Raw genomic sequence first — 72089 nt, 5'->3', positions numbered from 1 at the left:
TGGAATGGGTCGCTTATATAAACAGCGGTGGGGGTACTATATACTACCTTGATTCAGTGAAAGGCCGATTCACCATCTCCAGGGATGATTCCAAGAGTGAGCTGTATCTGCAAATGACCGGCCTGAAGCCCGAGGACACCGCCCGCTATTACTGTGTCGGACACACAGTGAAACAAAACCCATTTGTGATCATACAAAAACCCAGGCTGCGGAATTGCCCTTCTCCCGGCAGCCACGCGGGGGCAGCAGTGACACACACACCGCTTCGGGCTCGTCCAGGAGACCTGGCAACCAGGTGAATGTAATACAAACCTCCTGTCAGTTTTAACCCTTCCGTTCCCGGGCAATGTGTCTCCCCCTCCTGCCTAGAGCCCCGCTGGGCCTGCGATGCAGAGATCCCTCCCTTCATCTGTGAACTCCAGTCCAGGAGAGGTGGCTGCTGAGGTAGTAGCAGAGGCCCGTTGTTGTTGTTGGTTGGGTCAGGGAGGCACTAAGGTCGCAGAACGCAACTCCCACTGAGTGAGATTTGGCCCAGAACATCCCAAAGTCTTGTGTGACTTTCCCATCCTACATTAGCTACCAGCCAATTGTCACAGCCAGGTCTCCCCTGGCTACACGAAGCTGAACCTACTTCCCCTTGTTCTCAGAGAGTTTCTAGTGTCAGATTCTGGTCCTGCTGCCAAATACTCTTGTCTCCCACAATCTAACCCAGGGGTGGAGGAGGGGGTGTAGAGGGCAGGAGGGGGCTCATGGCAGGGGAAGGGAAGTGGGGGGGCTCAAGGCTGAGGGTTTGAGTGCAGAAGGGGTATGGGGTGCATCAGGGGGCTCAGGGAAGGGGGTTGGGGGCACTATTCCCTCTAAGCTGTGCACGTGTGTGCGCGCAAACAGATCCTAAGCCCTGTCTACACGGCGAAACACTGCACGCACAACAATTTGCACAGAAGAAATTTTTTGCACACACGGCCTGTCAAAAATTAGAGAGAACATTGGTTGGGGGGCAGGGGAGGTTTGGGGGGCAGGCTCCTGCCCAGCGCCATTTACCTGGAGTGGCTCGCACTGGGGCTAAGGCAGGCTCCCTGCCTGCCTGCCCTGGTCCCATGCCACTCCCGGAAGCAGCCAGCACCATGTCCCTGTGGCCCCTGGGGGGAGGAGGCAGAGGGCTCCGTGCGCTGCCCTCGCCTGTAGGTACCTCCCCCTAAGCTCCCATTGGCCAGAGTTCCCCATTCCCAGCCAATGGCAGTTGTGGGGGGCAGTGCCTGCAGGTGAGGGCAGTGCGTGGAGCCCGCTGCCCACCCTCCCCCAAGGGCCGCAGGTATGTGGTGCCAGCTGCTTCTGGGAGCAGTGCGAGGCCCATGGCGCACGGGAGTGACAATCCCATGGGTCAGATCCAAAGCCTTGATGGGCCGGATCCAGCCTGCTGTCCGTAGTTTACCCACCCCTGGTCTAACCCAAAGGCAATGAGGAATAAGGGAAGCTTTTCCCTGACCCAAGAACACGCTCTATCAGGCCATGGAAAGATGTCTTGGGATTTGAGATAATTTTATTTCTCCTTTAGGTAAAAGCACAAACATGATCCCCCAGCCCAGGCGCTTCACAACACACAATAAGAGACCCTCTGAATCCTCTTCATTGTTGCAACCACTGTTATATATTTGAAGCAAATATTGTACAAAGGGTGTCGCGGGAGGTGTCTATGAAAGGGTTATATTTTGCTGGTTACGATTATTCTATCTGTATGCATGTATCATTTTTGTATGTGAAGTTATAAGTATTGGAATATCCACCCGCTTTATGGGGATTGTCTGCCCCTTTCTTTGCTGTTCACCCTAATGGAGTGACGATAGCTATCCCCCACTGGGACACCAGTCACAGCCAAATATGCCATGTAAGATATCTGCAGAAATGTTATCATTTGGCAGATACGATAATCTTATTTATATGTTTGTATCACCTTTGTGTTATGAGTTATAGATATGTATGTATGTCTGTATTTCAGACTTGTGCTGTGCTTCTGAGTGACACCCCAGACCGTTTGCATCAGCACTGCCTAGCCTGCCTGATGCCCATTAAGGACCATCAGCTATACAACTGATCCATTGAGAGACGGCAGATACACCTTCTGACTCAGCAAGGCATATGCAGGGACATGCCCATGGTCAGAACTCTAAGGCTTCCAAGCCATGTGCTGGGCAGCTTGTGTTTGAAACAAAGGAAGCACAGGCTGCATGGCAAAAGACTATAAAAGGCGGCTGCATCTTCTCCATTTTGTTTTCAATCCTGCTTCTTACCTCTGGAGGAACCTTGCTACAAACAGAAGCTCTGAACAAAGGACTGAATGACCCACCCAAGCTGTGGACGTACTCCAGAGACTTGACTTAAGCCAGCAGTTTATTCCATCATTGCTACAAGCCTGAACCAAGAACTTTGCCATTACTGGATGTAATTGATTCCTTTTACCAATTTTAACTCTAGCCTTTCTTTCTCTCTTTTTATAAATACACCTTTAGATTTTAGATACTAAAGGATTGGTATCAGTGTGAGTTTTGGGTAAGATGAAAGTTATATATTGACCTGGGTGTGTGCTGGTCCTTGGGGATCAGAAGAACCTATGATTTGATGAGACAGGTTGTAAAGAACCACTCATCTCTGAATCCAGTGTTTTTGGTGGTAATATAAGAACTGGAATGCCTGAGGAAACTGCCTGTATGTTTTCTTGTTAACCAGTGTGGTGAAACAGGAGTTTACTTTTGTGGCTGGTTTGGTATATCTTATATAAGAATAACCACCACTTTTGGATTGTGTTTGCCCTATTTCTCAGCAGTTCATCCTGAATTTGACATTCTCAGTTAGGCATGGATCCAGTGGCGTAGTCTGGCTAGGATCCACAGAACCAGGTCAATTAAGCTTTGGATCAGGACTCCACACTAGTCAAACATTGAATTTTGATATTGAGAGTTATAAAGGTTAATGATCAGTGACCATGAGCCAGATGGCATCAGCAGAAACAATGAAACTCCAAGCCCTGAGAGGGAGCCTGTGCTTGAACATAAACAGAAATTCCTAAAATAAAGGAAGAAGCTGCTGAAAGAGAGAAAGAAGCCCATGCAAGGCACATGGAATGGCTGACCGCTGACGAGAGGGTTGCCAGACCTAAGCTTCAAATGGAAAAAGCAATGGAAGAACAGCAGAAACTGTATAGTCTTGAAAGTCCAGTTTATAAGAATGTTGGTATGTTGTATGACTCTGAGCAGTTGCCTGTGTTTAACCAGTTTGCTATGACCAGGGAGAGGGTGTCTAATCTGGGGAAGGTAGAATACAGCTGTTTGTCTGTGAATGACGTTTCTGAATATCTATCTACTCTCTCAGGAGTGAATCTGGAATTAGATAAAGCACAGAGAGAACTCATGGGTCAGAAAAAAGTTTTTTCTATAGCAGATTAAAGTTGATGGTCAGAATAAAGCCCTAATGGAGGAGAAAAAGGGTAGATGTTTTATGAGTGCTGGAATGTTGGTTACTAAAGCTTGGGAGACTGTGCCTAACCAATGTAAAAGTGATGTGCTTAAAGTAGCTCAATGTGATAAGCCACTGTTTGTGGAAAGCAACAGTTTATCCATTGTAGGACCATAAGAACGTAAGAATGGCCAGACTGGGTCAGACCAAAGGTCCATCCAGCCCAGTATCCTGTCTACCAACAGTGGCCAATGCCAGGTGCCCCAGAGGGAGTGAACCTAACAGGTAATCAAGTGATCTCTCTCCTGCCATCCATCTCCACCCTCTGACCAACAGAGGCTAGGGACACCATTCCTTACCCATCCTGGCTAATAGACATTAATGGACTTAATTAAAGGAAAAACTGTTTCCAATTGTTTGTCTGTTGCAAATAGCAGTGTGCATAATGAAGGAGAATGTGCCTCCAGTCTTGTCTGTGGAGCAGACAGAAAATGCTTCTCAGTTTATGCTACTTGAAAATTTATCAGTTGACCCAGAGTTGATTCTGGATACAACTAAAGCCCAGGAAGGAAGTGGTCCTAAATCTGTGTCTGCTAGAGATGGTGGTATTGTAACTAGGTTGCATCCAGTTGATGTCATAAATAGCTCCCAGAGACCAAACAACTCTGGTGCTTTTATTTTGCCTGTTGCTAGTGCAGGGATCGGCAACCTTTGGCATGCAGCTCTCCAGGGTAAGCACTCCAGGCCAATGGGGGCTGCAGGAAGCGGCAGCCAGCACATCCCTCATCGTGTGTGTGATTGAATGCATATGATAATTCTTGTATCTTCAATAAATGTGGTGTATTGCCTTTTCCCCAAAAAATGATCCTATGTTCTTCTTATAAGCATAACATTTTTGGTGGAGAATTGCAAAAGGGGAAGACATACACTGTGATTGTTGAAAATACAGCTAAATACTGCTAAAAGGTACACCAAATGTATAAAGTGACTGATCATTCAGGTGTGCACACCCCCGGTCGTAGAAGTGCCAGGCAATAGGGGGAGGATTAGAGTCCTCACTCCGACCCGTCTGTTGGGGAAAACTATACAGATAAGATATAGAAACTGTCTAGGTATACACCCCCCCAGTTGTAGAGGTGTTGGGCCATAAGGGGGAGGATTAGAGTCCACTCTCCTACCCGTCTGTCAGGGAAAAATTGCATAGGTGAATATACCCTTGGTCATATCAGGATCGAGCCCAAAAGGAAGAGGGCTTAGTGTTTCCCCCTCCTGCTCTGTCAGGCAGAGTTTTTAGTGGGTATTGACTTGTGTTTTGTAAGTCCCAGCACGAGTGTGGGCACGGAAGAGTTATAAGGGTAAAAGAGATTCATAAAGAAATATGTTTAGGTGAAAAGAGTCCCCTAAGGACAAAGCTCAAGAAGAGAAGAAAAAATTGCCATTCCTACAGGAAATGACTCCTTTTAAGACAGGTTTGCAAAAGTTTGGGCACAGCCCACGGACTGAACAAGCATTAGCCGATGTCCATACTATAGCTGATTTGGAAGATGAAGATAGTTTGGCAAACTATCTTCCAAATCATCTGTTGGTCTACAGGCCATCAACCCCAATAAAAAGAGACTCGGGACTCGGCTGCAATCTGGCTATTGTGGGAAGCACACAATGAGGCATTCCTTCGCTTGGCTAGTGGCCAGGAGGAGAACGCCACACTTCATGAGAAACTGAGTGTATCTGAACGAGAAACAGATAAATGGAAAATACTGGCCACAGGGGTCCAAAGCCAGTTAGACATTCTCAAAAATACCCTAAGAGAAGCTAAAATAAAAGAGAGGGGCTTGTCTGAACAAATAGAGGAAAAAGATAAAATACAAAAAGAAAATCTGGTTTTACAGGGAATGGTAAAGAAGTTAACGTTAGAACAAGGTAGAGCCCCTGCCAATCACAGCCATTGTGAATCTATTATTAAACACCTCAAAAGAAAATTGGGGTTTGCTACCCACCAAGTAGCTGCTGTGATGGCAGGAGAATGGGGCCAAGCCCAAGATAGTGAGGTCCCCAAATGGGAGGGAGAATGGGACCCAAGTGAAGCTTGGAATGGAGACATATGGGATGAGCCGCAGGGATTGGAACCTAACCCAAACCCTGTCGCAGCCATACGACAAACTACAGCCACAGCATCTACGAAAGATGGGGGAAATAAATTTTCTGTCACCACTGTCCCTGTATCGGCTGCTGACCTAAAGGCAATGGCTGATCATTTGGGACCCCTAAAGAGAAATAATTTCTCCAAATAATCATAGAATATTTGGGTTGGAAGTGACCTCAGGAGATCATTTAGTCCCACCCCCTGCTCAAAGCAGGACCAATGCCCAGACAGTTTTTTACCCCAGTTCCCTAAATGGCCCCCTTAAGGATTGAATTCACAACCCTGGGTTTAGCAGGTCAATGCTCAAACCACTGAGCTATCCCTCCTCCCCATGCGCTAATCTGTTTTTGCTCACAGTGAGGGAAGAGCTGAATGCAATTGAAGTCTGCCGCTTAATGAGCATCTGCGCAGCTTCAGGAATTCGGGGGGCCCTAGATAGGATTAAAGTCAATGAGGACAGCAGCATATTGACCTTAATGGGATGTTTTGGAGAGCAAATAGGCAGGCACAATTTTATAGCACAAGCCATAGACAGAACCCAAGAGCCCAATGAGGACCCCGAGAATTATCTAACTCGATGGGGTTTGATGCTGGTAATGGCCGGCTTAACACCGGTGGGCAGCACCACCACGCTGGATACAGTGGTATTCAACGTACAATCCTCAAGAGACTGTGTTGCTTCCCTAGTCCCTACTACTCCGGAAGACTTGGAATGTGGCAAGAGCAGTGGTTCTCAAACTGGGGCCACTCCTTGTGTAAGGACAGCCCCTGGTGGGCCAGGCTGATTTGTTTACCTGCCCCGTCTACAGGTTCAGCCAATTGGGGCTCCCACTGGCCGCAGTTCATTGCTCCAGGCCAATGGGGACTGCAGGAAGTGGCGGCCAGCAAATCCCTCGGCCCGTGCTGCTTCCTGCAGCTCCCATTGGCCTGGAGCAGCAAACCGCGGCCCGTGGGAGCCGCGATCGGCCGAACCTGTGGACACGGCAGGTAAACAAAGTGGTCCAGCCTGCCAGGGGCATTCCCTACACAAGCGGTGGCCCCAGTTTGAGAACCACAGGGCAAGAGGGTCACCCAGGGGAACTAGGAGGTTTGGTCCAACAAATAAGCACCCATTCTGCACCACAGCCCACTATAAAAAAGGAAAGAGCTGCCCATGTAGCTGCATTAGAACCAGCAGTTATGTACACCAATGAGAGCAGCACAAAGGGAATCATGGGGTCCCAAGGAGGATGTATTAGAGGCCACTCTCGTGAACGTGGAAACCAGGGGCGACAAGGACTCCCAGAACTCCGGCAGCATCAGACACCCTTCTCCCAGCAATCAAAGGAGGGAGGTGGGTTCACGGAAAATGAGGTTCACTGGATAGCCTCGCGAACACTAATGCAGCACAGGGCAAATGGAGAACAGTGGAACAGGGCCCCTACTCTAGGACTAGTCAGAGAAGCCATGAGGTTGCAAACCCCACCAAAAGAGGTGGCTAGCGTAACTCCTAGTCCACCACCTCCTTCTCCCTCCCTGTAATGCTTCCCGGACCCGCTCCCTTTTCCGTGGCAAGAATAGAGGGGCCCGCTGAACGGGGAACCCCCCCCACCAGTAGGGGCACAGAGGTGGAGGTTCATAGGCAAGGTCTCCTGGGATCCCGGAGGACGACCAGGTGTGTACGTTCAGCAGGGTGGATATACCCCTACATTAGCTTTAATAGATACAGGAGCCGCTGTACCCTTAATCAAAACAGCCCCAAAGCAGGGAAAAGACTAAAACAGGTCGCTGTGAAATCTTTCAAGGGAAACGTAGTCTCAGGTGGGAATGGACCCAAGTCCCCTTTTCAGTGCAAGGGTTTGAGACATTAGGGGATTGGATCCAGAATCCCGATATGGTTGATGAAATTATTCTGGGATCCGACTGGTTGTTCAAAAACAATGTGGCCATCAATATGCCTAGAGGTACCCTTTGGAAGTTAGAAATTCCCCCTCCCCATTCAGGAAAAATCGGGCAGGATGTTATATTAACAAAAGGGGGACAGAGACCAGTAGCCGCACTTACAGCTCAACAAGCTGAGAAGTGGCGCTTGAAATTCCCCTCAGTATGGACTCAAAAAGAAAACAGATTGCGGTAAAATTAATGCTTGTGTTATGATTGTTGGGGAATTTGTGCCTCCCCAAAAACAATACTCCTACCCGAGAGAGGCAGAGGCCCAATTGGTGCAAACCATCCAGGAACAATGGGGGGTCCTTTGAAAGATGAATTCACCCTTTTACTCCCCTGTGTGGCGAGTGCTAAAGGCAGACGGCCAGTCCTGGAATTTAACAATTGATTATAGAAGAATGAATAAGCGCACCATCCCTGTGGCCCCTATTGTGGCTGATATGACACAGGTCATACAAACAGTGCAGGCCACATCTAAATATTTCTCAGTTATTGATTTGGCCAATTGTTTCTTTGCCATATCCCTACATCCGGACTCACAAGATCGGTTTGACTTTACAATAAAGGAGCAACAATGGACCTTTTGTTGGTTGCCCCAGGGATATCACAACAGCCCGGCTATTGCCCATCGGCATGTTGTGGATTTGCTAGACCAGTTGAGTCCACAAGAAAGGCCTTTTGTGTTTTCATATGTACATGACATTATAATATTTGTGGAAACTGAGGCACAAACTCAAACACTATCGGAGAATAGTGTTGGCACTAATTCAAGAAACGGGGTTCAAAGTAGCCTTAGACAAGGCTCAGTTGGTGCTACCTCAGGTTACACACCTGGGCACAGTCGTTGGACAAGAAGGGAGACAGGTAGATCAGAGGAAGGTCAGGGCACTGGGAGAAATGCCAGTCCCTACTGACGCCCACTCTTTAAAAGTACTGCTAGGAGGATTCAATTTTCTTAGCCCACACATTTATAAATAAGCTTAAATAATTCACCCATTGTGGAAACTGCTAAAGAATAAGACAGGATGGGAATGGGGGAAAAAAGCAGGACTCCGCTTGCACCCTGCTAAAACAGAGGGTCTCACAGCCCCAGTCCTGCATTTCCCTGATGAATCAGCCTTTGGTTATTCGTTTGGCGGCTAATAACATGGCCTTGGGTGCTGCACTATTACAAAACAATGAAGAGGGAAAGCTAGTGCTGGTAGCATATGAATCCAGGAAATTACAAGGAGCAGAAATAAATTTTGACCCCTGTGAATGCGAGTGCCTAGCAGCCGTCTGGGCAGTACAATCTTTTGAGCCCCTCATGGGAACAGCCCCTGTTACTAGCCAAAGCCCCCACACTGCTCTCAAGTACATTTTGTCAGGGAGATCGATGGGAGCGAAAGTCTCACACACCCAAATGGCCCAATGGACGCTTATTTTAGTTTAAAAAAAAAAAAAAAAAAAAAAAAAAAGGGACCACAAAAGCAATGTCCAAGCTGGACATGCTAACACATGCCCTAATTAAAAAAGGGAACGGACATAAGTGACCAGAGGTCACTGTGGAGCAAAGAACTGCCTTGGTAAAGGCACCCCCACTGGAAACATTAAATACCGTGGGCCAAGAAAATGCACGTATGGCTTACCGACAAAAGTGCAATAACAATTTTTTTTTTTAAAAAAGTAGAAAATACGCTGCCATTAACTTAGAAGAGGAAGTCTTTCAGGGACATTTAGACCATGGATCGGCTCAGCATGCCGAGTTCCACGCAATTTATCAGGTTTTAAGGCAATATGAAATTCCCCACGGCCCGTGTATATTTATGCTAACAGTGATTTTTGTGTAAAGGGACTACAGTTTTAAATACATCATTGTATAGAAACAGGTAAAAAGCAGCAGATAAAAAAGATACTGCATATTCCAAAAAATGGGAATAGATTTACAGGAGTTCCCATCAGTTTATGCATAAAAAAGTGGAAAAAAACTTTAAGAAGGCTAAAGCAAGTAGCAAAATAAAAGTGTATAAAAATAATATTAAAACATGGGTGTGAAATTGTGTGCGGTGCGCTCAGGACAAGGGTCGTCCTCCGCACTTGCAACCCATGATGCACCACCGAAGGCTTGGGCCGTGGCACAGGGTTCAAATTGATTTGATTAATAATTGGCAAAGAATAAAAAAAAATTCCAGTATTTATTGGTAACAATTAATTCCTTTTCAAAATGGGTAAAGACATTTCCCACTAAAAATAACAGCACCAAGGTGGCAGCCAAAAAGTTCTTTATTAAGGTAGTATATAAATATGGCAGCCCCGAAATATTAGATTCTGACAATGGGGGAGCCTTTATAAAAAAAGCTTGACAATAATAATACAAGCCTTAAAAATTAAACCAAAGCTCCATGTACCATTCCGGCCTCAGCCCTCAGGCCAAGTAAAGTGCATACATGGCTTTAGAGGTCCAGACCCACCCCTGCAGCATGCCCTACTGGTCACTCCAGGGAATCAGCTCATCCAGCATCTGTAGCGCCCTCTGCAGGCCGGTGATCCGCTTTGTCCCTACTTCTGGCCCCTATGTCCCTCCCAGGACCCCGGTGCCCCTTGCTCTGGGTGCTGCCCCCTAGCAGTACCCCACAGATCTGGGTCTCCCCTCCCTGGGGAACCCCCACCCACTATCCCCACCTTGCCTCAGTACTAGGCCACTGCCAGTCACCAACTAGCCCCCGCTCCCTGGGGCAGACTGCAGTATAGGCCACTCATCACTGGCAAGGAGGGTTTGGACCTGCTGCCTTGGCCTAGCCCTGGGCTGCCCTCTGCAACCCCCAGTACCCCTTGGCCTATTACCAGGCTGCAGCCTGGGGCTATCCAGGCTGGAGCTCCCCAGCCCTGCTCCACTACAGGTACCCTGTCTAGCTCCCTGCAGCTAGGCTCTTCCCTCTCTGGAGAGGGAGAGAGACTCTACTGATCTCCTGGCTCCTAGCCTCTTATATAGGCCTGCTGAGGCTGTTTGGGGCATGGCCCCAGCTGCAGCCACTTCCCCTAATCAGCTCAGCCTTCACACTGCCTGCTCCCTGGGCTATCTCAGGCCCTTCCAGGCAGGAGCAGGTGTCCACCCTACTACAATGGCACTATTAAAAAAGCACTCCAAAAGGTAATAAAAATCACACAGAAAAAGACTGGACAGATAAACTGCCTCATTTTGGCTGCCATGCGCAGCAGTAATAAACTAAGAACAAAAATTCAACCCTTCCAAATTCTGTTTGGACATCCAATGCACCCAATAATTGATCCTAGTTTCCTGGTATAGGGTCAACAAAACCAAACAAAAAACAAAAAAACAAAACACACAACTCTAATATAACCCAGCATGATTATTTTCAATGGCTCAAACAGTTACAAAAAAATAAAACCACCCTCCAGTATAGGGTTAATCAGGCCATCGAACACATAAAGAACAAGATTCAGAAACAAAAGCCCACAAAGGCAGCCCTGTAAAAAATAGGGGACAAAATCATGCACCTTAGAATGGGGAAAATAGGTCAATCACTGGAATCAAAGTAAATAGGCCCTTACTCCATAGTGAACCGACTTAGCCCACTGCTGTACCGTATTGAAAACAAATCAAAACTAAAATAAATATATGTTTCATAAATGAAACCGTTTACATAAATAATAATGTTTAAATTCTTTGCAAAAAACAACATCCTGGAACCTGAGCATGAGGCGCTGCTTAACTACCACAATTTTATTCCACCAAAAATGAAACTCCAGGGTAAGGTCTGGCTTGACCTGCTGCTGGGAACTTTTAGTGCCCAAATAATTAGAGCAATCATAAAAAAAAAAAAAAAAAAAAAATCGCAGCCCTCCTCTTAAGCCAATATTTTAAAAATATTTCACTCCCCGCCAACCAATCATAAATTCCTACCCGTGATCCGGTGATCCTCATAAAATGGTATAATAAAAATACTTGCCAAATCTTAGAATCCTTAAGAAATACCAATGTATACACCTAAAAAAAAAAAAAAAAAAAAAAAGGGAATTTAAGGTTTGTCACAGAGTGTGGGAGAGTCAGGGCCCTGCACCCCTCTTCCTGTGATTCACCAGGACTCTCAGCCAACCAGTAAAATGGAAGGTTTATTAGATGACAGGAGCACAGTTCGAAACAGAGCTTGTAGTTACAAACAGGACCCCTAAGTGAGGTCCCTCTGGGGGACAGGGAGCTTAGACCCCAGTCCTGGGGTTCCGTTTCCCCAGCCAGCTCTAAACTGAAATCCCCTCCGGCAGTCTCACTCAGCCTCCCCCCAGCTCCTCCTCCAGCCTTTGTCCAGTTTCCCAGGCAAAGGTGTCACCTGGCCCCAACCCCCATCCTGGCTCGGGTTACAGGCTCAGGTATCATCCCTCAAGTAAAGTCACCCCCTGCTCTCCCATTCCCAGTGCAGACAGTCCCAGTAAAACTAGAGGACATTCCCAAGTCAATCCGCCCCGCTCCCTACTGCGTCACATCTCTCCCCCCTTTGAGACTGAACTGAGGGGGGTCACTCTGACCAGTGACCTGGGGAAGTTCAGGGCCCCCTCTCCAGGACAACGCATCAACTATCATGTTGGCACTTGCCTTCACATGGACCACGTCCATATCATAATCCTGCAGGAGCAGACTCCACCTCAGGAGCTTGGCGTTGGCTCCTTTCATCTGGTGTAGCCAGGTCAGGGGAGAGTGGTCGGTGTGCATGGTGAAGTGTCGCCCAAATAGATATGGCTCTAGGTCTTAAGGGCCCACACCATGGCCAGGCATTCCTTCTCAATAGCCACTGTGACAAAGTTCCTCCTGTATCTTGGTGGGTCCTGTGCTTATTGGCAGATTTTCTTGCCTCAGAGATTCACCATGTGGGTTGGGGAACAGCCCAGAGACCTTCCCCTCTGGAAGAACCCACAGTCCAGGTCAATTGGGAGGTTTGGGGGGAACCCAGGCCCGCCCCCTACTCCGGGTTCCAGCCCAGGGCCCTGTGGACTGCAGCTGTCTATAGTGCCTCCTGTAACTGCTGCATGACAGCTACAACTCCCTGGGTTACTTCCCCATGGCCTCCTCCGAACACCTTCCTTATTCTCACCACAGGACCTTCCTCCTGGTGTCTGATAATGCTTGTGCTCCTCAGTCCTCCAGCAGCACACACCCACACCCTCTCAGCTCCTTGCACCTCTCACTCTCAGCTCCTCACACTCGCCCCACAAACTGAAGTGAGCTCCTTTTTAAAACCCAGGTGCCCTGATTAGTCTGCCTTAATTGATTCTAGCAGCTTCTTCTTAATTGGCTCCAGGTGTCCTAATTAGCCTGCCTGCCTTAACTGGTTTTAGCAGGTTCCTGATTATTCTAGTGCAGCCCCTTCTCTGGTCACTCAGGGAACAGAAACCCTGTCTGACCTGGGATAATAGATCACTCTCCTGTAGCCCTCTGGCCTGGAGGGAGGGAGGGGGCTGCTTCTCCTCTTTCTCTGCTACCTGCTTGCTGGCCGGCTGCCAGACCCACCCACACCCTTGGTTGCTGCTGCTCCAGCTACAGCCCCTTGGGGGGGGCCTGCTGGCCCACTCCCCAGAGGAGGGGAGGGAGAGACCCCAGCCATTGCTCCTGCTGCTGGGGATGCCACCACCACCATCACCACCTGAGAAGGGTCCTTCCTGCTGGCCACCAGACTGCCGCCTGGAGCTGCTGCGTTTGCTGCTGGGGAGCTGCTGGAGCCCTGAGGAGAAGAAGAGGACCATCTGCCAGTGGGGGAGCGCGTAGGAATTCTACAGACCACCGTGGAGGGGGCCCTCCCGGACTGAGTAACTTTTGAACTGTGCTCTTGTGGTGGGGATCTAGACTGTGTCTGTGGGGACACAGGGGGTGTGGCGTGGAGCCTGCCCCCTGGTCCATCTGTGTCCCCCCCCGATCCCCACCATCATCGTTGCCCCCTCCACTACCCCCACTGGCTACTTACCATCTACCTTGAGCTCCTGCCTCTGGGATTTCAGCTGCTCACCTAGGCTTGCTATGCCCTGTTGCCACCATTGGGCCTGATACAGCAGCCAGCTTCCAAAGACTTTCTTTTTGTTACAAGCGCACGTGGCTGCATGTACCCCCCCCCTTTTGGACTGACCCCCCCCTGCAGCAAGCCCCCAGCTTTGCCCCTGCTGCCTTTTGCCCCTCCCCCTTGCCCCAGCCCCTCGCTAGCTCCAGTTTGTTTGCCTGCCCCGCCCTTTCCCTCTGCAGCCTTTGTTTGACCCGCCCCAGCCTCTGAAGTTAGCCCCGTGGTTCCTCTGCCCCATTTCCCGCCTGGTTGCTCCCTTCCCCCTGCGGTCCCCTTGCCCTGATTAGCCCCTCCCCTCGTGCGCCCATGTCCCCTCCTATGCGCTTGTACCCCTCCCCGTTTTAGTTTGATTCTGTCTCACTGCACCCCCCAATGCTGTTATATCCTCCCTTCCTTGGTGCAACAAGAGGAGCCGGAAACCTTCCCTGAGTCGGTGACTGACCCCTAGCCCTTGATAGCTCCCCCATCCACCACCACCCCTTTTTTTTTTTTTTTTTTTTTTGGCGCCCTCCTCCCCTGCCTACAGCCTAGCGGGGAGAAGTGGTCGACCTGCTTCCCCTCTCCCTGCCCCCTCCGGTGTTTGTTCTGCCCCCGTCCTCATTATGGCAGGGGACGAGGCGAGTGGGACCTCTCGGGCAGACCCTGCTGCCCCTCCTCCACCCACCCCACCATCGTCCCCCCTAGCCTCTATCTCAACCGCTGCTGCCGAGCCACCTACTACCACCCCTGCTGGAGCGCCGGCAGCGGCAGATACCGAGGTGACCTCCGCTGCTGCAACGTCCCTCGCTCCCTCCGACTCTGGGGGAGCCCCCCCAGCCGGCAGGAAGGGCCAGGGCACAAAGAAAGGTAAAGGCCCCGCCAAGAAGGCCAGGCCCTCCATGGCGGGGGCTGCCGCCACGGCCCCGCCATCGGCCGCGGCATCCCTCCCCGCTGTTCCCTCCACCAGCTCTGTAGGTGTCCCTCCCCCGGCCCCCAGGGCATATGCCCAGGTAGCGGCGGCCCCCCTGCCTGCCGCTGCATCATCATCTCAATCAACCACCGCCTCTGCTACCATCTATAGTGGCCGGGGCCCCTTCCCCACCTTGACTAGGAAGCACGGCGTCCGTTGCCTCCTGGTACCCGCCTCGCCCCACGTGGAAACCTACGTGCGGGCGTTGGCGAGGGTGGTGGGGCCCACGGCCATTGTGGCGGCCTCCAAGATGTACGGAAAGGTCGTCTTCTTCCTAGCATCGGAGGCCGCTGCCCAGGAGGCGGTGGAGAAGGGCCTGGCGGTGGGGGGTGTGTTCGTCCCCCTGGAGCCGCTAGAAGACCTGGGCGCCCGACTGGTCCTGACTTCTGTCCCTCCCTTCCTTCCAAATGCCGCCCTGTTACCTGCCCTCTCTACCCTGGGGAGGCCGATCTCCGTGGTCAGCCCTCTCCCGTTGGGCTGCAAAGACCCCGCCCTCCGTCATGTCCTCTCGTTCCGCCGGCAGGTACAGTTACAACTGCCGCCGGCGGCACGTGACGGTGAGGCGCTCGAGGGGTCCTTCTTGGTCCCCTACCAGGGGGCCCGCTACCGGGTGCATTATTCAACGGGGGAGGCCCGGTGCTACCTCTGCCGGGCGATGGGGCACGTCCGGAGGGACTGCCCCTTGGCCCAGCACGGAGGGGCATCCGGGACCCCCGAGCCCCGGCAGGGCGCCGGCCCCGTCATCGCTGGCGCCCCTGGCTGCCCGGCACCCGAAGCCGCCCCTCCTCCTTTCCGGCCCAACAACGCTCCCGCTCGGGCCCAAGGGGTATCTCCCCTAGTGTGCCCAGACGAGCAGGAGGGCCCCGCCTCTGCCGCCTGCAATCTGGCAGGGCCTGTAGAGGAGGGTGAGGTAGGGATACCACCGGGCATAGAAGAGGGCATGCCCCAGGGTGGCTCCTCCCTCCTACATGCTGCCCCACCATTGCCTCCCCGAGTCCCTGAGCCTTCACCCTTGCTCCCTGACCCGACCCCTGTTAGCCAACCCCCGGATGATGCCATGGAGGGCTGGTCCTTAGTACAGGGGAAGCGGGGCAAGCGGAAGGCTCGAGCTCCGCTCCTTCCATATGATGCGGTAGCCCCCCGGAAGACCAGGAAGGGGGGCACCGATGCTGAGCCTTCCGCTTTGCCCCCGGGTGGGTTTTGTCCACCATTACCGGCTAGGGAAGACGTGGCAGCATCGGAGGAAAGCACTACCCCTCCTCCGGTGTCCCTTCCTATGGAAGCCCCTGATGGAGCCCCTCTCGCCCCCTTACAATCTGAAGCCCCTGCAAGCACCAAGGCGAGCGTCGCTTTGGGTGCTGGCGGGGAGAGCCCTGGGGTGGTGGACGGTGATCTCCCCTCCATTTATGAGGAGATCGAGGCCCTGGGTTTGACCCCGGTTACCCAGGGGGAGGACGACCCTCTGCCAGCGGGCCTCGATCTGAGTGACCTCGCCTCAGCCCCCCTTTCCCCATGTTCCGTCCCCTTACCCACTGCTTCCGCTCCCGCCTCCGAGGAGCCCCTGGACTCTTCCACCAACCAGGCCGCAGATGGCACCCCGCTAGCGGCCACCGAGCCTCTTGAGGCGATGGCCAGTGCCATGCAACCGGGACCCGAGTCGCCAGGGGACTCCCTCGTGGCTGAGGGGCAGCCAACCTCCTCCCTGGGTGGGGGCCCCGTCGTTGATTCTCCACCTATGGATGCCGTGGCCTTACCATCTGCTTTGGAGCACGAGCCCGGCATCACGGAGGGCCCACCTCCCTCCCCGCAAATCCCTGAGCCCATTTGCGGGGTGCCACCCCCCCCACCCAGGAGCCTGGCTGCTGGGGCCCCCGATCCCACTATCGCCCCTTCCCCTGTCCCTATTCCTGACTCCGACCCTGCCCCTGACACCGACCCAGTCTCTATCCCATCCACTTCCTGTGATGCTATTGCCGCCCCTGGGGCTGTCTCCTTCCATATCCCAGAGGACGACCCCCAAGGAGCGGCCTCTGTTTTTCCTTGTCCCGACCCACCAGGGGCTGCTATTTTCCCTCCGCCACCCCCCATTGAGCCAGGGTCTGAGGCGGGCCACGTGGCGCCAGCCCATCGGACACCACGTCGAGGGTCTGCCCCCTGCTTGCCCGTCTTGGTGGGCCACGGGGCTGTGACAGGGGCCCCGCTGGGGGATAGCCATAGATCGGTAACCCCACCCCCCCATACGCTGAGAGAGGAGCTACGAGAGTTCCCTGAGGACGTCCGTGGCTCCTGCAACAAGGTACAGCTTGCACTCCAGCGATGGGGGGATTTTCATCAGATCCTCCGGGCCGCAAGGGCCCTCATGGGGGAGGGTAAGAGGACCGGGAGGCAGGCCGCTGAGGCCTACCAATGGGTCCGCCTCTTCCGTGACTCCTTAATCGCCTACGGGGTAGGTCACGGATTGTTGCGCGGCCTGACAGAGGCCGTGAGCATCTCTGCCGGCGAGGATCCCCCCAAGCCCTCCTCATGGCACCGATCATCTTCGCAACATTGAACACCCGAGGCTGTAGGATGGGTCTCCGCAGGAGCCAGGTGCTCTCCCTCCTTCGGGAGGGGGGGTACTCTGTGATTTTCCTGCAGGAGACCCATACGGATCCAGCCGCTGAAGCTAGCTGGCGGCTGGAGTTGGGGGACAGGGTCTATTTTAGCCACCTCACAGTTCGTACGGCTGGAGTGGCGACCCTGTTCTCCCCCAACCTACGGCCCGAGGTGCTGGGCGTCGCCGAGGCTGTGCCAGGCCGCCTGCTACACCTCCGGGTCCGCATGGAGGGGCTTGTGGTTAATCTCGTCAACGTTTACGCCCCGACATTGGGCCCAGAGAGGTTGTGTTTTTATCAGCAGGCGTCCGCCTTCCTCGGCACCTTGGATCCTCGCGAGTGCCTGGTCCTGGGCGGGGACTTTAACGCCACCCTTGAGGAACGGGACCGCTCGGGGACCGAGCAGCACCCGGCCGCCGCGGATATCCTCCGGGAGATCGTCGGACATCACTCCCTGGTGGACGTCTGGCACGACCACCACCCGGATGATGTTTCGACATTCACTTTTGTCTGGGTGGAGGTCCATCGGTCGTACCACTCCTGGTTGGACCGCATCTCTATGTCACGCTTCCATCTTTCCCGGGCCCACTCCTCCAGCGTCCGGCCGGCCCCTTTTTCAGATCACCATCTAGCCACCGTGACAGCCTCTCTCTGCGCGGAGAGGCCGGGGCCGGCCTATTGGCACTTTAATAATAGCTTGTTGGAGGATGTGGGCTTCGTGGCGTCCTTCCGGGAGTTCTGGCTGGCCTGGTGAGGGCAGCGGCGTGCCTTTCCCTTGGCACGGCGGTGGTGGGACCTGGGGAAGGTGCGCGCCAGGCTCTTCTGCCGTGACTACACCCGGGGTGCCAGCCAACGGAGGGATGCGGCGATAGGGCAGTTGGAACGGGAGGTCTTAGAGCTGGAGAGGCATCTGGCCGCCAGCCCCGGTGATCCATCCCTCTGCGGAGCATGCCGGGAGAAGCGGGAAGAGCTCCAGACCCTCGAGGACCATCGGGCCCGAGGTGCCTTTGTTCGATCCCGCATACGCCTCCTTCGGGAGATGGATCGCGGCTCACGCTTCTTCTACGCCCTGGAGAAAAAGAGGGGGGCCAAGAAGCACGTCACCTGCCTTCTAGCAGAGGACGGCACCCCCCTCACGGATCCGGCGGAAATGTGCGGGAGGGCCAGGGCCTTCTACGCAGGCCTTTTCTCCCCAGATCCGACCGATCCTAACGCTTGCAGAATGCTCTGGGATGAACTCCCGACGGTCAGCACGGGCGACCGAGACCGGCTGGAGATACCTCTCACTCTGGCCGAGTTCTCGGAAGCCCTCCGCAGCATGCCCACCAATAAATCTCCAGGCATGGACGGGCTGACGGTGGAGTTCTACCGCGTGTTTTGGGACGTCCTCGGCCCGGACCTTGTCACCGTCTGGGCCGAGTCCTTGCAGGGCGGGGTCCTCACTCTTTCGTGCAGGCGAGCCGTGCTCGCCTTATTGCTGAAGAAGGGGGACCTGCGCGATTTACGGAATTGGCGTCCCATCTCGCTCCTCAGCACGGACTATAAAATCGTAGCGAAGGCCATCTCGCAGCGGCTAGGGTCCGTGCTGGCGGACGTGATCCACCCAGACCAGACCTACACCGTCCCGGGCCGCACCATCTTCGACAACTTGTATCTGGTCCGGGACCTCTTGGAACTCGGGTGTAGGGATGGTCTGTCGTTCGCCCTCCTGTCCCTGGATCAGGAGAAGGCGTTCGACAGGGTGGACCACGGGTATCTCCTGGGCACTCTGCGAGCGTTTGGCTTCGGGCCCCAGTTTGTGGGTTTTCTCCAGGTGCTGTACGCCTCCGCAGAGTGTTTGGTCAGGCTCAACTGGACCCTGACCGAACCGGTCAGCTTCGGGCGAGGAGTACGTCAAGGGTGCCCCCTCTCGGGCCAGCTGTATGCTCTGGCGATCGAGCCCTTCCTCTGTCTCCTCCGTAGGAGGTTGGCAGGGTTGGTGCTGCGGGAGCCGGAGCTGCGGCTAGTCCTGTCGGCGTACGCTGACGACGTGCTCCTCGTGGTCCAGAACCCGGGCGACTTGGTGTGGGTGGAGGCTTGCCAGACCATCTATTCGGCGGCCTCCTCCGCCCGGGTCAATTGGGTCAAGAGCTCTGGCCTGGTGGTAGGGGACGGGTGGCAGGCGAGCTCCCTCCCACCCGCGCTTCAGGCCATCCGGTGGAGCGCGGGTCCGCTGCTCTATCTCGGCGTTTACCTTTCTGCCACGCATCCGTCTCCGCCGGAGAACTGGCTAGGTTTAGAGGGCAGGGTGTCGGAGCGGCTCCGGAAATGGACAGGACTGCTCCGGTGTCTCTCCCTTCGAGGGAGAGCACTGGTGCTCAATCAACTAGTCCTGTCCATGCTCTGGTACCGGCTCAACACCCTGGTCCCGGCCCCGGGCTTCCTGACCACCCTCCGGATGTTGATTCTGGAGTTCTTTTGGTCAGGACTGCACTGGGTCTCTGTGGGGGTTCTCCATCTACCCCTGGAGGAGGGAGGGCAGGGCCTGAAGTGTCTGCACGCTCAGGTCCACGTCTTCCGTCTCCAGGCCCTGCAGAGGCTCCTTTATGGTGCAGGTAGTCCGGCATGGAGCGTATTGGCGCATGCCTTCCTGCGCAGCTTCCGAGGGCTCCGATATGACCAGCAGCTCCTTTGTCTCCATCCGAGAGGTCTTCCGCGAGGCCTCTCCGAGCTGCCGGTCTTCTACCAGGATCTCCTCCGGACCTGGAAACTGTTTTCAGTGACCAGGTCTGTGGCAGCCACCGTGGGGGCAGATCTCCTCACGGAGCCCCTGCTACACAACCCCCAGCTTCGTGTGCAGGTGGCGGAGTCCCCCATGGTGCGCCAGAGGTTGGTCCTAGCAGAAGTCACCAAAGTCGGAGACCTCCTGGACTACGACTGGGGAGACTGGCTGGATCCCCTGACGCTTGCTCAGCGCATGGGGCTCTCCAGACCTCATACTCCCCGGTGCGTACTTCAGGAGGTGAGGGCCGCTTTGCCGCCCGCTGCTCAGGACTATCTCGACCGGGTCCTGCGAGAGGGCACGCCCCGCCCACCCTCCACTCCGAGCCCTCCAGACTTTTTCATCGGGCCCCTGCCCCGTGGACCCAACCAGCCCCCTCCCCGTCCATTTGCCATGAGCCGGCTGCACCATCTGCAGCCGGTTCTGTTCCGCACCGCGCCAAGGAAACATCTATACACGCTCGTGCTCCATGTTCTTCATGTCCTCACCCTCGCGTCCCGCCCCGATACGAAGTGGCGGGACCTTCTGCCACCTCTGGAGGGTGAGGAGCCCCGGTGGGCCAGCCTTTATTCTGTTCTGATCCCGAAGCCCACCGGGGACATCAGTTGGCGGCTCCTTCACGGAGCCGTGAGCACGGGCGTGTACTTCGCGCTGTTTACCCCTATCCCAGACACCTGCCCCTTTTGCGGCGTGAGGGAGACCCTGGCGCATGTTTACCTGGAGTGCGCCAGGCTGCAGCCCCTATTCCGGCTCCTCACGGATATTTTGTTAAGATTTTGGTTGCACTTTTCTCCTCACCTTTTTATTTATGCACTCCCTATCAGTCGCCCCACAAAGTCACGGGACCTCCTGGTCAACCTCCTTCTGGCCCTAGCGAAACTGGCCATCTATAAAACCAGAGTGAGGAGGATGGCCGATGGAGTTTCCTGTGACTGTGGGGCGTATTTCAGGTCCTCCGTTCTTTCACGTATCCGGGCAGAGTTCCTCTGGGCGGCGTCCACTGGCTCCCTTGACGCCTTCGAGGAGCAGTGGGCGCTGTCCGGGGTTCTCTGCTCGGTGTCCCCGTCTGGTTCCCTTCGTTTGACCCTTTGACCTCACTCCTGTCCCTGTTCTTTTATTAGTTGTCCTAACTGTAATTTTTTGGTCTCCAGGTCCTGTGGACCCCCCCCCCCTTAGGCTGGGGGGGATCCTTTAGCAGTAGGCGGGCTTTGCCCGCCCACTTCCTGGATCCCAATAGGACCAGACTCCTGTACCCCACTGGTCTGGGTCTGTCACACCACATAGGTTTGCTCCCCGAGTAGCAACTTCTTCTCAGGTACACAATGGGGAGTCTCTCCCTCTTTTCATCATCCTGCATTAACACCACCACCCAGTCCCATGTCTGAGGCATCAGTGAACACCATAAAGGGCTTGTCAAAGTCTGGGTTTGCCAGAACTGGGCCACTGACCAGAGCCTCCTTCAGCGCCCCGAGAGCCTTCTGGCACAGCTCGGTCCAGACCACCTAGTCTGGCTTCTCCTTTTTGCACAGCTCAGTGATGGGGGCGGCTATGGCGCTAAAGTGGGGCATGAATCTTTGATAGTACCCCGCCATCCCAATAAAGGCTTGGGCCTGCTTTTTGGTTTGGGGGGCGGGCCAGACTCTGATCACCTCCACTTTGTCTGGTTCCGGCTTTAGGCAGCTGCTCCCCACTCGATGGTCCAGGTAGGCTACTTCAGCCATCCCCACCTTGCACTTCTCTGCTTTTATGGTCAGCCCAGCCTCCTGGAGTCGGTCCAGCACTTGTCTAACGTGGACACGTGGTCCTCCCACATCTGGCTAAAACACAGATGTCATCAATATACACCACAGCAAAACTCTCTATCCCCCTCAGGAGCTGATCCACCAGGCGCTGGAAGGTGGCTGGTGCTCCCTTGCAGCCGAAAGACAGGGTGAGGAACTCATAGAGCCCCAGACGGGTGATAAAGGCAGATTTCAGCCTGGCATCTGCATCCAGTGGCACTTGCCAGTAGCCCTTTGTAAGATCCATGGCGGTAAGGTACCGAGCTCCCCCAAGCTTGTCTAGGAGTTCGTCAGGCCTGGGCATGGAGTAGGCATCAGATACAGTGATGGTATTGAGCTTCCGATAGTCCACACAGAACCGGATCTACCCGTCCTTTTTGGGGCCCCGAACCACCGGCAAGGCCCAAGGGCTGGAAGATGGCTGGATCACCCCCAAAGCCAGCATGTCCCTGACCTCTCTTTTCAGGTCCTGAGCAGTTTTCCCTGTGACTCAGAAGGGGGAGCATCTTATAGGTGGGTGTGATCCTGTCTCCACCTGGTGGACAGTCAGATTAGTGCATCCAGGCTGGTTGGAAAACAGCTGTGGGTACAGATGCAGCACCCCTCTGATCTCAGCTTGCTGGGCAGAGGTTAGCCGATCAGAGATGGGGATTGTTTCTAGGGGGGAGCCAGCTCTTGTCCCAGGGAATAGATCTACTAAAGGGTCATCGTCCTGCTCCTCCCAATGTCCACATACTGCCAACACACATTCCCCCTGTCATAATATGGCTTCATCATATTCACATGGTACACCCGGTGGTGGTTTGACTGGTTTGACAGCTCCACCACATAGTTTACCTCATTTAGTTGCTTGACAACCTTGAAAGGACCTTCCCAGATGGCCTGTAGTTTGTTTTTCCTCACGGGGATGAGAACCATCACCTGATCCCCGGTGGCATTGGCACGGGCCCGCGATGTGCGGTCATACCAGACCATCTGTTTCCTCTGGGCTCTGGCCAGATTCTACCCGGCCAGGCCTATGAGTTCAGCAAGTCTTTCCCGGAAGGTCAGGACATACTCCACCACTGACTCTCCATTGGGAGTGGCCGTGTAAGGTGTTGGGTTATTTTTCTTATATACCAGGAACTGATGACATCACTGAGTCATTGGTTTAAGCACCAAACCAATCTGTCAATGAGCAGGGTTGGGAAAAGCTTCTCACATAGGCTGATTATTTTGTAACTGCCCATTGCAGAGTGGCAGTGTCTTGCAGTGTCCTCTAAAATGTCTATTGCAAATAAGGTGAATTCCCCGGTCGGGTGTGATATAACACCCTGTTCTGTTCTGTTTCTTTTACAGGCTGCGGGGCCGTGGTCACTTTAACCCAGCCGAGTTCTGCCCAGGCAGAGCCAGGCAGTTCCCTTACCCTGGACTGTGTCGTTTCTGGGTATAATATCAATGACCACCATTTGAGCTGGATCCGACAAGCCCCTGGGAAAAGTCTGGTCTGGCTAACAGCCTTCAAAACAGGTTACACAACCTACATCGTGGATGAGTTCAAAGGACGGGTTGCTCCATCCACCAGCAGTGCCACTGCCAGGCTAAAGATAAAAAGTCTCACAGCTGCAGACACGGCTACTTACTACTGTGCCAGAAATACACAGTGATCACTGCCTGGCTTCCTCTCCTAAAATATCCCTCCTGGAACTGCCCTCCCAGCTCTGTCCTGCATGAACTTTATCCTGGGGCATAAGGACAGTAAAAGGCCCTATGAGTCAGTGGGGTCCCACATCAGTGCTCAGAGTACGGGTTCCTTGGGGAACAGGCCTTGCTCTGCTCCCTCTCCAAAGGGTTGAATTTTACCCTGAGAGATTCATGGCTTTGGTCTCTGCAATTTTATCTCGCGTTCTTCAAATGAGATTGTGATTGGGAAGCAGCATGGTCTGCTGGTCAGGCCACTACAGGGGGATTCAGGAAATTGTGGTTCTGCTCCAGGCTTTGCCACGATGTGAAGTGAATCAAGTGACTTCCCCATCTCTGATTCCTTTGTTGGGCTTGTTGGTTTAGACTGAAACCTGTTCAGCGCAAGGCCTGTCTCCTGTGGTGTGTATGGGTAGCACCTGACACACTGGAAGCCTGATCTTGGTTGGGACCATTCAGGTGTTACTAAAATGCCAACAATAATGACCTGTGGATTTGAATGGGAGAAAGGACCATTATGTGAGACCGTCCCACCCAGTGGGTCCTGCATCCAGCTGAAATGTTGAACTGGAGCACTCGTATTTTAAGGAAAATGGAAGACAGAGACACAGATTTGTGAGGCCATAAATACCATTCTGAGAACATTATGCCCCTCTGCGTGACACACAGCAAAGAGCCCAACTCGTCATTTCTGTAACAAACCCATGATTTTTTTTTGGAGCCACAGCATATCATTTCAGCTACAGTATATCTATATGATATCGGTGACAATGCTGGACAGGGAGGGAGGTGATCTGGATTCTAATCCTAATATGCCACCTATTTGCAATAGCCTAGAGGGAATACAAATTCCTCTGGTGCAGTGGTCTCCAGAGGGCAGCATAATTTGGGGAATGGGACAGAGAAGTCTATTGCGTAGTGACCACGCGGAAGCAGCAAATGGTCAGGAAGTGATAGCATGTGGTGCCCTGTACAATGACCAGGAGTTGATAATGCAGGTAGGGGAATGAGACACCCACTACTGAGCAAGTCATGATAGCAGAGTTTTTGCAGGACAGAGATCGAGCAGCTCTCAGTTCCACCTGCAGCTGTGGTCATCTGTGAAAACCACATGGAGTTTCTCTTTCATTTTAAATTCCAGCTGAAAGTCTGTGGTTTCCCAATGCTTGCTACTTTCTTAACTAACAGCACCAGACAGGAAAAGATTTTAAGAGCTACTATCCTATTGCTGTATGGTGTACAATTTTAAGGGATGAGACTATGTATGAAAGATGCTACCAGAATAAGACTGTCTTGCAATTAATAGCTTTGAAGTGTCTTGCAGAGGCTGAGGGGGTTTCACCCGACTTATGCCTGACTTTCAGGAAAACTGGTCCTATTTTTAAAGGTATTTTAGATACTTTTTGGGTAAGTTAGGTGCCTAACTCCCATTATTTTCAATGGGAGTTAGGTGCCAAACCTTCTTACCCTATTTTGAAAATCCCAGTAGGTTCCTACTTTGCATCTTCATGTCCCTAAAGACTTTTTAAAATCTAGCCCGATTCCTTTGCTAGAAAGAGGAAACTGGAAAGAGACAGATTCTCAGGTGGTGTAATTCAGCGTAACCGTGCTGACTTCATTAGCACTGCACACAGACACACGACCTCATGATCTAGCCCTAAATCTTTACATTGATTTTTTATATTTCAAAACAGGGCAATGCTAGCAGGGGGTGAGATTCTGTTCCCATTACTCATGTCAAGTAGTATTTTACTCCGTGAGTAGCTCCATTGCTCAGGATTCTCCTCTCGGTAACAGTGGCTGTAGACTGGAGTCTCTCCTAATTTACACAGGAGTACGTGAAAGGAGAATCAGCCCCATGACACCAGTGAATTTAGTGCTGACGAACACCATGGTAAATGAGTCTTATTGAGTACAATGAGATTATTTCTGCTTTACACTAGACTGATTAAGAAAATCAGGCTCTTTGAGTACAGTGAAATCACTTCTGCTTTACACTGAGGGGCGGGAGGGGGGCTCTGCCCCATTGACTCCATTGTCACTAGTCACAGAATAAGTGCATACTCGGTGTTCAGAAGTCCTCGTCATTTAAAGTGAAACTGTGAAACATTTGTATTTCTAGCCAAAGCTTGACCAACATAAAAAATGACGTTTGGTTCAGGATCTTCCATGGCTCCCACCTTGGAAGGATCTGAGCCCCTCAAAAACAATAATGTATTTATCCCCACGACAGCCATAAATGGTAGGAAGCCATTGTTACTTGATGGGAAATGAAGTTAAAGGTTGACATGCTTGTTCAAAACAGAAGAGACCTTGGACAACCCATTCAGTTTTGCTTTAACTGAATGTGGTTGAGAAGAAAATTCCCCTACGGCTAGTGTATCCCATTGACTCTAGTAGGAACCGATCTTACACCTTCTTTTCAAGCATTCGGTATTGGCTTCTGTTGAAGAATTGAGCTAGATGGACAGGACTGAGCCGTTGGAGCAATTCCTCTGTTCCCATCACACACTGAGTATGTGGCAGCGCTGGTAATAGAAGTTGAGCTATTCAAGGAGGCCTAAGGGAATTAGGCACATGGCTCCCAATGAGGTTCAAGGGAATTGGATAGCTAACTTCAGCCTGAACACAGATCTCCTGAGTCCCACTCCACTAGTCAATGGGTGCCTAGAGAGTAGGTGGGGAAAGACAGAAGGGAGACGCAAAACTTCTGAAAATGCAGAATCGCTTGCCTTCCGCTTTTTCCAATAGCCAAGTATGAATAAAATAAGGCCATTCTGTACAATGGCTGCTACATGGCATGAGACAGGGGGACGATATTGTGTAATGCCACACATGCTTTCAGCCAAGGGGTAGGAATGGCCAGCAGGAGGCTGTTCTCTACAATGGCCACTAGAGATTACTTAGCGGACACAGAGGAATGAGACAGAAACAGCAACATCCATTAATGTGCACATGATGGCAGCAGAGCTCTGGGTGTCTTTTAGCTGGCGGTTCTCATTTTCATCTGCAGCTGTGGTCAGCTCTGAAAACCACATGGACTTTCGATTTCATAGAAAGACACAGCTGAAGGCCTGTCTGTCTTCCCCCCCCCCCCCATTTCCTGCCTACTTCCTAACCAAGTGTCAGACGGGGAGAGATTTTGCAGGCACTGCACTGTTTTTGTGCTGAAAACAATTTTGGGAATGGGGAGTTTGAATGAAAACCCCTCCAAACTAGAACTCGATGGCACTGCACAACTTTGAAGAGTCTGGCTCAGCATGGGGACGCCTTTCCTCCCTTGTCATCAAGGTTAAAAGGGAAATTCTTCTGATAGGGGAATTGAAGGGGAAAGTTAAGGGAGTAGATCCTCACTTGGAGTAAATGGGTGTAGTGCCATTGACTTCAGTACAACTACATTTCTACTCCAGGCAGGTAAAAATTCTGGACTTAAATGTTCATGTTGATTTTACATTTCAAATTGTGACAATGCTAACATGGGGTGAGATTCTGGTTGCCATTACTCATATCAAATAGTACTTTACTCCATGGGTAGATCCATTGGTCCTGATTATGTTCTCAATTACTCCTCGTGGCTGAGAGGAGAATCAGCTTCATTGATTCCAAAAGACACTCCTGATTTACACGAGAAGGAGTGACAGGAGAATTAGCCTTAATGAGTCCAATAGAGCTACTTTTGATTTACACCGGGGTGAAATAAGACTCTGATCCTCTGACATCCATGGAGTTACTCCCAGTTCAAACTGGGCTGCGTAAAATGAGACTCAGTCAGGTTGACTCCAATGGAATTACTGGTGATTTGGAGTGCGGTAAGTGGGAGAAGATTAAGCCAAAATCACACCAGTGGAATCAGGCCGATTAACTCCTTTCTGAATAGTCTCAAAGTGTAAGTTACTACTCAGTATATTAGAAGTCTTCATAATAAAAGAAAAAGTTTAGCTACAAAAAAGGTTTAAATTAATGACCAAAGCTTTCACTGGAAAGAAGCCTGGTTTGACAGACCTCAAAGATAACCTGCTGTTTTGGAACATCCACGCTGGCCATCATTGCAGTATCTCAGCACCCCAGAAACATTAATAAATGTATCTTCATAACTCCTATGGGTGGGAGGACATTATGGCTGTCTCCATTTCGTAGACAGAAAACTAAGACCACAAGAAGAACAGGAGTACTTGTGGCACCTTAGGCCTGGTCTACACTGGGGGAGGGGGATCAATCTAAGATGCGCAACTTCAGCTATGAGAATAGTGTAGCTGAAGTTGACATATCTTAGATCAACTTAGAATCACTTACTTCGCGTCCTCGCGGCGCGGGATCGATGGCCGTGGCTCCCCCATCGACTCCACTTCCGCCTCTCGCTGTGGTGGAGTTCCGGAGATCCCCGATAAATCGATCACTACCTGCCGATCTGGCAGGTAGTGTAGACGTACACTTAGAGACTAAGAAATTTATTTAAGCATAAGCTTTCATGGGCTAAGACCACAAGAACTATCTGACATTCTCTCTCTCTCTCTCTCTCTCTCTCTCTCTCTCCAGTGTGTGTGAATGAGTGTGGGGATATGAAAGGGAACATCAGTGGTAATGGGAATGGAGATCTGTGTCTCTGTGTGAATGCTGATACTTGTCTGAAAGTCAGTGGGAATGGAAATATTTTTGTTGTTTGTTGTTATTATCCCTCAATATTACATCTTGGGGATGGTTAAAAAACACATAGTTCACATCACACAAGTTCTTTAAACGCAACCAGGAGAAAGTTATTTATTAATAAGCAATAAAGTGTAGACAGAAGCTGAGTAAATGATCTTGATGATGATGCTTAGTGGTGAATGGGTGGCAGGGGGTGGATCACTCGGTAATTACCTGCATAATAATCTTACTTCGCTGTAGCCTGAATCCTCCCTCGACTCTCCCCTAAAGAAAAACTCCCACACACGCCGCTCTTGGCCCACTAATGTCAGGGAGGCTCCACTGCAAAACCTTAACTCTGTCCTCAGACTCCCCCCACCCCTAGCTTCTCCCACCTGCACCCACAGACGGGCCCCCAGACCTGGTCCAGAGCACGAGCCAGGCTTGCTCAGATCACGTTCCTAGTGTCACGGGTCATTTCAATGTAGCCGGTCACTGCTGGGAAGGGAAAGGGGCTTCTGTTCCCCAAATCCCTCCCAGCTCCCTGGGAAATCTTCCCGCTCCAGCGGGTGGCCCAGCCCAATGGATCCCTGGGACATGACCCCTCCCCAGACACTGACCCCCCCCGACCGGACATTGCATGGCCCTTGTGCGCGTGGAACGGGGCTCCAGAGCTGAGTCCCCCCAATCCCCAATATCACCTCACAATAGCCAGGCCCTCAGTTCCTGGGTGAGTCCCCCCAATCCCCAATATCACCTCACAATAGCCAGGCCCTCAGTTCCTGGGTGAGAAAATACAGTCACTGCAGGGAGCTGGTCACTCCTCCCAGGCGTCTGAAAGTGTCAGGCGGACCCCAGCGCCTTTTGCCCGGCGCTGCACAGACACAGTCACACCGGGAGCCCTAGGGCGAGTCAATAAGATCACTGGCAGCATGAGTGTGTGTCTCTTATAAAGCAGGGCATGCAAATGAGGGAGACAGTTTCCTGTTTAAATCTGTGCCTCTCTCTGCCCAGGCTGCACCCAGAGACACAATCCGCAGCCCCTGGGTCTGGGCAGTGACCAGTCAGTCCCCTTAGCACTTTCCTCTCCAGCACCAGGGAAAATGGGATTTTTGCTCCTTGTAATTTTCGCTGTAGCAGCTTTGGAAGGTATTTTCCTCCTATGAATAACTGGCAGAGTTAGAAGAATATTGTGTTAGCGCTGTTTTTATACCGATATTAATGGCCTGTCTTTATTCCCAGGTGTCCGGTCCCAGGTGCAGCTGGTGGAGTCCGGAGGGGATGTGAAAAAGCCCGGAGACTCTCTCCGCCTCTCCTGCAAAGCCTCCGGGTTCGACTTCAGCAGCGCCTACATGAGCTGGGTCCGACAGGCTCCTGGCAAGGGACTGGAATGGGTCGCTTATATATATCCCAGTGGGGGTACTATATATTACCTTGATTCAGTGAAAGGACGATTCACCATCTCCAGGGATAATTCCAAGAGTGAGCTGTATCTGCAAATGACTGGCCTGAAGCCCGAGGACACCGCCCGCTATTACTGTGCGAGAGACACAGTGACACGAAACTGATTTGTGATCATACAAAAACCCGAGCGGCACAACCACCCTTCTGCCATGTGCCGTGCGGGGGCAGCACTTCCACAAACAATCCAGCACTGGGCACAGGAACGGGATCTACAACCAGAGTGAAAAACAAATCAGTACTCAGGTTTCAGAGCTCAATATTCATCTATAGAATCATAGATTCCTGGGACTGGAAGGGACCTCAAGAGGTCATCTAGTCCTGTCACCTGCACTCACGGCAGGACTAAGTATTATCTAGACCAGGGGTCAGCAACCTTTAGCACCCTGGCAGGCCGGGCCCATTTGTTTACCTGCCACGTCCAGAGTTTCGGCCTATCGTGGCTCTCACTGCCTGCGGTTTGCTGCTCCAGCCAGTGGGAGCTGCGGGAAGTGGCGCGGGAGGAGGGATGAGCTGGCCGCCGCTTCCCGCAGCTCCCTTTGGTCTGGCCATGGCCAGTGGGAGTCTCAATTGGCCGAACCTGTGGACGCAGCAGGTAAACAAACCGACCCTGCCCACCAGGGTGCTCACCCTGCGGAACCGCGTGCCAAAGGTTGCCGATCCCTGATCTAGACCATCTGTCATAACTATAAAGGAAAGGGTAACAGCTCTCCTGTGTACAGTACTAAAATCCCTCCTGGTCAGAGACTCCAAAATCCTTTTACCTGTAAAGGGTTAAGAAGCTCGGGTAACCTGGCTGACACCTGACCCAGAGGACCAATAAGGGGACAAGATACTTTCAAATCTTGGGGGGGGGGGAAAGGCTTTTGTGTGTGCTCTTTGTTTTAAGGGGTGGTTCGCTCTTGGGACTGAGAGGGACCAGACATCAATCCAGGTTCTCCCCATCTTTCTAAACAAGTCTCTCTTATTTCAAAATTGTAAGTAAAAGCCAGGCAAGGCGTCTTAGATTTACTTTGTTTTCTCAACTTGTAAATGTACCTTTTACTAGAGTGCTTATCTTTGTTTGCTACATTTTGAACCTAAGACAGAGGGGAGTCCTCTGAGCTCTTTAAGTTTGATTACCCTGTAAAGTTATTTTCCATACTGATTTTACAGAGATGATTTTTACCTTTTTCTTTAATTAAAAGCCTTCTTTTTAAGAACCTGATTGATTTCTCCTTGTTTTAAGATCCAAAGGGGGTTTGGATCTGTATTCACCAGGAGTTGGTGAAAGGAAAGAGGGGGGAAGGGTCAATTTCTCCTTGTTTTAAGATCCAAAAGGGGTTTGGATCTGTATTTACCAGGAGTTGGTGAAAGGAAGGAGGGGGGAAGGGTCAATTTCTCCTTATTTAAGATCCAAGGAGTTTGGATCTGTATTCACCAGGGAATTGGTGAGGGTCTCTCAAGGCTACCCAGGAAAGGGAATTAGCTTTGGGATGGTGGCAGCGGACCAGAACTAAGCTGGTAGTTAAGCTTAGAAGTCTTCATGCAGGCCCCTACATTTGTACCCTAAAGTTCAAAGTAGGGATACAGCCTTGACATGGTGGCACAGCGGTGGGATCGTTTTAAACCCAAAAGCCAGTAAGAGATTTTTTTTTCTTCTAGCTGCTTGGAAAGCAGAGCTGAAGGTAGATAGATGCATATCTTATCTCTCCTTGCCTGAAGGCAGAGGTGTTAAGTTTTTTTAACAAGGTCCTTTGTTAAGAGAACGGTTCAATAAGTGAGCAAACTTTGATCTGGTAAAGGTAATTTACAAGCTGAATTGTTTTTTTTTTCTTTTTACATCCTCGGAAGTAGCTAGTTACAAAGTCTCTGTTAACTCAGCAGCACTCAGCAGGAGCCTGAGCTAAATACATCCCAGTTTCAGTCAACTGCAGAGGGTGTGACCCAGCACAAGAAAACAGGAAAATGACTACCAAAGAAGCAGCTAACAAAATAGAACTGGCCAAACTAGAAGCAGAAGAAAATGAAAGAAAACATCAAAGACTGCTTCAAATTAAAAAACTTGAAGAGGAGGCCCATGAAAGAGAAGAAAAAGCCAAACAGGAGGCCCATAAAAGAGAGATGGAGCTGAAAGAAAAAGAGATGGAACTGGAAGCAGCAAGGACTAGGCAGGGTGCATCAGACCATCCTAACAACTCCTCTCCAGGTACCACTTCCCATCCCAGGAAATTCCCCACCTACAAGGCAGGCGATGATACTGAGGCCTTCTTAGAAAATTTTGAAAGGGCCTGCCTTGGATACAACATCCCTCCAACCCAGTACATGGTAGAGCTGAGGCCGCAGCTCAGTGGACCCTTAGCAGAGTTGGCGGCTGAAATGCCTAAGGAACACATGAACAGTTATGAACTTTTTAAAAACAAGGCCAGAATCAGAATGGGGCTAACACCTGAGCATGCCCGTCAGCGGTTCAGAGCCCTAAGGTGGAAACCTGATGTGTCATTTACCCGACATGCCTACCACATTGGGAAAAATTGGGATGCCTGGATATCAGGAGCCAATGTTAAATCTACGGAAGAGTTGCCCTTCCTATTGCAAATGGAGCAGTTTTTAGAGGGTGTTCCTGAGGAAATAGAAAGGTACATCCTAGATGGGAAGCCCAAAACTGTAACCGAGGCGGGGGAGATTGGAGCCAAATGGGTGGAGGTGACAGAAAAGAAAAAAGCTAGTAGCAGTTGGAGGCAAGCCGAAACAAAACCTTATCACCGGGGACAACCCAAGGCCCCACCCACATCCCAAGGGAAACCCCAGACGCCTTCTCACCCCACCACACCAGTCTCCAGCAACCAACATCGCCCCGGTGACACCTTAGCAGGGCGATGTTTTAAATGTAATAACTGGGGCATATAAAGGCTCACTGCCCCAAGAACCCCAACCGATTACAGTTCATTACACCCCAATCACACCAAAGATCCCCAGACCCAGATGCCTCTCTCATACCCTCGGAGCGAAGGGAAACCTTGAGAGTGGGCGGAAAGAAGGTTATCGCTTGGAGGGACACTGGGGCACAAGTGTCAACTATCCACCAATCCCTAGTGGACCCCAAACTCATCAACCCTGAGGCTACAGTGACAATTCAACCCTTCGTGTCACAGTCTGTAACCTTGCCTACAGCCAAATTGCATGTCCAGTACAAGGGCTGGTCAGGAATGTGGACTTTTGCAGTCTATGACAATTATCCCATTCCCATGCTGCTGGGGGAAGACTTGGCCAACCATGTGAAGCTAGCCAAGAGGGTGGGAATAGTCACCCGCAGCCAGGCTAAGCAAGCTTTCACCCCCATCCCTGTTCCTGAGCCGTCCACCAGGACCCCGTCTGTGTTACCGGAGACCCAAACACAGGTGGTGGAACCGGATCCCCTGCCAACGACTGCAACAGCCGTAGTGGATCCAATCCCAGAGACCCAGCCAAAGCCAGACCCAGAACCGGAACTGGCAACGCACCCAGCACCAGAACTATTGCCAGCACTGAGTCCAGCGCTTGCAAGCCCGTCTACAACTCCAATGCCAGAGGGCACCAGCGAGTCTGAACTGGTGGAAGCAGCAGATAACCCTACCCAAGAGGCTCAGCCAGAGCCTGAAATACCACATAGTGCACCAGCGGACAGTGGTTCACAGTCAATGGAAACAGCCCCAGCACCTGCATTGCTTCCAGAGGGACCAAGCCTCGGTCCACAGTCCAAGGAGGAACTGATGTCTCCAGCATCAAGGGAACAGTTCCAGGCCGAGCAGGAAGCAGATGACAGCCTTCAGAAAGCTTGGGCGGTGGCACGGAGCACCCCACCGCCTCTCAGCTCTTCTAACCGATCCCGGTTTGTTGTAGAACAAGGACTTTTATACAAGGAGACTCTTTCTGGTGGGCACCAGGAAGACTGGCATCCTCAAAGACAGTTGGTAGTTCCCACTAAGTATAGGGTAAAGCTCTTGAGCTTAGCCCATGATCATCCCAGTGGCCATTCTGGGGTGAACAGAACCAAAGACCGGTTGGGGAAGTCCTTCCACTGGGAGGGAATGGGCAAGGACGTTGCTAATTATGTCCGGTCTTGTGAGGTGTGCCAACGAGTGGGAAAGCCCCAAGACCAGGTTAAAGCCCCTCTCCAGCCACTACCCATAATTGAGGTCCCATTTCAGCGAGTAGCTGTGGATATTCTGGGTCCTTTCCCAAAGAAGACACCCAGAGGAAAGCAGTACGTACTGACTTTCATGGATTTTGCTACCCGATGGCCGGAAGCTGTACCCTTAAGCAACACCAAGGCTAAAAGTGTGTGCCAGGCATTAGCAGACATTTTTGCCAGGGTAGGTTGGCCCTCCGACATCCTTACAGATTCGGGAACTAATTTCCTGGCAGGGAACATGAAAAACCTGTGGGAAGCTCATGGGGTGAATCACTTGGTTGCCACCCCTCATCACCATCAAACCAATGGTCTGGTGGAGAGGTTTAATGGAACTTTGGGGGCCATGATACGTAAATTCGTAAATGAACACTCCAATGATTGGGACCTAGTGTTGCAGCAGTTGCTTTTTGCCTACAGGGCTGTACCACATCCCAGTTTAGGGTTTTCACCATTTGAACTTGTGTATGGCCGCGAGGTTAAGGGGCCATTACAGTTGGTGAAGCAGCAATGGGAGGGGTTTACGCCTTCTCCAGGAACTAACATTCTAGACTTTGTAAGCAACCTACAAAACACCCTCCGACACTCTTTAGCCCTTGCTAAAGAAAACCTAAAGGATGCTCAGGAAGAGCAAAAGGCCTGGTATGATAAACATTCCAGAGAACGGTCCTTCAAAGTAGGAGACCAAGTCATGGTCTTAAAGGCGCTCCAGGCCCATAAAATGGAAGCGTCGTGGGAAGGACCATTCACGGTCCAGGAGCGTCTAGGAGCTGTTAACTATCTCATAGCCTCCCCCACCTCCAACATAAAGCCTAAGGTATACCATGTTAATTCTCTTAAACCCTTTTATTCTAGAGAATTAAACGTTTGCCAGTTTACAGCCCAGGAAACAGATGACGCGGAGTGGCCTGCAGGTGTCTACTATGAAGGAAAAAGGAATGGTGGCGTGGAAGAGGTGAACCTCTCCACGACCCTGGGATGTCTGCAGCGACAGCAGATCAAGGAGCTGTGCACAAGCTTTGCACCGATTTTCTCAGCCACTCCAGGACGGACCGAACGGGCATACCACTCCATTGACACAGGTAATGCTCACCCAATTAGAACCCCACCCTACCGGGAGTCACCTCATGCCCAAGCGGCTATACAAAGGGAGATCCAGGACATGCTACAGATGGGTATAATCCGCCCCTCTACCAGTGCATGGGCATCTCCAGTGGTTCTAGTTCCCAAACCAGATGGGGAAATACGCTTTTGCGTGGACTACCGTAAGCTAAATGCTGTAACTCGTCCTGACAACTATCCAATGCCACGCACAGATGAGCTATTAGAAAAATTGGGACATGCCCAATTCATCTCTACTTTAGACTTAACCAAAGTGTACTGACAAGTACCACTAGATGAACCCGCTAAGGAAAGGTCAGCCTTCGTCACCCAGGCAGGGGTGTATGAATTCAATGTACTCCCTTTCGGGTTGCGAAATGCACCCGCTACCTTCCAAAGACTTGTAGATGGTCTCCTAGCGGGATTGGAAGAATCTGCAGTTGCCTACCTCGATGATGTAGCCATTTTTTCTGATTCATGGACAGAACACCTGGAGCACCTGAAAAAAGTCTTCGAGTGCATCCGGCAGGCAGGACTAACTGTTAAGGCTAAAAAGTGTCAAATAGGCCAAAACAGAGTGACGTACCTGGGGCACCAGGTGGGTCAAGGAACTATAAATCCCCTACAGGCCAAAGTGGATGCTATCCAAAAGTGGCCGGTTCCAAAGTCAAAGAAACAGGTTCAATCCTTCTTAGGCTTGGCCGGATATTATAGGCGATTTGTACCACACTACAGCCAAATCGCCTCCCCGCTGACAGACCTAACCAGAAAGAAACAGCCAAATGCAGTTCAGTGGACTGATAAGTGTCAAAAGGCCTTTAACCAGCTTAAGGCAACACTCATGTCTGACCCTGTGCTAAGGGCCCCAGACTTTGACAAACCGTTCCTAGTAACCACAGAAGCGTCCAAGCGAGGCGTGGGAGCAGTTTTAATGCAGGAAGGACCGAATCAAGAATTCCATCCTGTCGTGTTTCTCAGCAAGAAACTGTCTGAGAGGGAAAGCCACTGGTCAATCAGCAAAAAGGAATGCTACGCCATTGTGTACGCGCTGGAAAAGTTACGCCCATATGTTTGGGGACGGCGTTTCCAACTACAAACAGACCATGCTGCGCTACAGTGGCTTCATACCGCCAGCGGAAATAACAAAAAACTTCTTCGGTGGAGTTTAGCTCTCCAAGATTTTGATTTTGAAATACAACACATTTCGGGAGCTTCTAACAAAGTGGCTGATGCACTCTCCCGGAAAAGTTTCCCAGAGTTAACTGGTTAACAATTGTTCTTGTAATGAAACATATTGTTAGTTTTTATATAATCAGTAGTATGTCTAAAGGTACATGTGTCTTGTTAACTCTGTTTTCTCCTAGAACTCCAGAAAGAAATCACAGCCAGTGTGGAACCGAGCGTCCAACACTATCTGTGATTTGGGGGGCGTGTCATAACTATAAATTAAAGGGTAACAGCTCTCCTGTGTACAGTACTAAAATCCCTCCTGGTCAGAGACTCCAAAATCCTTTTACCTGTAAAGGGTTAAGAAGCTCGGGTAACCTGGCTGACACCTGACCCAGAGGACCAATAAGGGGACAAGATACTTTCAAATCTTGGGGGGGTGAAAGGCTTTTGTGTGTGCTCTTTGTTTTAAGGGGTGGTTCGCTCTTGGGACTGAGAGGGACCAGACATCAATCCAGGTTCTCCCCATCTTTCTAAACAAGTCTCTCTTATTTCAAAATTGTAAGTAAAAGCCAGGCAAGGCGTCTTAGATTTACTTTGTTTTCTCAACTTGTAAATGTACCTTTTACTAGAGTGCTTATCTTTGTTTGCTACATTTTGAACCTACGACAGAGGGGAGTCCTCTGAGCTCTTTAAGTTTGATTACCCTGTAAAGTTATTTTCCATACTGATTTTACAGAGATGATTTTTACCTTTTTCTTTAATTAAAAGCCTTCTTTTTAAGAACCTGATTGATTTCTCCTTGTTTTAAGATCCAAAGGGGGTTTGGATCTGTATTCACCAGGAGTTGGTGAAAGGAAAGAGGGGGGAAGGGTCAATTTCTCCTTGTTTTAAGATCCAAAAGGGGTTTGGATCTGTATTTACCAGGAGTTGGTGAAAGGAAGGAGGGGGGAAGGGTCAATTTCTCCTTATTTAAGATCCAAGGAGTTTGGATCTGTATTCACCAGGGAATTGGTGAAGGTCTCTCAAGGCTACCCAGGAAAGGGAATTAGCTTTGGGATGGTGGCAGCGGACCAGAACTAAGCTGGTAGTTAAGCTTAGAAGTCTTCATGCAGGCCCCTACATTTGTACCCTAAAGTTCAAAGTAGGGATACAGCCTTGACACCATCTCTGACAGGTGTTTGTCTAACCTGCTCTTTAAAATCTTCAGGGAGGGAAATTCCATAACCTCCCTGGGAAATTGATTCCAATGCTTAACCACTCTGACAGGACGTTTTTCCTAATGTCAAACCTCCCTTGATGCAATTTAAGGCCATTGCTTCTTGTCCTATCCTCAGAGGTTAAAGAGAATAATTTGTCACCCTTCTCCTTGTACTCCTCCTTTTATGTACTTGCCAACAGTTATCACGTCCCCCTCAGTCTTCTCTTCTCCAGACTAAACAAACTCAGTTTTTTCACTCTTCCCTCATAGGTTATGTTTTCTAGACTTTTATTTATTTTTTTTGCTCTTCTCTGGACTTTTTCTAATTTGTCCACATCTTTCCTGAAATGTGGCACCCAGAACTGGACACAATATTTCAGGCCTAATCAGTGTGGAGTAGAGCAGAAGAATTACTTCTTGTGTCTTGCTTACAACACTCCTGCTAATACATCCCAGAATGATGTTCGCTTTTTTTTAGCAGTTACATTGTTGACTTATATTAAGCTTGCGATCCCCTATGACCCCCAGATTCCTTTCCACAGTTCTCCTTCCTAGGCACTCATTTCCCATTCTATATGTGTGCTACTGATTGTTCCTTCCTAAGTGGAGTACTTTGCATTTGTCCTTATTGAATTTCATCCTATTTACATCAGACTATTTCTCTAGTTTCTCCAGATCATTTTGAATTATAATCCTATCCTCCAAAGCACTTGCAACCCCTCCCAGCTTGGTATCATCCGTACACTTTATAAGTGTACTGTCTATGCCATTATCTAAATTATTGATGAAGATATTGAACAGAACCAGACCCAGAATGGATCCCTTTGGGATCCCACTCATTATGCCCTTCCAGTATGACTGTGAACCACTGATAACAGCTCTCTGGGAACGATTTTCCAACCAGTTATTCACCCACCTTATAGTAGCTCCATCTGTTAATATATAGGTCTGTTTGTTAGCCTGGGATAGAATTTTGGGTTTGACTTTTTGATATTCTTATACTAAGATGTGTAAACAAGGGACAAAGACACTGTGATGTTGCTTCTGCCTAGTCAGCTGGATTTGTTAGTACAATGGGAACAGATAAGAGCAGTTAACGTGTTACTCAGAGCACACTTTAAGATTGCCTCAATCCCAATCTCAAGGCAAAATCAAGCAACCTATCGGGAGGGGCAAAGGGGCTTGCGAGTGGAGGCATAAAACACTAAAAGACCAAAGAAATGCCAGTCCTGACCAGAGCACAAGCTCACTCCTTGACCCTCCCATGGGGTACAAAAGGGATGGGATGAGGACCCCAGACCCAAAATGGCACATGACCCTAAATTGTAAGTGGTGGGACTGTGGGCGTGCATTGCAGGTATATTTGGGCCTGCTAAGAAGGAGGCGGTGGGAATAGGGAACAGGGACACAGGCAAGGATCAGAGCTCGGAACGGAACACTGGGAACGGAACAGACTCTGCCAGTGTGTAGAGCTGTGTTTGCTTAGAACTAACCCCAGTAAACATCGCATTGTCTACACTTTGGTCTTCTGGTCTTTTGCTGCTTGCTGTCTGCGTGACAAGAACCAGGGAAGTGGGAGCGTTGAGGGAAAGCCTTCTAACATCTGGGTGCCGTGACTCGGATACATCACACTGGATAGGTGAGTAGCAGCCAGGTAAGGCCCCCTCCCCAACAGTCTGCACAGCTGCTTGGAGGGGGTATGGTGGGCTCTCATGATAGTACTTGCGGGTCCTTGCAAACTGGGATAATGGTCTTTTTGGATAAGTGCATATGGAAGAATCAGGGCCCATTCCAGGTACAGGGGTCAACGTAGGATGAGATTAAGAAGGAAATGGGAGCAGTGTTAAGGGACCCAGAGGGATGGGGGTGGCTGAGGAGCCTACCCGCCTTGGTAAATGGGTAGCAGAAGGAGATCTGTGCCCATGGGGACAGGATCACTTCTAGGGAAAGGAGGCACTTAAGTCCACTTGTAAGAGGTTTGCAGTAAAGGCAGCATTAAGGGAAGCTGCCAGTAATCTTTCAAGTTTGGTGCTACTCCAGCGAAGGCTACTGGAGGATTTTAAATTAGAGCTGGGGGTGGTTAAAGATGATTTGGCACAAGAGGGTCAAAAGCAGAGTTAACAGACCAGCTTAAAAGACAGGAGCTGGGACTTGGGCCTAGGGGATCTGAGAAAATAAAAGGTTTCAAAGTGAAAAATGGCAGGAGCAGGGTGGCAGGAGCAGGTAAAACCCCCACTCTTCTCCCAGAGCCAGGATACAAACCTGGGGGGAAGCTCTGGAATGTCTGCTTACAAGAGTATAAAGTAGGTTATATAACTATCCTGTTTCCTGCCCTGTATACTGCACACTGTCTCACCTCTATGGGCCTCAGCCAAACCGTCTGAAAACCTAGGGCCCTGTCACTTCATGGCTCTCTCCATTCCAATCAACATCTGCTCTCAGCATAATTAAATTAATCTACCTATGTTCAAATAGGAAACACCTGGAGAGGGATGTGCATGCATATTTCACCTAGGGAGGTTGGGAGTTGAAAGGGGCTGTCAGCAGGAGCCCTAGATAGATGATCTGACTCTATCCATGGCACAAATGGGCATCTCCCTTGTACTTGCTATTGATATTTTACCAATTGCTATTGCCAGAAAAATTCCATAGATCAGGCTTACCGAAGGAAAGGACTAAGTTCAGGCTTTGTCTTCCAGAAATGTGTGAGCATCATATCCAGGCTAATGTTGTGTTTTCATAACTAATGTTATAAAAGACCTGAGTCATTTCCTTTCACAACCATCACTCTCCTGTTAGCCAACACTTCCCCGGCATCACAGGACAATGTCTGCCACCTTCAAGGAGAGAAATGCATTATGGGGTTGATTCAATGCCCATAGCTATCAATTCTGAAAACTTTCTCTGACTTTACTGAGCTTTGGGTAAGGCCAAAAGAAGGACAATCATTCTGGGGTCAGAGCCTCACAGATGTGAATTCTGGAAGCTCCATGAATCCCAAGGCTGCTACCCTGACTGACAATGGCTGGTGTTCTGGCCAGTTATTCAAACAGATTAAAACATTGGTAACAGAAGGGATCTAGTGATACAATGAGATGAGGGCCAGGCACTCAACCAATTAAAATTGCAAGCCTGATTTAAGAGAGTATTCTTTCTATACATGTATGGATTTATTCAGTACCCAACTGTCCTCTGCCTTCTTGGCTCATACCTGAGAATGCCAAATTCAGGACAAACTGCTGAGAATAGGACAGATACACCCCAAGATTCGTGGCTAATCCCCCATAGGATATAACAAACCAGCAACAAAAGTAAACTTCTGTTTCACCACACTGGATAACAAGGAGTCATAAAAGCAGTTTTCTTAGGCATTCCAGTCCTTCTATTACCACCGAAAACACGAGACTTAGAGATGAGTGGTTCTTTAAAACCAATCTCTTCAAATTAAAGGTTCTTCTGATCCCAAAGGACCAGACACACACCCAGGTCAATATATAACTTAGATCTTACCCAAAAATCACGCTGGTGCCAATCCTTTAGTATCTAAAATCTAAAGGTTTAGAAAGAAAGAAAGAAAGAAAGAAAGAAAGAAAGAAAGAAAGAAAGAAAGAAAGAAAGAAAGAAAGAAAGGTGAGAGTTAAAATTGTTTAAAGGAATCAAATACAAACAGTAATTGCAAAGTCCTTGGATCAGGCTCGTAGCAGTGATGGAATAAACTGCTACCTTATGTCAAGTCTCTGGCTGCTTCCAAATCATTGGAAAGTCCTCAGTGTTTTGGTTAGAATGCTGCCATTAGTATAAGTCAATATTCTAGAGCAGGGGCGGGCAAACTTTTTGGCCTGAGGGCCGCATGAGGTTTCCTAAATTGTATGGAGGGCCGGTTAGGAGAGGGGGTAGTGGCCCGGCCCCCACCTCCTATCTGCCCCGCATACTCCTTCCCCATCCAACCCCCCCTGTTCCCTGACGTCCCCTCTGGAACCCCTGCCCCATCCACACACCCACGCTCCCTGTCCCCTGACTGTCCCCGGACCCCCGCAGCCCCATCCAACCCCTCCTCTCATTCCTGATGGCCCCCCCGGACCCCTCCCCCATCCAACCACCCCTTCTCCCTGTCCCCTGACTGCCCCTGGAACCTCTGCCCCTGACTGCCCCCTGCCGACCCATCCAACCCCCTCTCCTTCCTGACTGCCCCCCAGGACCCCTGCCCCCATTCAACCCACTGTTTCCCCCGACCACCATCCACACCCCCACCCCCTGATCACCACCCTGAATTCCCCTGCCCTCTATCCACACACCCCTGCTCCCTGCCCCCTTACCACGCTGCCTGGAGCACCGGTGGCTGGCGGTTCTACAGCCGCGCCGCCCAATTTGAGCCAGGCCACACTGCCGCCGCCGCTGCCGCCGCCACCACCACGCAGCACAGAGACCGGGTTAGGCCGGGCTCTGCAGCCGCACTGCCCCAGGAGCTCACAGCCCGCTGCCCCACCCCCCAGAGCATTGAGGCAGCGGCGGAGTGAGCAAGCTGAGGCTGCGGGAGAGGGGCCGGGGGCTAGCCTCCCGGGGCAGGAGCTCAGGGGCCAGGCAGGATGGTCCCGCGGGCCAGATGTGGCCTGCAGGCTGTAGTTTGCCCACCCCTGTTCTAGAGGTTTGAGCAGGAAAGAGGCAAAATGGAGGTGTTTCTAGGACCTTTTATATTTTCTGCCATGTGGAGGGAAACCCATTTTTTCAAACAAAGCCCTCAGCACAGCTAGTGGAAAATTACAGGTGTGTGGTGTTTAGATGCTGCTTGTATTATTAGAACTGGGAACACTGGCTGTTGGGAGTCTGAAAGGACAGGAAACAGGAAGGAGTGGGGAGGAGTTGAGGAGGCTGAGTGAGAGTTACAGGGTGCACAGTTAGAGCTTGGTAAAGAGACTTGCATTTGTAAATAAAGTTCTGTTGAAGTTGTTAATACTTTGCTTGGTGGATACAACATTTTGGTGATGAGGATGGATCTTCTGCCTCTGAACCCACCTGCACCCTTTCTGCAAAGCCCAGGTGAGCCGCCAATTGCTTTTACTGCCTGGATCCATATGTTTGAGACTTATCTGCTTGCAATGAGTGCTACAGAGATTTCTGAAGTAAGAAAGCGTGCTCTGCTAATCCACTGCCTTGGAGCAGAAGGGCAGCATATATTTTACACGTTTCCCCTTGCAGATGATAAATATGAGACTGCACTCACTGCATTAAATAACTTTTTTGTGCCAAAAGTGAATGTAGTAGCTAATCGCTACAGATTTTGCCAGCGTGAGCAGAAACCAGGGGAGACTATAATGCAGTATATGGCTTCCCAGAGGAGTCTGATTGTAACTTGTGACTTTGGGAATATGGCAGATGAGATGATTAGAGACCAACTCATTGAGAAAACAACAGTGCTTCGTGTAAGAGAACGCTTACTTCTAGAACCACAACTTACACTAGAAAAAGCAATAACCATTGCTACTCAGATTGAGTCAGCTACAGCTGAAGCCAAAATAATGAGCCAGGGTACAGGAGGCCCAGTCCAGGCTGTGACTCCTTTGCAGAAAAGTTCACTATCACTGCAGACAAACAGTTGCAAAAGGAAAACTAATGAAAAGCCACTGAATCAGCAAATGCAAAATACAGTAAAAGCATGCTTTCACTGTGGATCCCCACAACATCTTGCAAGCTACACAGGATGTCCAGCAAAAGTAGCTCAGTGCAATCATTGCAAAAAGATTGGGCATTTTGCTAAAGTATGTCGCACTAGCCAGTTCAATCAACAGGTGCATGCAGTTACAATACCAGATGTTACTGTGCTGAGTGTAGACAAAATCACTACTGCATATATTCCAGAACAGATAAAGTGCACTGTAAATGTTTCTGCCATACCCTCAGACAAATCACACTCTGTTCAGCTAATGTTGGACACTGGCTCAGCAGTATCTATACTACCTGATTCCATCTATTTGCATTACTTTAAAGATGTGCCTCTTACTGAACCCAAACTTCACTTGGTATGCTATTTGAAAAACCATATTCCAGTACATGGCTGCCAGCCAGCAATAGTTACTTTTGGTGATTGCTGTGTAACTGCGGAGTTCTACATTGTCGACAAAGGCACTGCTATCCTTGGCAGAGATTTATTAGCTGCTTTAAATCTCAGGGTAGTTAATGGACGAATTGATCTTCCTCAGCAAAGCACTCTTGCGGTACACACACCAGTTTCAGCTGGGACCCACCTCCAGGTTGAGGAGAAACTTGGCTGTGCTTATGGGTTTCTGCATAAAGTTAAAATGCGGAATAATGTGATGCCTGTACGACAGAAATTACGGCGCTTACCATTTTCAGTCAGGGAAGCTGTTTCAGAGGAACTTAGAAAACTTGTTCAAAGGACATTATTGAAGAGATTAACTCCTCGGAATGGGTTTCACCTATAGTAGTGATGCAGAAGAAGGGTGGAGACATTCGCCTTTGTGAGGACTTAAGGGAGCCAAATAAAGCTATTGTGATTGACAGCCATCCTCTTCCTCACATAGAGGAAGTATTTGCAGAACTCCGTGGAGCAAAGATGTTTTCTACTCTTGATTTGCAGAGCGCATACCACCAGGTTATGTTGCATGAAGATAGCAGAGACCTCACAGCATTTATTACACATGAGGGACTATTTCATTTTAAACGTGTTCCATACGGTCTCACATCAGCCCCAAGTGCCTTCCAAAAATGATGTCATTGATTCTGAAGAATCAACATGGAGTTCAGTGCTATTTGGATGATATTATTGTGTTTGGAAATACTACTGAGGAGCATGACAATAACCTGCAGTCTGTACTAAACTGCATCAGCAAAGCAGGCCTCAAGCTCAATAGGTCCAAATGCAAATTTAGACAAACTGAACTCTCCTTTCTGGGGCATACAATTTCACAGGCTGGACTAAAACCTGATCCAGATCATATCCTGACAATTTCAAATGCTCCTCCTCCAACAGATTTGCAAACCTTACGTTCCTTCTTGGGTCTTACCTCCTGGTATGCAAAATTCATTCCCAATTATGCTTCTGTCATTGAACCATTACGAGAATTACTACGGAGAAGTTCAACCTTAGTGTGGACAACGGATGCACAAGTTAGTTTCGAAAGGGTGAAAGACTTGATTGTACATAGTCCAGTACTTGCACTATTCAGTCCCGCATTGCCCACAATTGTAACTACTGATGCTTCTGATTATGGACTTGGGGCTGTCCTCTCACAACTTCATGAGGACAACACAGAGAGGACTGTTGCATTTGCTTCAAGGACACTAAGTAATGCTGAGAGAAAATATTCTACAGTTGAAAAAGAAGCACTTGCTTGTGTCTGGGCTACTGAAAAATGGAGAACTTACCTGTGGGGTCGCACGTTCAAGTTGCGCACAGACCACAGCCCTTTGACAACGTTGCTCACCACGAAAGGACTGGGAAGAGCAGGGTATCATATTGCTAGATGGTCTGCAAGACTACTCTCTTTCAATTATGAACTGGAATATAAGCCTGGAAACAAAAATGTGGTAGCTGATTGCCTTTCTTGCCTGACTTTGCCTTCACCAGATGGTCCACCGGAGGATGAGGATGTAGTAGTTGCGCTTATTACAAGCACTCTTACTGCAGTTACAAGAGAGCAATTTCAAGCTGCTTGTTCAGCGTGTCCAATTCAACAAAAATTATGGGAATTTCTGACAAAGAGATGGCCCAGTAACCCTAAAAACCTTGACCCAGTTTTGCTGCCTTATTTTAGAGTTCGGGATGAACTATCTTTGCTCGATGGATGTGTGCTATGAGGTACACACCGGCTACTTGTGCCAGAAGAGTTACAGTCAAAACTCATACACCTGGCACACGATACTCATCAAGGAATTGTCAGAACCAAACAATGACTACGGGATCTGTATTGGTGGCCAGGGATGGACTCTCAAACTGAAGCACTCATAAAATCCTGTGTCACTTGCCAAATGCATGATAAGACAGCAGTGACATGTACCCCTCCATTACAGCCTGTTCCTCTTCCTGAATCTGCATGGGAAAAAGTGGCGATTGACATTGTAGGACCCTTTGATACTGCTCCACTTGACTGTCATTATGCCATCACTTTAATAGACTATTTCAGCAAATGGCCTGAGGTGGCATTTACATCGCAAATTTCTTCTGCTACAGTAATTAAGTTCCTCTCTTCAGTTTTTAGCCAGGAAGGTAACCCCAAAGAACGGGTTTCAGATAATGGTAGTCAATTTATTTCCCTGGAGTTTGAAACGTTTCTAGCAGAGAGGAACATTTTACACAGGAGGTCATCTCTATATTACCCTCAAGCCAATGGGGAAATCGAACGGTTTAACAGAAGTTTGAAAGAGAGTTTGCAAACAGCTAAACTGCAAGGGCGATTGTGGATACCCTTCACTACTGATTTCTCGCAAGCATACCGGGCTACACAACATGCCACAACGCAAAGATCACCCGCAGAGTTACTTCATAGGAAACAGATGACTACTAAGCTGAACATTGCTGGATTGTTAAAAGCGCGACCTGATGCCCCACAAAAGGATGATGTGAGAAAGACAGTTGAACAGAACCAAGCAAAGTCTAAGCCTTTCACAGACAAACGGCGGGGTGCTAAGGAACCAAAGTTTGAGTGTGGTTCCTTTGTTAGAATACGAAAACCTGGACTCTTACACAAAGGGGACCATAAATTCACAGCTCCTCTTAAAATCATAGAGAAGAAGGGACCTTACACCTATCGACTTTCTGATGGGCGGGTATGGAATGCTTCTTATCTTGCACCTGCCTATGCACCAAGAGGAGATTATGCCAACACCCAGTCTGCATTGGATGACTTCATGGTAGAACCAACACAACAAGACATTGCAGTGGAACTGGGGCTTGAGAGACAGGCTGTCAGACTCAGATGACCACCTGCCTGGACTAAAGACTATGTTATGTAGTATCTACAGTGTTTTCAGTGTAATATTCCTGCCAACGGTATAGTGTCTTGTTTCATATTTGTTCCTGTGGTTAGAACAACAATGTTTATTTTAATTTGGAAAGTTTCTTAAGAGAGGAGGGAATGTGGTGTTTAGATGCTGCATGTGATTATTAGAACTGGGAGCACTGGCTGTTGGGAGTCTGAAACGACAGGAAACAGGAAGGAGAGGGGAGGAGTTGAGGAGGCTGGGAGAGTTACAGAGTGTGCAGCTACAGCTTGGAAAAGAGACTTCCACTGTAAATAAAGTTCTGTTGAAGTTGTTAATACTTTGCTTGGTGGATACAACAGTTGCCTAAATATTTTTGAAAATCTGGCCTTAGATCTCTTTCAGGACAGATGTTTTCACGGTATTTAAGCATCTAACCATGGAGGTAGGAGCTTGGGTACTTTTGAAACTCCCGCTAATTGCCTATCTTCATGTTCAGGTAACTCAACAGCCCCATTCTCATTCACCCCAATAAACCAGAATTCTTGCCCAATTTTTATTTCTTTCTGGTGCAGAACACTGGGTGAAATTAACTTCTGTGTAGAGGGCTAGTAAAAGTCCAGTGCATCTGTCAAGGCTGTATCCCTACTTTGAACTTTAGGGTACAAATGTAGGGGCCTGCATGAAAACTGCTAAGCTTATCTACCAGCTTAGCTCTGGTCCCGCTGCCACCATTCTCGATGGATTCCCTCCCTGGGAAGCCTTGAGAAACCTTTCACCAATTCCCTGGTGAATACAGATCCAAACTGCTTGGATCTTAAACAAGGAGAGATTGACCCTTCCCCCCTCCTTCCTTTCACCAACTCCTGGTGAATACAGATCCAAACCCCCTTTGGATCTTAAAACAAGGAGAAATCAATCAGGTTCTTAAAAAGAAGGCTTTTAATTAAAGCAAAAGGTAAAAATCATCTCTGCAAAATCAGTATGGAAAATAACTTTACAGGGTAATCAAACTTAAAGAGCTCAGAGGAATCCCCTCTGTCTTAGGTTCAAAGTATAGCAAACAAGATAAGCACTCTGGTAAAAGGTACATTTACAAGTTGAGAAAACAAAGTAAATCTAAGACGCCTTGCCTGGCTTTTACTTACAATTTTGAAATAAGAGAGACTTGTTTAGAAAGATGGGGAGAACCTGGATTGATGTCTGGTCCCTCTCAGTCCCAAGAGCGAACAACCCCTTAAACAAAGGACACACACAAAAGCCTTTCCCCCCCCCAAGATTTGAAAGTATCTTGTCCCCTTATTGGTCCTCTGGGTCAGGTGTCAGCCAGGTTACCCGAGCTTCTTAACCCTTTACAGGTAAAAGGATTTTAGAGTCTCTGACCAGGAGGGACTTTAGTACTGTACACAGGAGAGCTGTCACCCTTCCCTTTATAGTTATGACACGCCCCCCAAATCACAGATAGTGTTGGACGTTCGGTTCCACACTGGCTGTGATTTCTTCCTGGAGTTCTAGGAGAAAACAGAGTTAACAAGACACATGTACCTTTAGACATACTACTGATTATATAAAAACTAACAATATGTTTCATTACAAGAACAATTGTTAACCAGTTAACTCTGGGAAACTTTCCCGGGAGAGTGCATCAGCCACTTTGTTAGAAGCTCCCGAAATGTGTTGTATTTCAAAATCAAAATCTTGGAGAGCTAAACTCCACCGAAGAAGTTTTTTGTTATTCCCCTTGGCGGTATGAAGCCACTGTAGCGCAGCATGGTCTGTTTGTAGTTGGAACCGCCGTCCCCAAACATATGGGCGTAGCTTTTCCAGCGCGTACACAATGGCGTAGCATTCCTTTTCGCTGATTGACCAGTGGCTTTCCCTCTCAGACAGTTTCTTGCTGAGAAACACGACAGGATGGAATTCTTGATCGGGTCCTTCCTGCATTAAAACTGCTCCCACGCCTCGCTCGGAAGCATCTGTGGTTACTAGGAACGGTTTGTCAAAGTCTGGGGCCCTTAGCACAGGGTCAGACATGAGTGTTGCCTTAAGCTGGTTAAAGGCCTTTTGACACTTATTAGTCCACTGAACTGCATTTGGCTGTTTCTTTCTGGTTAGGTCTGTCAGCGGGGCGGCGATTTGGCTGTAGTGTGGTACAAATCGCCTATAATATCCGGCCAAGCCTAAGAAGGATTGGACCTGTTTCTTTGACTTTGGAACCGGCCACTTTTGGATAGCATCCACTTTGGCCTGTAAGGGATTTATAGTTCCTTGACCCACCTGGTGCCCCAGGTACGTCACTCTGTTTTGGCCTATTTGACACTTTTTAGCCTTAACAGTTAGTCCTGCCTGCCGGATGCGCTCGAAGACTTTTTTCAGGTGCTCCAGGTGTTCTGTCCATGAATCAGAAAAAATGGCCACATCATCGAGGTAGGCAACTGCAGATTCTCCCAATCCTGCTAGGAGACCATCTACAAGTCTTTGGAAGGTGGCGGGTGCATTTCGCAACCCGAAAGGGAGTACATTGAATTCATACACCCCTGCCTGGGTGACGAAGGCTGACCTTTCCTTAGCGGGTTCATCTAGTGGTACTTGCCAGTACCCTTTGGTTAAGTCTAAAGTAGAGATGAATTGGGCATGTCCCAATTTTTCCAATAGCTCATCTGTGCGTGGCATTGGATAGTTTTCAGGACGAGTTACAGCATTTAGCTTACGGTAGTCCACGCAAAAGCGTATTTCCCCATCTGGTTTGGGAACTAGAACCACTGGAGATGCCCATGCACTGGTAGAGGGGCGGATTATACCCATCTGTAGCATGTCCTGGATCTCCCTTTGTATAGCCGCTTGGGCATGAGGTGACTCCCGGTAGGGTGGGGTTCTAATTGGGTGAGCATTACCTGTGTCAATGGAGTGGTATGCCCGTTCGGTCCGCCCTGGAGTGGCTGAGAAAATCGGTGCAAAGCTTGTGCACAGCTCCTTTATCTGCTGTCGCTGCAGACGTCCCAGGGTCGTGGAGAGGTTCACCTCTTCCACGCCACCATTCCTTTTTCCTTCATAGTAGACACCTGCAGGCCACTCCGCGTCATCAGTTTCCTGGGCTGTAAACTGGCAAATGTTTAATTCTCTAGAATAAAAGGGCTTAAGAGAATTAACATGGTATACCTTAGGCTTTATGTTGGAGGTGGGGGAGGCTATGAGATAGTTAACAGCTCCTAGGCGCTCCTGGACCGTGAATGGTCCTTCCCACGACGCTTCCATTTTATGGGCCTGGAGCGCCTTTAAGACCATGACTTGGTCTCCTACTTTGAAGGACCGTTCTCTGGAATGTTTATCATACCAGGCCTTTTGCTCTTCCTGAGCATCCTTTAGGTTTTCTTTAGCAAGGGCTAAAGAGTGTCGGAGGGTGTTTTGTAGGTTGCATACAAAGTCTAGAATGTTAGTTCCTGGAGAAGGCGTAAACCCCTCCCATTGCTGCTTCACCAACTGTAATGGCCCCTTAACCTCGCGGCCATACACAAGTTCAAATGGTGAAAACCCTAAACTGGGATGTGGTACAGCCCTGTAGGCAAAAAGCAACTGCTGCAACACTAGGTCCCAATCATTGGAGTGTTCATTTACGAATTTACGTATCATGGCCCCCAAAGTTCCATTAAACCTCTCCACCAGACCATTGGTTTGATGGTGATGAGGGGTGGCAACCAAGTGATTCACCCCATGAGCTTTCCACAGGTTTTTCATGTTCCCTGCCAGGAAATTAGTTCCCGAATCTGTAAGTATGTCGGAGGGCCACCCTACCCTGGCAAAAATGTCTGCTAATGCCTGGCACACACTTTTAGTCTTGGTGTTGCTTAAGGGTACAGCTTCCGGCCATCGGGTAGCAAAATCCATGAAAGTCAGTACGTACTGCTTTCCTCTGGGTGTCTTTTTTGGGAAAGGACCCAGAATATCCACAGCTACTCGCTGAAATGGGACCTCAATTATGGGTAGTGGCTGGAGAGGGGCTTTAACCTGGTCTTGGGGCTTTCCCACTCGTTGGCACACCTCACAAGACCGGACATAATTAGCAACGTCCTTGCCCATTCCCTCCCAGTGGAAGGACTTCCCCAACCGGTCTTTGGTTCTGTTCACCCCAGAATGGCCACTGGGATGATCATGGGCTAAGCTCAAGAGTTTTACCCGATACTTAGTGGGAACTACCAGCTGTCTTTGAGGATGCCAGTCTTCTTGGTGCCCACCAGAAAGAGTCTCCTTGTATAAAAGTCCTTTTTCTACAACAAACCGGGATCGGTTAGAAGAGCTGAGAGGCGGTGGGGTGCTCCGTGCCGCTGCCCAAGCTTTTTGAAGGCTGTCATCTGCTTCCTGCTCGGCCTGGAACTGTTCCCTTGATGCTGGAGACATCAGTTCCTCCTTGGACTGTGGACTGGGGCTTGGTCCCTCTGGAAGCGATGCAGGTGCTGGGGCTTTTTCCATTGACTGTGAACCGCTGTCCGCTGGTGCACTATGTGGTATTTCAGGCTCTGGCTGAGCCTCTTGGGTAGGGTTATCTGCTGCTTCCACCAGTTTAGGCTCGCTGGTGCCCTCTGGCATTGGAGTTGTAGACGGGGTTGCAAGCGCTGGACTCAGTGCTGGCAATGGTTCTGGTGCTGGTTGCGTTGCCAGTTCCGGTTCTGGGACTGGCTTTGGCTGGGTCTCTGGGATTGGATCCACTACGGCTGTTGCAGTTGTTGGCAGGGGATCCGGTTCCACCACCTGGTTTTGGGTCTCCGGTAACACAGACGGGGCCCTGGTGAACGGCTCAGGAACAGGGATGGGGGTGAAAGCTTGCTTAGCCTGGCTGCGGGTGACTATTCCCACCCTCTTTGCTAGCTTCACATGGTTGGCCAAGTCTTCCCCCAGCAGCATGGGAATGGGATAATTGTCATAGACTGCAAAAGTCCACATTCCTGACCAGCCCTTGTACTGGACATGCAACTGGGCTGTAGGCAAGGTTACAGACTGTGACACGAAGGGTTGAATTGTCACTGTAGCCTCAGGGTTGATGAGTTTGGGGTCCACTAGGGATTGGTGGATAGTTGACACTTGTGCCCCAGTGTCCCTCCAAGCGATAACCTTCTTTCCGCCCACTCTCAAGGTTTCCCTTCGCTCCGAGGGTATGAGAGAGGCATCTGGGTCTGGGGTTCTTTGGTGTGATTGGGGTGTAATGAACTGTAATCGGTTGGGGTTCTTGGGGCAGTGAGCCTTTATGTGCCCCAGTTCATTACATTTAAAACATCGCCCTGCTAAGGTATCACGGGGCGATGTTGGTTGCTGGAGACTGGTGTGGTGGGGTGAGAAGGCGTCTGGGGTTTCCCTTGGGATGTGGGTGGGGTCTTGGGTTGTCCCCGGTGATAAGGTTTTGTTTCGGCTTGCCCCTTCTGATATTCGCTCCAACTGCTACTAGCTTTTTTCTTTTCTGTCACCTCCACCCATTTGGCTCCAATCTCCCCCGCCTCGGTTACAGTTTTGGGCTTCCCATCTAGGATGTACCTTTCTATTTCCTCAGGAACACCCTCTAAAAACTGCTCCATTTGCAATAGGAAGGGCAACTCTTCCGTAGATTTAACATTTGCTCCTGATATCCAGGCATCCCAATTTTTCCCAATGTGGTAGGCATGTCGGGTAAATGACACATCAGGTTTCCACCTTAGGGCTCTGAATCGCCGACGGGCATGCTCAGGTGTTAGCCCCATTCTGATTCTGGCCTTGTTTTTAAAAAGTTCATAACTGTTCATGTGTTCCTTAGGCATTTCAGCCGCCACCTCTGCTAAGGGTCCACTGAGCTGCGGCCTCAGCTCTACCATGTACTGGGTTGGAGGGATGTCGTATCCAAGGCAAGCCCTTTCAAAATTTTCTAAGAAGGCCTCAGTATCATCGCCTGCCTTGTAGGTGGGGAATTTCCTGGGATGGGAAGTGGTACCTGGAGAGGAGTTGTTAGGATGGTCTGATGCACCCTGCCTAGTCCTTGCTGCTTCCAGTTCCATCTCTCTTTTATGGGCCTCCTGTTTGGCTTTCTCTTCTCTTTCATGGGCCTCCTGTTTGGCTTTCTCTTCTCTTTCATGGGCCTCCTGTTTGGCTTTCTCTTCTCTGTCATGTTTGGCTTTTTCCAGCTCCATCTCTCTCTTGTGGGCCTCCTCTTTGGCTTCTTTCTCGAGTTTTTTAATTTGAAGTAGTCTCTGATGTTTTTTCTCATTTTCTTCTGCTTCTAGTCTGGCCAGTTCTAGTTTGCTAGCTGCTTCACTGGTAGTCATTTTCCTGCTTTCCTGTGCTGGGCTACACCCCTCTGCAGTTGACTGAAACTGGGATGTATTTAGCTCAGGCTCCTGCTGAGTGCTGCTGAGTTAACAGAGACTTTCTAACAAGCTACTCCCGAGGATGTAAAAAGAAAAAAAACACAATTCAGATTGTAAATTACCTTTACCAGATCAAAGTTTGCTCACTGATTGAACCGTTCTCTTAACAAAGGACCTTGTTAAAAAAAACTTAACACCTCTGCCTTCAGGCAAGGAGAGATAAGATATGCATCTACCTTCAGCTCTGCTCTCCAAGCAGCTAGAAGGAAAAAAAAATCTCTTACTGGCTTTTGGGTTTAAAACGATCCCACCGCTGTGCCACCATGTCAAGGCTGTATCCCTACTTTGAACTTTAGGGTACAAATGTAGGGGCCTGCATGAAAACTGCTAAGCTTATCTACCAGCTTAGCTCTGGTCCCGCTGCCACCATTCTCGATGGATTCCCTCCCTGGGAAGCCTTGAGAAACCTTTCACCAATTCCCTGGTGAATACAGATCCAAACTGCTTGGATCTTAAACAAGGAGAGATTGACCCTTCCCCCCTCCTTCCTTTCACCAACTCCTGGTGAATACAGATCCAAACCCCCTTTGGATCTTAAAACAAGGAGAAATCAATCAGGTTCTTAAAAAGAAGGCTTTTAATTAAAGCAAAAGGTAAAAATCATCTCTGCAAAATCAGTATGGAAAATAACTTTACAGGGTAATCAAACTTAAAGAGCTCAGAGGAATCCCCTCTGTCTTAGGTTCAAAGTATAGCAAACAAGATAAGCACTCTGGTAAAAGGTACATTTACAAGTTGAGAAAACAAAGTAAATCTAAGACGCCTTGCCTGGCTTTTACTTACAATTTTGAAATAAGAGAGACTTGTTTAGAAAGATGGGGAGAACCTGGATTGATGTCTGGTCCCTCTCAGTCCCAAGAGCGAACAACCCCTTAAACAAAGGACACACACAAAAGCCTTTCCCCCCCCAAGATTTGAAAGTATCTTGTCCCCTTATTGGTCCTCTGGGTCAGGTGTCAGCCAGGTTACCCGAGCTTCTTAACCCTTTACAGGTAAAAGGATTTTAGAGTCTCTGACCAGGAGGGACTTTAGTACTGTACACAGGAGAGCTGTCACCCTTCCCTTTATAGTTATGACAGCATCACTTAAGCTCTCAAAATAGCGGTAAAGGAATAAATGCTCTGCTGAATTAAGTGGACACAACTCCAGTGAGAGATACACCAACAAGGAACTGAGATTCTGGAAGAATTTACCCACCTGCCCAGCCTCATTGGTGTGCTATACTCTGTCTGTGAAACCTGTGTGCAAAAATCACTTCCCCATGTTTCTTCTTTAAAGAGAAACTCCAGTGAAACCAGAATGCAAATCACTGCTTCTAGGTGGGCTCCTGTTTAAATACAACCCCCAGGTTCTCGCAGCTCAGATGGTAATATCTGACTGATCGCTGCCCTGCCCTAACAAATCATGGAGTCACTATGGGTTTTCAGTTTGCTGTTATCTGGCATGACTTGTGAGTATTTCTGGACAACTCAGGGAACTTTCATATCCTAAACTTGAGGTCTATGGAGTAAAACTGGGGTAAGACTGATAAGGCCAATAATCATTTTCCCTCTTCACAGGCATTCACTCACAAGTTCAGCTGGCCCAGTCCGGCCCAGGAATGGTGAAGCTCAGAGAGACCCTCACCCTGACCTGAGCTGTTTCCGGAGATTCCAGCGGTGTCATTTCTAGTGGCTGTTGCTACTAGAGCTGGATCCAGCAGAGTCCCGGGAAAGGGCTGGAATGGACGGGACATATAATTATCGTTTGCCAGAAGCTTGGAATGAGTGACAGGAGGTGGGTCACTTGCTGATTCGCTGTTCTGTTCATTCCCTCTGGGTCACCTGGCATTGGCCACTGTTGGAAGACAGGACACTGGGCTAGATGGACTTTGGTCTGACCCAGTGGGTGAGCCTTGCCCAGCTTCTGGCAAACAAAGTCTGCGGTGATTATCTTGCGGATGGGGATAATTCCTGGGACTGGATCCGCCAGTCCCCAGAAAGAGACTGGAAATTGGGGCTGGAGACCCTACATTCCTACTGCTTATCCTTCCAAATTAGGACTGGACTCAGCATCTCTGGGAAAGCCTCTGAGGACTAGCTCTGTCAACACTGAGTGACATGTCAGCTGCAGAAACCGCCGTGTGTTACTGCTCCAGACCCAGGCAGTGAGCCAGAGTAAAGTGGGGATCGGCGCTAGAAGGGAAACCGGTTTGCAAACCGCCCTTTAGCACTAGGTGTTAGGAGCTGAAGGAGAGGGACTCACTGACAGGAGGGGTTTTCAGGAGGGAAAGCAAGGAAACTCCCTCATTTATCAAGTCCCCTGCAACACAACACACACTGATTAGATCTTATTCCATTTCGTTGAGAGCAGTAATGATGAGTAACGCACCTGTATCTACACACCCACCCTGGAGATTTCTCATCCTCTCCAGCAGGCGGCAGCACAGACACATAGCGATTGAGAAAGCAAGTGAGCGAGTAAAAGTCCCGGACTCCCCCTCCCCCCCCCCCACACACACAGATGGTCTTATTACTCCTGAGGTAGCAAGGACAGAAACACACCAAAGCTGATCTGGATTCCTTCCCTCCAATACGGGCGAGCACCAGGGACACCCATCCACATGAACAAGTTGGTCTTTTCTCTACCTATCAGGAAGCCGCACAAACACCCCCCGGAATTTCTTCTCGGGCGGGACTCATTCAATCCAACAGAGAGCAGCAGTGACACACAAATGGATTTGCACCCATGCACTGTGACAAATTCCTACAAGGAGGCAAGGTGCCCCACCTCGCGGATTAAAATTCAGGGTTCTGAATTCCCGACCTCTGTTGCTGGTTGACCATGCCCGTCATCGCCCCGTGCCTCAGTTTCCCTGCCCCGTGTCTCAGTTTCCCCATCATTAAAAAGGAGGTACTTCTCCTTCATTCCTTTGTAATAGAGCTTTGACTTCTTCTGAAAAAAAAAGAAATCTTTAAGAGCAAGGTTTTATTATTATAACATCTACTTGGATACCAATGCACAAGCAACACACACACACAAATGCATATTTCCAAGGTCCTATTTTCTCAAGTAAAGAGCACACTCAGACACAAACACACATGCGTTTATACGCTCAGCTGCTCTTCGTCCTTCCAATAACAGGCTGCAGGGACACACAGAGATACAGTCACACACGTTCCACCCAGCAGGAGGCCGCAACACCCAAACAATCGCACCTATGCCAAGAAAAAAACAATCTTATTCCACACAGGCTCAGCCGGGGCAGCAACCCATGGATCCCAGCAGGGTTTAGCGCAGGTCTCGGCCCTCAGACTGAGGGGTCAGCTGAGTAGGAGGGAGAGCTAATGGGTTTTAAGCTCCACGGCAGTGTATTGACTATATGTAAAAGTGTTCGGCGTCACTTAGCAAGATGGCCCCGTGCCCCACAAATACAGGAATTCTGTCTCTCACCCCGTGTAAGATGCAGGCCTGTGCAACGAGGAGATTCCGGTCAAGTCACAGCCCACCCTGCCCTGCCCGTTCACCTCCCATCCCCGCTGGGCGAAACCCACATGCAAATCCCTGCCCTGCTAAACACCAACCCCGGATCCTGCGAGCCTCAGACACCGCGCCGCGCTGGTCGGTTTCTTCCTGCTGCGGGGTATCCCCTTCCTGCTACACCTCGGAGAAATGGCGGTGCTGCTGCTGGGGTTTCTTTTCTGCCTCTTGGTGGCTCCCTTCTGTGAGTATCTCGGGGACATGCAGCCCCCCCGCTCTCCTCCCTGCCCGCAGTGCAGCGTGGAGCATCACTTCTCCTTTTCTCTCCCTTCACCAAGGTGTCCGCTCACAGATCCAGCTGGTCCCATCCGCCCTGGGAGTGGTGACGCCCGGAGAGTCCCTCACAGTGACTTGTACCATGTTGGGGGCTCCATCGCTACCGGCGCCTGGTGGAACTGGGTGCGCGAACTCCCTGGCCGAGGGCTGCAATAGGTAGGGGCATCCATTTCTCCGGGAGCACGAACTATGCCCCCAACCTGCAAACCCGAGCGAACATCGCCAAAGATGAGGCCAAGAAGGATTATTACCTGCAGCTCCGCTCCCTGACCGCTGCGGACACCGCCACCTATTACTGCACCAGGTGGGACCCACAGTGATACGCGCCGTGACAAGGGAGAATCCCCCTGAATGAGGCGGCTACATCTCTTCCCTGTTACAATCTTCCTGCCTCTCCTAAGGCGCCTGAGATCTTCCCCCTTTGCGCTGATAGCTCGTTTCCAACCCTGAAATGTTTCCAGTGCGTTTTCCCTAATGAGCTCGAATCTTCATTGGCCGGGAGGAAGAGTGATTCGGGGATGAGGAGCTGGCCAGAGGTGCATCTGCCCTGTTTATTGCTCTGCAAGACCTGAGGCAAATCACTTAGACAGATTTTTAAAGGTATTTGGGCACCTAATAATTCCCGTTGAAATACCTTTAAAAATCTGTCCATTCATTAGTGCCCCGCCCCCAGGTCTACCAAAGACTTAGAATCATAGAATAGTAGGACTGGAAGGGACCTCAAGAGGTCATTAGTCCAGTTCCCAGCACTCATGGAAGGACTAAGTTTTATGTTCTGGACCATCCCTGACAGTGTTTGTCTAACCCGCTCTTAAAAATCCCCAGTGATGGAGATTCCACAGCCTCCCTAAGCACAAGACTCACCTTGCACAAGTCTCTCTAGGCCAGATTTTCAAAGTTGGGCACCCAAAGTTGCAGATGTGAAAATCCCACTGGATGTCTAAGTACCTTAGCAGTTTAGCTCACAAAAGGCCACACATTTTTACGATATTTAGGTGCTTATGGTGTAGTTTTGGTCTTCACAGCATCCCCTGGCAAAGAGTTCCAGGGGTTGACTTTATTTTGTGTGAAGAAGTACTTCCTTTTGTTTTTTTAAAAACCCGCTGCCTTTTAATTTCATTGGATGACTGCTAGTTCTTGTGTTATGTGAAGGATTAAATAACATTTCCTTATTCACTTTCTTCACACCAGTCAAGATTTTATAGACCTCTATCATATGCCCCCTTAGTAGTCTCTTTTCTAAGCTGAAAATTCCCAGTCATTTTAATTTCTCCTCCTGTTTCATACCCCTAATCATTTTAGTTGCCCATCTCTGTACCTTTTCCAATTCCAGTATATCTTTTTGGGGATGGGGTGACCAGATCTGCACACAGTATTCAAGGTGTGCACGAACCATGGATTTATATAGAGGCAATATGATATTTTCTGGCTTATTATCTATCCCTTTCTTAATGATTCCCAACATTCTCCTTGCTTTTTTGACTGCCACGGCACATTGAGTGGATGTTTTCAGAGAACTATCCACAATGACTCCAAGATCTCTTTCTTGAGTGTTAATAGCTAATTCAGACTCCTTCATTTTGTATGTAGAGTTGAGATTGTTTTCCAATGTGCATTACTTTGCATTTATCAACATTGAATTTCATCTGCCATTTTGCTGCCCAGTCACCCAGTTTTGTGAGATCCCTTTGTAACTCTTCGCAGTCTGCTTTGGACTTAACTCTCTTGAATAGTTTTGTATCTTCTGCAAATTTTGCCACCTCACAGTTTACCCATTTTTCCAGATCATTTATGAATATGTTGAACAGTAGTGGTCCCAGTACCGACCCCTCAGGGATACCACTATTTATCTCTCTCCATTCTGAAAACTGATAATTTCTTCCTACCCTTTGTTTCCCATCTTTTAACCAGTTACTGACCCATGAGAGGACTTCCCTCTTATCCCATGAGGGCTTACTTTTCAAAAGTCAATTTAAATTAAATACATTTTTTTTAATTATATATTTTTAGAAATCTAGACCTGTTATGTGTTTTGGTGTAACTTGCATTATCCTTATGTTAAATTTGCATTATCCTTAAAAAACATTTACTTTATTCATATCTCTTTTATATATCTCATCAGCCCTGACACCCCCCCTGTAAATTCGAACACCCCCCCTAATTTCAATTCCTGGGGAAACCACTGTCCCCCTACATCCCAACCCCTCCCACCAAGGGATTTTAAACACTCCACTTCCTCGTGCTGTGCACTGAAATGTTCACCCAGGGACTCACTGAGACAGGGGTGACGGTTACATCAATGGTGAGATACTCTGGGCCTCGTTTCCAAAAGATGCTCAGTGCCTGCATCTCTGAGTGACCCCAGTCACCGCTGTGCGCGATTATCCACTTCTGGGAATCCGGCTCGCTGTGACTCGCGTTGGGCACCGAACAATTCACACTCCCAAACTCAGAACCGGTGTAGGAAACGTTGCCCCAGGGGAGCCAATGTCAGAGATGCTAAGCGGGCACTGCTCTGCCTGAACTCAGTGAGAGCTGCCGGGGCCCAGCACCTCCAAAAATCAGCCCTCCCGCTGCAATGCTTTATGAGAGGAAGGGTAGCGTTAGGGGAAAGGAACTGGACTGGTTTAAGGAGATTCGGGTTCAGTTCTGGTCTCTGCCAGACACTGCCTGAGAGAAAGTGGGTAACTCAGCTCATCTCTCTCCCTGCCCAGTCCCCATCTACAGCGAATGTCAATGATCTTACACTGTGCAGTTCTCTGTACAGCGCAAGATGACACAATTTTGGGTTTACACTTCAGAGGGGGTGTGCACTTGAATGCTGGGCAATTCCCTAGCTGAGTGCTGCCCTTGCAGAGCTGATTCCAGTGTCTGTGTGTTATGCTTATAAGAAGCACACGGGATCTTTTTCAGGGGAAAAGGCGATACACTGCGTGTATTGGAAATACAACAAACTGTCCAGCCTGGATTCAGTCCTCACCACCCTCCTCCCGGTCTTGTTTCAGCAGTCATCCTGGGCCTGGATTCAGTGGAGAATGAACACTGATTAAGTCACTCCCCTGCCTTAAATAGGTTTACATATGGTGGGAACCCTTTGTTTTCCAGGGTGGTTCCTCCCCCCACCACATCTCAGTGGAAAATACTGGTATTCTACCATGGAGTCCATTACCAGGTGACATGATTACATGACCCTGCAGTGTCAAAGAAGCCATGAGTCAAAGGCCATTTGTAGCATCCCAGGAAGTTGGGAGACTAGCATCTCCAAAGACATATTGTTCTCCCTAAGGGTCCATTGACTTGTTCCCAGCTAGCCAGCCAGACTGATTGCATTCTGTCTGGTGGGTGTTCCCCAGGTGCAAAGACTTTTGTAGTACAGATGTATAGTCAATATTCCTAACTTCAGATACAGAAATGATACAAACAGGATAATCATATTCAGCAAATCACAACCTTTCCCATTATACCTCACATGCCTTATCTTGCCCAAAATAGATCATATTTATGCTATAATCATATTAGAACAATATTCTAGGAAGAATATGGGGCATAGTGTCACAACTCCCAGAAAAGGGGCAGAGGATTCAATGCAGTGCAGCGAGACCAGTTTTAGACGGTGTGTTGGATCCTGGCTGTAACACTCGCATTCACACGAACACAAACTCCTGCACAGTGATCCCCCCACCCCTGATAGTAAATCGAATATCAACACCATATCCCACAAATAAAAAAAAACTCTCTCACACACAAACACAGCCACACACGTCCACAGACTCACTTATAGACGCACTCAAAGTGAATCAAATATGAACAAAATACATAAAAATTTGTATTAAACAAAACATACTTCAGGTAATTTCTCTGTACCATGTGTCCTATCCAGAGCAAGGTGTGCCTAATGTCCCACAATACACTGTCCCATATTTCTGTTGTGATACACAAATTCAGTCAAAATGTGGGTCTGCATAATCCGATGTACCAGGGAAATTATGTCAAACAGAAATAAAATAATGTAACAGCACAGAGATGGAAAGATGAAATGGATATAAAGAGAAAGAAAAAGTCAACACACTATGTGTGTGTGTGTGTGTGTTCTCTGTACACAAAGGTATAAACGGACACAGAGTGAGAAGTTGTCACTACCTCCATTAGGGGGCGGCACACAGTGAAAAAGAGCGAGCATGTTTCACAAACACACAGAACTGGACTCTTCCCCTTCAGCAGGGACCGTCAGTGAAAAACACAAGCATTCAGACACATCCATCTACGTGCACAGACAGCAATTCTCATCTCCTCTGGCAGGGGGCAGGAATTAATTGCGAACACGCACTGCTGGCGCGTTGCCAAGCATCCAGTAATCACTGGGGGAAATCCACTGGCTTGTGCCGTGCAGGTCAGATTAGCGGGTTCAAATGGTCCCTTCTGGGCTAAATATAATATGAAGCTATTAACTCGAAAGTGACATTAACTACAAGCTGCTACTTTCCCTTCCAGGTTACTCTTAGGACTCCCTGAGTGCAAAGTTCTTCATCGCATAAAACCCAAACCTGCCCCATTCCTTTGTGTCTCCATTTCCTCCTCCCTCACTACCCCTGTTTGTCTGTATCCGCTACCGACTGCCCAGTGAACTAACATAATTTCACACCATGTAGAGGTCAAGCACAGGGGTTTATTATGTACAGCGCTGACGGAGTGTCACCTTGCTTATTAGGCTCAGAGACACTGTCAATCAGTTGATTACAATGGAATATATGGATTTTCCATGGGTGGGGGAAAGTGACGGGATAGGCAGTTCTACAACCCCTGATAGGTTTTGCAGCAAGACAAGATAGCACAGTAGCCAATGGTTAACAGGTTACATAATGTCTCTGCCCATGGTCTCAAGTTAACAAGTTAACATTTAATTAATACTTGGATAAATGTATTAGTATAAAATATATATATGTTGAATTCTGATTTGGGATCCATAGGAATGAAGCAACTCCTCTGATTGTCCAACAGATACATTCCTAGGGGTTAAAACAAAGAAACAGTGAAAGTATATGGCAATAAAGATTGTCTCCTTTGTGTCTTAAGGCAGGCACTGGTCCCTGGGAAAGGGAGGTGGGAGGAGGCCATATCTTATACTACCATGTTCCAACCTCTCATAAACTCAGGATTGGAGATGTGGGAAGACCATCTCCCTACAAAAGAAATTAACACAACAGAAACAGGGCTTCTTTGTTCAATTTGCAACTCTGAATAAGACACAATTATTCAGTTATTGCTCCAACATCTGGCAATTTTGCTGACCAGGATTATCTTAGCAAAAGCAAGGTTATCTTTTGGTTATTCTGCTTTTTCCTAGCTAATCACTATTCGCTAAGCCTCTGGTCTCGTGACCAAACTCTGGACTTTGGGCCTGGAAAAGAGCTGGCACAATTCATATACCAAGTTATTACTAAGCTGCACATGGATTTTAACCCTTCATCTCTCCACACCTGCACCACTTTCCCCGTGGATATATCTGCAATGTCACGTATTAATTAATCAGTATTACACAGAGGAATCACCTTCCCTTTGCTCATCCCCCCTGACAGCTCATTTCTATTGACTGCTTCTGTGCACTGGTTATGTTTCTCAGAGATGCCCAATGCATTTCTCAGTAGCCACTGTTGGAGGTTGGGATTCACACAGCCAGTTAACCTCTTTCCTAAGACACATTGCACTCAAGGGAAAGGGCGTCATAAGGTTCAGTGACCTCCCCAGCCCAGCTCAGAACTGATGAAGACGTGTTACTGTCCACTCCACCAGCCAATACTCCCAACCTACATGGTCGCCTTATACCGGCTGGGTGCACTCGCATGCAAATCCATCCCCACAGGATTGCTGGTTAAATACCAACCCCTGGTTCTAGGAGCCCCAGTCTCTCCCCAGACACAGAACTGCCCGGTCCTGCCCGCTGGGGAGTTTCCCTCATTGCATGAAAACGAGAATGAAATCTCTGTTGCTTTTCCTTTTCCTGTTCTCTGCCCCTTCCCAGTGAGTGTCTATGGGGAAGTGGGGGGAACTGGTGACAGATCTGCGGAGTCTCTCTGTGGCTAATGCATTTCTTGCTTTCTTTCCCTCTCCCCGGGTGTCCTCTCCCAGGTGCAGCTGGTCCAGTCCGGCCTGGGGGCGGCGAAGCCCGGAGAGACCCTCACCCTGGCCTGCGCTGTCTCGGGTTCTCCGTCACTACTCAGTATTACTATTGGCACTGGATCTGGCAGCCCCCCGGGAAAGGGCTGGAGTGGATGGGGTATGTGTACCCGTATAGTAGCGGGAGCACAAGCTATGCCCCGTCTCTCCAAGGCCGAATCACCATCTCTGCAGACACCGCCAAGAGCCAGTTCTCCCTGCAGCTCCGCTCGCTGACAGCTGCAGACACCGCCACCTATTACTGTGCCAGACACACAGTGACCCAGAGCAGAGCAGGGACTGGCACGAAAAGGGGAAGCGGTTTCTAAATAGCCCAGGGAGGCCGGAGTTACAGGGATAGCGGAGCGCTGCAGAGAAAGAGACACACACGGTGAACTCACTATGACAAACATACATCCAAATAGTTGGGATTTTTTTTTAACTCTGCAGAATGTACCCAGTTTCTCCAGACATGCCTCGCCTTTGAGCTGCCACAAAAATCATGGGAAACTCACTGATAAAACTGAAGTGTTTCATAGAATATCAGGGTTGGGGGCTCAGGGCAGTGGGTTGGGATGCAGGAGGGGTGCGGGGTGAGGCAGGGGGTTGGGGTGCAGGAGGGGTGCAGGGTATGGCAGGGGGTCGGGGTGCAGGGTGCAGCAGGGGGCTCAGGGCAGGGGGTTCGGCTGCAGGAGAGGTTCGGGGGGCAGGATTTGGCCCGGCACGTACCGGGGGCAGGGCAGGTTCCCCGCCTGCCTGTCTGCCCTGCCCCCGCAATAGGCTGGATTGGGAAGCGGTTTCTAAATAGCCCAGGGAGGCCGGAGTTACAGGGACAGGGGAGCCCTGCAGAGAAAGAGACACACACGGTGAACTCACTATGAAAAACGTACATCCAAATAGTTGGGATTTTTTTTTAACTCTGCAGAATTTAGCCAGTTTCTCCAGACACGCCTGGCCTTTGAGCTGCCACAGAAATCATGGGAAACTCACAGATAAAACTCAGGTGTTTCCTTCCTTTCCCCTGGCTATCGGAGCAGGCAGGGAAAGCATCCCGGAATTAAGAGCTACAACATAATCGCAGCGTGTGTCTGTGTCACAGTGCGTGTCAGGTGCACACCGGGAATGTCGCGGTCTTTGCCTTCAGAAGAGAGTGACGGGCGCGCGCACACTCACAGAGAGGGAGGGAGGGAGGGAGAACAAGTCTGATTTTCTCCATTAGGAGGCAGTAGTCCGACACACCCATACACAGAGAGAGAGAGTTAGATAAGTTAATGGAGGACAGGTCTATCAATGGCTACTAGCCAAGGTGGGCAGGGATGTGACCCCATGCTCTGGGTGCCCTTAGACCTCTGACTGCCAAAAGCTGGGACTGGACAAGGGTGGATGGATCACTCAGTGGTTGCCTGCTCTGTTCATTCCCTTTGAAGCACCTGGAATTCGCCCCTGTCCGCAGACAGGACACTGGGCTAGATGCACCTTTGGTCTGACCCAATGTGGCTGTTCTTATGTTCTCATGGGAAGAACCTCACACTGATCTGCGATGTGTCGGATTCCTCCTTAGGACCAGATTTTTAACGTTATTTAATGTTCTAACTACCAAAAAAGGGGGCAGACAATTCTATGCAGTGTAATGAGACCAGTTTTAGATGGAGTGTTGGATCCTGGCTGTGACACACACATTCACATGAACACAAACTCATACACAGTGATATCCCTACACACACACACACACACACACACACACACACACACACACACACACACACACACACACACACACACACACTCCCTTATAGACTCCCCCAAAGTGAATCAAATATGAACACAATACATAAAATGTTGTATTAAACAAAACCAACTTGAGGTAATTTCTCTCTGCCGCATGCCCTACCAGAGCAACGTCTGACTAATGTCCCACAATAAACTGTCCCAAAATTCTGTTGTGATACACAAATTCAGTGAAAATGTGGGTCGGCATGATCCGAAGTGCCACGGGAATTATGTGAAAGAGAAATAAAATAATGTAACGGCACAGCAGACATGGAACAATTAAAATTTACTGACGTCTCCATCCCAGCCCAGACGTGCTGAAGACGTGTTTCTGTCGACTCCACCAGCCAATACTCCTTACCTAGACTTCTCCCTGTCGCCTTATATCCTCTGGGTGTAACCCGCATGCAAATCCCTCCCCAGGGGGTTGCTGTTTAAATACAAACCCCTGGTTCTAGGCGCCTCAGTCTCTCCCCAGACACAGAACTGCCTGGTCCTGCCCGCTGGGGAGTTTCCCTCATTGCATGAAAACAAGAATGAAATCTCTGTTGCTTTTCCTTTCCCTGCTCTCCGTCCCCACCTGTAAGTGTCTCTGGGGCAGTGGGGGAATCAGGGACTGAACCATAGATTTGTTCGGTGGTAATACTGTCCTCACTTTGTTTCCTTTTCCCAGGTGTCCTCTCTCAGGTGCAGCTGGTCCAGTCGGGCCCGGGAACGGTGAAGCCCGGAGAGACCCTCACCCTGACCTGCGCTGTCTCGGGTGTATCCATCACTGACGGCAGCTATGCTTGGAACTGGATCCGGCAGCCCCCCAGGAAAGGGCTGGAGTGGATGGGGTATGTGTACCCGTATAACAGCGGGGAGACAGGCTACGCCCCGTCTCTCCAAGGCCGAATCACCATCTCTGCAGACACCGCCAAGAGCCAGTTCTCCCTGCAGCTCCGCTCGCTGACAGCTGCAGACACCGCTGCCTATTACTGTGCCAGACACACAGCGACACAGAGCAAAGTGGGACTGGCACAAAAAGGGGAAGCTGGTTCTAAGCAGCCGAGTCAGGCCAGAGAAGCAGGGATAGCTGAGCCCTCAGAGATAAAGACACACACACAGTAGATTGACTATGAACAACCTGCACACTAATAGATATCGGTTAAAAATGCCTCCAGCTGCCACCCAGTTTCTCTGGACACCATTTACCTTTCCGCTGCCACAGGAAGCTTTGCAAACTTACTGAGAAATGTGTCATTTGTTACATTACGTTTATTATAGTAACAGGCAGAGACAGATTCATGGCAAAACAGTTACACAAAAATCACTCAGGATTTCTGTGTCTGTTTGCCTGTATGTGAGTCTCATTCTGTCCAGTAGGGGGCAGCAGTTTCCCTGTCACACCCTCCACCCGCAAAGCGGTTCTTCTATAGGCAAGCACCTAAACTTAGATGCTGCATTTCCCCCGTGTGTGGTCACAAACCAGTTCTCCCCGCAGTTCTGCTCCCACGTATTGCTGTGCTAGTGACAGAGAGTAAAGCTGAGCGGGGGGAGGTTAATACAATAATTCCTGTTCAGATTCGCAGCTCATTAAATACTGCGTGATCAGCCCCCCTGTGTTCCTAACACTTATCCCCAGGCTGGAGAGCGGGGCTGGATCCATGATTTCACGCAGAGCTGGCAGGTGCCCAGTTTACAGGGGCTGTTGGAAAACGGCAGAAAACATAGTCCGAAGCCCATGGAATGATGGGAGAGAATCATAGAATCATAGAATATCAGGGTTGGAAGGGACCTCAAGAGGTCATCTAGTCCAACCCCCTGCTCAAAGCAGGACCAATTCCCAACTAAATCATCCCAGCCAGGGCTTTGTCAAGCCGGGCCTTAAAAACCTCCAAGGAAGGAGACTCCACCACCTCCCTAGGTAACGCATTCCAGTGCTTCACCACCCTCCTAGTGAAATAGTGTTTCCTAATATCCAACCTGGACCCCCCCCACTGCAACTTGAGACCATTGCTCCTTGTTCTGTCATCTGCCACCACTGAGAACAGCCGAGCTCCATCCTCTTTGGAACCTCCCTTCAGGTAGTTGAAGGCTGCTATCAAATCCCCCCTCATTCTTCTCTTCTGCAGACTAAACAATACCAGTTCCCTCAGCCTCTCTTCATAAGTCATGTGCTCCAGACCCCTAATCATTTTTGTTGCCCTCCGCTGGACTCTTTCCAATTTTTCCACATCCTTCTTGTAGTGTGGGGCCCAAAATTGGACACAGTATTCCAGATGAGGCCTCACCAATGTCGAATAAAGGGGAACGATCACATTCCTCGATCTGCTGGCAATGCCCCTACTTATACAGCCCAAAATGCCGTTAGCCTTCTTGGCAACAAGAGCACACTGTTGACTCATATCCAGCTTCTCGTCCACTGTGACCCCTAGGTCCTTTTCTGCAGAACTGCTACCTAGCCATTCGGTCCCTAGTCTGTAGCAGTGCATGGGATTCTTCCGTTCTAAGTGCAGGACTCTGCACTTGTCCTTGTTGAACCTCATCAGGTTTTTTTTGGCCCAATCCTCTAATTTGTCTAGGTCCCTCTGTATCCAATCCCTACCCTCTAGTGTATCTACCACGCCTCCTAGTTTAGTGTCATCTGCAAACTTGCTGAGAGTGCAGTCCACACCATCCTCCAGATCATTAATAAAGATATTAAACAAAACCGGCCCCAGGAACGACCCTTGGGGCACTCCGCTTGAAACTGGCTGCCAACTAGACATGGAGCCATTGATCACTACCCGTTGAGCCCGACGATCTAGCCAGCTTTCTATCCACCTTACAGTCCATTCATCCAGCCCATACTTCTTTAACTTGGCAGCAAGTATACTGTGGGAGACCGTATCAAAAGCTTTGCTAAAGTCAAGGAATGACACATCCACTGCTTTCCCCTCATCCACAGAGCCAGTTATCTCATCATAGAAGGCAATTAGGTTAGTCAGGCACGACTTCCCCTTGGTGAATCCATGCTGACTGTTCCTGATCACTTTCCTCTCCTCTAAGTGTTTCATAATTGATTCCTTGAGGACCTGTTCCATGATTTTTCCAGGGACTGAGGTGAGGCTGACTGGCCTGTAGTTCCCCGGATCCTCCTTCTTCCCTTTTTTAAAGATGGGCACTACATTAGCCTTTTTCCAGTCATCCGGGACCTCCCCCAGGTTTTCTGAGTTTTCAGAAAAAACTGTGAGCCTGCACTCATGATGCACTGCGATCCATTCCCTATTCCCACAGTTCCTAGCAGCAGCAGGTGGCGAGTTGCACAGTGGGATAGCTACCCATGGTGCACTGCTCTCTCTGTCAATGCTAGAGAACCAGCTGTGGACCTGCTCTGCCGACACAGGGAGCGGCGTGTGAACGTACACAAGCGATGCAATTATAGCAGTTTATAATCATCAGCTGTAACTTGCTTCAACTTAACTCTGTAGTGTAGACGCAGCCTTAGGGAAAGCAGATTCAACAGGGAGGTTTGGGCCTCTCTAGTGCTGTAATTTACCATTTCCATTGTAGCCTGCAGGGAACAAGACACTCGCCATGTCTCACTCAAGATGGTGGCGCCTACAAACAAAACCGTTCCATCCCCTCTATTGTGTGTCTCCCTTCAGGGCTGCTGCAGCTCTCAGGTTGAGATGCCCCAGAAGATGCATCTGTGACAGGTTGGATCACAGAAACCCCCTGTGACAAAGTGGGAATGTTCCTAATGTTTTCTTTGAATACTGGGTGGGTGCCTGTGACGCCGCAGGGAGTGGGGAGGATTGACCTGGGGTTGTTGTAGGCAGGGGCGGCTCCAGGCACCAGAGCACCAAGTGCGTGCCTGGGGCGGCAAGCCGCGGGGGGTGGCCTGCCGGTCCCTGCAAGGGCGGCAGTCAGGCAGCCTTCGGCGGCATGCCTGTGGGAGGTCTGCCTGTCCCGCGGCTTCGGCGGCAGATTGGTACAGGTCCTGGGGGGAAGGGGGGTTGTTCGCCTTCCTCTGCAGTGTGGGGCATGGGTCACTTGCTGGAGGATTCTCTGCACCTTGAAGTCTTTAAACCATGATTTGACGACTTCAATAGCTCAGACATAGGTTAGGGGTTTGTTACAAGAGTGGGTGGGAGAGATTCTGTGGCCTGAGTTGTGCAGGAGGTCAGACCAGACGATCATAATGGTCCCTTCTGACCTTAAAGTCTAGGAGTCTAAAATGGAGGGGTCTCCCAGGGGCATAAATAGACTTTCCCTTGTGGGTGGAGACCCCCTCCTCTCTCCTATCCACAATTCAGCTCCAAGATGGAGTTTTGGAGTCACATGGGCGAGTCACATGTCCATGTATGACTGAGTTCCTTACCAGCTAGGCCACATTCCCAGGAAAGCTCAGATGTGGATTGGCATCTCCAAGTTCATTATTAGCTTAAGTTTTTCTTGATTGGGCACTTACTGAGAATAGTCTTTTCTCAGGAATCTGACCAACTGCTTCACTACAGTATGCAGCCAATATTCATAACTTCGAATACAAAAATGATACATGCATAGAATTAAGATGAATATATCCAGTAGATCGTAACCTTTGCAGAGATATGTTACATGGCATATGTAGCATAAAACATATTCCAGTTATGTCATATTTACTTTCATAAGCATATTTCCATAAAGCATTATGGGGTGCAACGTCACAGCATCTTCTCTCCATGCCCAGTTCCTCCCTTTTACCTATAGCTGTTTCTCAGTCTCTGGTGCTGCCTGAGACCAGCCTTTCTCTCCCCCTGCAGCTGCGACTCCTTCCCCCTCAGATGTTCCCAGGAGCTTTGTTCTTATTGGCAGAGGCTGTATGTGCCTTATATTTATTCCATGTACCCAGCCCATTCTGCAGTAGCCATGGCTTGAATGGAGAGAAGAGCATTGACTTCCCTGGCCTCTGGGTCACACCCTAAGAGATGAAGGGGGCTGTGAATCTCCTACCCAGCAGACAGCCCGGCCTAGCTAGAGGTCTCCCCGTAGTTTATACTCAATGGATGAAATCTGCATGGAAATGCCTGGCCTAGGGGGTTCTCCTGAGTCCAAGCCCTGCCAGATTTACAGGCACAGTTCAGCCCTCCCCCAAGAGAGAGACACGTGCCTCTGTACCATGGGTTTGGATCCCACTGGGAGCTGGGTGTCTGGGTGCTGGAGACAGGAGCACTGGCTGAGCTGTTTTCAGTTTAGTCTGCAGCTTTGGGGGCATGGTCAAGACCCTGGGCCTGTGTTGCAGCAGGCTAGTGTGTCTGGCTCAACAAGACGGGGCTCCGGAGTCCCAAGCTGGCAGGGAAAATGGGCTCAGAGATAATTTCAGCACATCAGGTGACAGTCCCAAGGGGGCCTCCATGACCAACCCTGTCACACATCCCAGTTTGCAGTATCCACTACTGGGATGTTTATTTTACAATCCCAGGCAGGAAGGGGGGGGGGTCTGACTCTCCTGTCCCCCACGTCGCACTCCAGCCTCCCGGGAAGTTTATCCCCACTCGGAAATACCCACATGCCAATCCCTGTGTGGGGGAAATGCTCATAATTCCCTTGTGTCCTGTCCGGTCTTTTCCAGGTTTCCTGGGGATTTAAGGGGACATTTAACTGTGAGCAGAGGAGGCAAAGAGTCTGAGTCGTCCTTGCCCAAACAAACCCTCTGCCATCGCCTTGACTCGAGCTCAAACGAACCCCCACTTATACTCGTGAACGCACCGTGCCAAGATCCCACGGGGATGGGCGCCAGTCCAAGAACCCGGACAGCGGGAACCCGGGCAGTGATTATGAGGCGTTCGCTAATGCTCTGCTCATCCCCCGGCCTGTTGCACAGCTAATGAGGGGAGACTGGCCAATGGGCGCTGGAGATCGCTCCTTGTTCCAGCTCCTTTTCAAGAGGGGGGGGGAGGTTGCAGTGTTTTATGCAAATCTCAGGCCCCCGTTCACCATTTAAAGAGCAGCTCCTGGGTTCTCACCAGGACCCGCCTGCTCAGGGCCTGACCCGCATCTTCATTAGTTTGCGTTGCACTTGAAAATTAACATGAAATCTTTACTCGTCCTCGTGCTGTCACTGGCCACTGCCCCTTGTGAGTGTCCAGGGGAGATTTGGGAGACTGGATCGATGCCTTGAAGCAGAATCGGGGCCTTAACGCTCTGTTTTCCTTTCCCCAGGTGTCCTCTGCCAGGTGCAGCTGGTCCAGTCCGGCCCGGGAGCGGTGAAGCCCGGAGAGACCCTCACCCTGACCTGCGCTGTCTCCGGTGTTTCCATCACTGACAGCAGCTATGCTTGGCACTGGGTCCGACAGCCCCCCGGTGAAGGCCTGCAGTGGCTCGGGTATATAAACTATGCTGGGAGCACAGGCTACACCCCGTCTCTCCAGAGCCGCCTGAGCTTCTCCAGAGACACAGCTAAAAATTCACTTTCCCTGCAGCTGCGCTCGCTGGCAGCTGCGGACACCGCCACCTATTACTGCACCAGACACACAGTGACACGGAGCAGAGCGGGACTGGTACAAAAAGGGGAAGCGGCTGATAAAGAGCAAAGTGAGCCCAGAGTGACAAGGGTACTTTGAGCCCCCACCCCCCACACTGCCCAGAAACACACAGTGGCTAGAACAGGACAAACATCCCCAGAGATATTATCCAAACTGCCCCCAGAGCTACCCAGTTTCTCTCACCCGATTGACCTGTAGCTGCCCCAGGAATCGTGTCCCGCTACTGCCAAAATACAATGAGTTGTTTGTATTTCAGTGGCTCTAGGAACATTCACGGATGTACAGAATTAGGTGCGACAGGGACCGGGGGAGGTTTCAATATGTTTGCTGTGAGTGTCTCTGCATGTTTATGTGCACCAAGAAGGACTTTTTCCAGCACACACACCCACACACACACACACCACGCCTCCTTTCCTTTAGTAGGGGGCAGCAATCTGCCTCTCTCTGACACACACTCCGGCTTTTCTATATGGAAAGCACCTGACCATCAGCTGCTGCATTTCTCTCCAGGGCTTGGTCCAGACTCTCCCCCGTGTCCCAGGCATCGCAGCCCCTGCTCTGACAAAGCCCAGACCCTGCAGCGTCGCTCCCTGCCCAGGCCCCTCCCACTCAGCGCCGGGCAGGGAAGCCCAGGGGAAATCCCCAGATTCTGCTGCCTCAGTCTCTCCCCAGAACCCGAACTGCTCGTTCTTGGCTGGACGTTTCCCTGCCGGCCTCCAACCCCCACCAGGAACTCTCTGTGGCTGTTCCTTCCCCTGGAGCCCCACACATCACTGGGGTGTCACCCCACCCTGCCAGGAGCAGCACACCCACCCCACTCACTATTACATAAGAGCATTTGAACGGCCAGACTGGGTCAGACCAAAGGTCCATCCAGCCCAGTGTCCTGTCCAGGGCCGCCCAGCGGATTCAGGGGGCCTGGGGTCTTCGGCGGCGGGGGGGGTAGAATGAGGAGCCCAGGGCAGCAAAAGGACCCCCCGCCGCGGGTCTTTGGGGCACTTTGGCGGCGGTCCCGGAGCGGAAGGACCCCCCGCAGCCGAATTGCCACAGAAGACCTGGAGCGGAGGAAGCTCTGGGGGCTCGGGCCCCATGAGAGTCTTTCGGGGCCCCCGCAGCGAGTGAAGGACCCCGCTCCAGGGGCCCCGAAAAACTCTCGTGGGGGCCCCTGCGGGGCCTGGGGCCTGGGGCAAATTGCCCCACTTGCCCACCCCCCTCTGCATCACTGACCACCAAGTTCAATGAATGAGAACTGCATGGGACAAAAAAAGCTCGAAGGTTTAACTCTCAGATCCGTGGCTGCACTCTTCTGTTCTTTCCTCTCATGTTGGCACCATTATCGTAGCCCTGACCTCTCATGTCAGCTATCGCAATTCCCGTATCTTCCAGCTTTTTAAGAAACACATTTGTCATACCAGCTCCTGTAAAATCATCAATGTCAATAAATTCTAGAAAATGCTCTCTGACAGTCACCATTGCAGGGACATTTTCACTAGGTTCTGTTGTTGTTACAAAACACACCATTAAAG

General features: G+C 49.9%; 1 pseudogene; it reads left to right on the top strand.

Moving 5' to 3' along the window:
* Window positions 1-27085: 27085 nt before the first annotated feature.
* On the top strand, window positions 27086-62634 carry LOC135886394 (immunoglobulin heavy variable 3-11-like; annotated as a pseudogene).
* Window positions 62635-72089: the final 9455 nt, after the last annotated feature.

Source organism: Emys orbicularis, chromosome 12 (assembly GCF_028017835.1).
Source record: "Emys orbicularis isolate rEmyOrb1 chromosome 12, rEmyOrb1.hap1, whole genome shotgun sequence".
Classification (NCBI taxonomy): Eukaryota; Metazoa; Chordata; order Testudines; family Emydidae; genus Emys; species Emys orbicularis.
This window is presented reverse-complemented; position numbering and strand designations above follow the sequence as displayed.